Here is a 59944-nt window from a genome sequence, read left to right on the forward strand (position 1 = left end):
AGACAGAGGTTACAGATGTGACGGTACAGGGAGGCATGAGGAGGGGCAGAATGATGAATGTGCTGTTGTGCTATGAAGAAAGATTTTTGATCAGTACAGAGATTTATCAGCTGTGCTCAGCGTTGATATCGTGGCCAACAACAAATCAATATATGGGCACTGAAAAGCATTAAAATACGTGTTATTGTGAAAGTGTTTGTGGCTCAGAGACATTAGCTGAGTGGGTGGTCCTCTAAATATGCCCTATGATCTTTTTCTCTGTCTAATTTCACCCCTCTCTCTTGCTCTTTCACACACACACACACACACACAAACACACACGCACACAAACACTCAGGCAGGCACACACACTTGTATTTGAAGTATACAAACACTCCAGCTGAAAAAGTCTCATCTATCCAGTGTGAGTGAGGATCATTACTCTTGCCAAAGATCATCTGCCATATGGAAATCGGTTCCTTGAGAATAATATGAAAAAAATGCTTTTAAAAAACTGAGTGAGGGGAAAAAAATTGTGTTTCTTATTTATTTATTTTCTTTCAACACTGTTCTTTTCCCAACCGTGCTGGCTTTTGAACACAGGGGCACATTAGCAGCAGAAAGCTGAGGAAAAAATGTCTTGATTTTTAATGGGTTGCTTTAAGGCGAAGCTGAAAGGGAAGGGGACATGTGGCTGCGGCAGAGAGGAACATATGGCATCTGCTCTGGTGGAAAACCTTAATACGGGGAGAGCACTGGCACCCGTTGCCTCGCTAGCATTAACATGCTGTCAGAGTTGTTCTGGCAGAACAAAAAGTGGTGCACACTTGCCCAGCGCTGTTCCCGAGATCATTGCAGTGTGTCCCTTCCCACTTGCCATCCATCCTGGACCATGTTATCAGCGCTGTTATGGAGAGGCGAGAACACACACACATGCTGGAGGAGCTGGGTTTATCAGATCTCCGGCCAAAGATCCAGTCATAAACACTGCTCCTGTTAACTTGCTGAGGAAGAGGAATGAAAAATGAAATGGACGCTGGGAGTTTTCAGAGAGGGAAAGTGGGACCTGTGATATAAAGGCATTTAGGTTAAATCACATTTTATTAAAAGACTTGATGTTAACAGGCAAATAAATAGAAAGAAGCCTACAAAAAAAAAATATAATATTGTGCAAAGAAAATGGGAAAAAGTGTGAAGCAGAATCAAAAGGAGCTACGAATTTTCTACCGGTGGTTATAGAATACAAAATGTCGGCACATCCTTAAAGGTGTAATGTGTCAGATTTAGGTGAAAGGGATCTATTGGGAGAATTTGTATTTAAAATAATCCTCATGATGTAATCATCTAATCCTCATGATGTATTCATCTAAATTATACATTTTTGTATTATTGTTTTATTTACCCTAGAATCTGTGTTTTATAGCTAAATACTTAATATTTACATTAGGAGCAGGTCCTCTCTACCGAGGCCCCCATGTTCTTAACAGTCATCCACACTGGACAAACTTAACATCTTTACGTTTTTATGATATCTGAAGGCTACCACAGGTTCTCTTTCATGTTCGGAGGGGCAGGGTGAAGCTGTAAAATACAACTTCACCACTAGATGTCACTAAATTGTACACACTGAACCTTTAACTACTGGCACTCAATGGAGCGCTTATCTACGCCAATTCTAAAGAGATTTAAGTGATGCAGCCTTTAAAGAATGTTGACAGGTAAATAGTTTTGAGAAAGTCTTCAAACGATGCAGTTGATGGTCCTCTCTTTACTCCAGACTGTACAGTTGACACAGCTACTGGGTATACGTGACTTAAGAGGAGGGTTGGACCTCTCTCATATATATTATTCGTCACTGGGTCTGACCTGACCGCTAAACAAGCAGCTGGGTTACACAAACACAACCCAAGTCACTATAAATAACCCAGAAAAAGGGCCCAACAGGTTCAACCCTGTGTTGGAGTAGATAAAATAATCCTGCGATTCTCTGTGTACCCTCTGCCCTCAGACCTGGGGAAGTCAACCTCTCTGTTTAAATCAAAAGCTAAATGGATTTTCGATACGGCTACTATGACTCCAGAGGGATTCACGGAGGAATGTGATCTATGTTGAGGTTTCCACACAAACTATTACTTACGTTTTGGAACCATGGTTTGCTCTTATGGTCTCGTATCATTGTCCTTATCACTGTTGTTACACTGCTGACATGATCTTTACCATCACATAAGTGTCTGTAAGTGATCTATGAACAACAGGGAGAAAACAAGCAAGTATTAAAAAAGCTTGTTTGGAGCTGGTTAGAACATGTCAGAGAATGATGAAGAGGATGCTGAACTTGGTCCCTGATGGTATTTTTCTGTGAAATTTTTAAGACTGATCCAGGATGATGAGGTGTTCGCCGAATGTTGAACTACTCAAGACATGTGAAGGTAAGACTGCTACTCTTTGACTCCATCTTTGCTTCTCATTACGCATTTTTCAGGGTTGGAACGGAGCTGCGGGCTGATGGCAGGTTGTGTGTGTGTGTGTGTGTGGTGGTGTGTTTGTGTGTGTTTTTGTGTCTACATTTCTTTCTGAACATTTGTGAGGTTTTGACCACACCTGTCAGCATCGGTGCTTTCATCGTTGTGCGCACATCTGTCCGTGCATTTGCACATCTTAAATCTGTGTTAATGTTTCAGTATCAGACATGACTTAAGGCTGTAATTAACAAAGTTATTCAGCCAAACTCAAATCAAAAGACATCACCACCCAGATGATTGCACATTCTAACTGGTCTGCTCTGATTGGCCACCTAGCCCCTGTGATAGCTTTATCACTTCCAACTTGTGTAAGAAATGTCTGCCTCGTCTTGCTAATTGATGTCACATGACATCATGATTCCCCAGAAGTGTCGGCCCGACGAGTGACAAGGTGTTCAGGAGCTTCAGGAGCTTCAGGAGCCCAGATTTCTGTGTCTTTGAAGTTCTTCAATAGATTAAGATTTAAATACATTTATTTATCCCAAACACATGCACAGACATGCACAGGCACACTCATGCAATTGTAGGGAAATTTAACTTCTGCTTTTGACCCATCTGGTGCAGGACACACAGAGCAGTGAGCAACCAGGTACAGCGCCCGGGGAGCAGATGTTGGGGGAGTAAGGTGCCTTGCTCAGGGGCACTAGACAGGGCAGGGAGAATCCTCTTGGATTTTTGGACAAATCAATCCAGGTTCATCTTTTTTGTTTTTTCTCCCTGGAGTTGAACCAGAGACGAACCAGAGACCTTTACTGCCCATAGTCCAAGTTTCTGTCACTAGTCCACTGCCTAAAACATGTTTTACGAGGCTATCATGACCCTGACCTATGACCACCTGCCTCCTCCGTGTTAGTGGATAGGACATGGACCAAAGTTAACACAATTAAATGTTGGACTCTGCGATCTGCTTAATTTAACCTAATTGAATGGATTCTCAGGAGGAGTTTTTAAGAACACTTTTTCAAAACTCGAAAAACTGAAAACGCAGTCAATTGCAGTTTCAATTGTCAGAGTGATTGGTGTGAGCTGCTTGATCAGTTTGTGAATGTTGATTTGCTGAGGACCTTGTAACCCCACCACAACAGCTGACTGATGCAGCTCCCCAGGAAAACAAATTGCATCTCTGCTCGTCATTATCATATTAACTCTGCGTCAGCCATCCACAAAGGGCCACGGTACATACGCATATTTGTTCACATACACACACACTCATCATCTTTCGTCTCCTCGCCTAATCTCCAAACAAAGCTGGGAATGTTAGCCTCTAAACTCCTCTCACTTTGAATTTTGTTGGGAGAAAAATCCCCGGAGAAGAATAAAATAAAAATAAAAAGACGGCGTCGGCAAAGAAAGAGATGAAGGAACGAGCGCTGGCCAACTCCTGCTGAGAAGTCTTTGATAGATGTACAGTTTTCAAAAGGGGAGTTTGGTTCATTTGCAGATTCTCTGCAGAGGCTGTTGGCATTGTTTGTGTGTCTCTTTGTGTGTAACTGTACGTGTTTGAATCTATTTTTCATCATTCTATGTGTACAGAACAGATGCACACCAGGCCTGTGAAAGCCTTTCTTTGAATTCTGCATATATTTTTGTGCAAGATAAGAGTTTTGTTTTTCCTCTTTTATTTGCTTATTTTGGGGTCGTCCTCATTATCTGAATGCTGGAGTCTTCATCTGTTTTGTATGCTTTAAAGAGCCTTTAGATTACCTTGAGGTTTTACAATACTGCAAATTAGATTTACTGCAATCCAAGCATTAATACGATTAAGTATCCCTCTCCGTTGTTAGGGGGGAAAAGTAGTGTAGAAAATGTGCAACTGTCCGTTAAACTGACAAAGCTGAGGGAGTCCTTACTACCAACACTGCATGAGAGAGCAGTGATTACATCCGTCCACTTTGTTGCAGGATTTCAACGAATTGAGCAAAAAGAGTGACCTCTATATTTGATTAGAACTGCGGCTATACCCTGTTCTACCCAGCGGAAGAGAAGAGAAGAGAACCAAGACTTTTAATAAAGAAGTAAAAGAAGTTGAAGCAGTAATGAAAGATGATACTGGGTTGCCAGTCTCAGATGTATTTTGATGTAAGGATGGTTTCTAGTTGAGGATGGGGTGGTGAATATTTTCCTTCCCCAAACCCAGATCAAGTGAACCATGGTTGGGTTTGTTCGCAGAGCGAGACAAATATTTGGAGAGTTCAGACCTTTGGACCAATTGCATCAAGTTGACAGCATAACTGTGAGAAGAAATAGAAGAAGAAAAAGAGCAGACGCGCCACACATCATTGTTTGTAGTCTTCACCTCTGCCAATGTAATTTTTGATCGATAAATTAATGAAGTTCATTCATTTTCTCAATTCAAATTGAAAGACTTTTATTTTTCCTTTGCACTGTGAGGTTACATTAATTTGTTAGCATTTGTATCACTGATGTTTGTCCCTCACATGCACATGACACTAGTCTAATTGATAATATGCTGACATCAGACACATGCCTGTCTACAAACCAATCAGTGTCCAGTAAAGGTAGATTTAGCGAACAAATGTGCCAATGTCAGGACGTACATTTATAAAACAAAAGTCCCTAGTTTGCTCCCAAAATTGTAATTTGAATCAAAAACTCACTGAATCAAATATAAAAAGTAAAATGTGACCAAACACCAAATGCAAATAACGTAATCCTTAATGGGGCAGGTCTGTCTTTCCTGTCAAGTAACCTCATTGCCACAGCAAATCCTGCTTGTTTAACAAGGTTTAGTTCTATTAATCTGTCACAGACGGAAGACACATGCATTTAAGCCTAGTGATGTCTCGGCACATAACAAGACCTGACATGAATAAACAACCAGGATCATCTGGGCTCACTGTAAAGACATAGACGACAGAAATTATAAGTAGTGTGACAGGCCCAGGTCTGATCACAAGGATGAAAAGCGCTTAAAATATAGCTGATGAGACACAGGGAGGTCACGCCGACTGTGAAGCAGATAACAAAACAACATTGAAATCAAATTCATGCGAATAAGAACGATTTGACTTTGATTTAAAGTTGCTATGCGTGAGTTTCCTCTGCTGATTAATGTGATTTCTTGCCAGGAGGTTGCAATACGCCCCTCTGATCAGTGCTTTTCAGGGCAGACAGAAAGTTATGCCAAGAAGTTAGCATGAAAGGTGATCTAAGACTTTGACATGCAAACATAAGCAGCAGCTAAGAAGTTGTTGAAATAGAGGAAAATGGTTAACAATGGCATAGCGCGAGACAGCTATTGGCAAGTAAAGAAATCATGTTTGATTCTGAGCTACTGCTAAAGCTAAAGCTATTGTCGCCCCACACTGGACACTGTATATATAGTCCCGACTATCAAGAAATGAAGCCAAAATATCTTGCATACAAATGCTGCCATCTTGTGTAGCTGTAGTGACACACAGGCTCTAGAGTGCGGTCAAGTCGGCAATTTGCTGTCCAAACCTGACAAAGCCGCAAAAAATCAAGCAACAAGCTCAGTCCAACATATATTTTTGTTCACTTTGGCCGATGTCCTATCCATGAGCCTGCAGGAGGCAGGATTTACAAACTATACTGCAGCCAGCCACCAGGTGGTGACTGAGACACTTTGGCTTTTCTTTTGGGGAGTCGTCAGGTTGTCTATTTATTTATACTGTCCTTGCCCCTCACCCACCAACCACTCTGCATTTGCTGTGTCACTGCAGGCCATTTAAATAGATGGAATAATCACCAATAGAAACAGGTCCCACTTGGTCTATGAATAAATTAAGAATTTGTGGTGATGTTTTATTGCATGTTTAAAGACCTCTAAAGCCTTGCCCAGGTAGGGAGGGGCCACAGCTCTCCAGGTACCCCCGACATGAACTCAGGAAGAGACAAAGTCAATAAATTAGTGGTGTCCTCTATAATGGAGAGTGGCAGCTGTACTTCGTATCACCTTGAGAGATGAATAACACATCCCCTTCTTCTATACTTTTATGATTTCTATACCTCTATTCTCATTTGTCTCTTGCACCGGCTCTCCCTTGAACACTTTGTCTGGCTCTAATGAATTCTTTCTTCTTTTACTTTTTGTAACTTTTTCCCCCTCCCAACTGAATTTTCATTATTTAATACCTCTATTTTTCTCTCTCTCTGTTGCTCTTCTTTTTCTTTGAGTGTTTGTCCTCACATCCTCTTGGTTATTTGAGGACATGGCACAGCATCATGTCTCAGGCCACTGGAGGACTTTTAGAAGTCAACAAGAGAGGGACTGCTGCACACACACATACACACACACACTAGTGTTAAGTTCCCAAATCCCCCTCAAAGAGTGCCACTCCCACAAGGCGAGAAGCCTCAGAGACAAAAACAAAGAGTCAGAATGTTTTCTCTCCATCCTCCGTCTTCCTTTTCTTCCTCTTCTCTCACTGTAGCTTTCAGTAGCTTCTGTGCAGTGCAGTACAAACATGAGTGATCAAAGAGTCTGTGGTGTCAGAAGCGAGGGGGCAAGGCGAGTGTGGAAGACATGAGAACAGGGCTGTCAGTCACATATTCTATCAAAGTTGGTGGACCCTGTGTCCCAGTGGCACGTCCGTGGTCATTTGAGTTTACCTAGAGGCTCATCAGCAAACTTTCAAACCACTTGATTCGTTATCATTCCTTCCTCATTGATTTATTCATGGCTTTGTTCAATTTTTACTATAAATAACTTAAATCCTGTTTTTTGCACGGCCTACAGTGGCTGTCTATAAATAAAATGTAAATAAATATATGACAAAATCAAAACTATAACATTTCTTTTCTGTGTTAGTGTCTGTATTTTCTGCTCAGACCTACAGTTGGGCTACCCAACCGTAAACGCACAGGGCTTCTGTACTGGAGCTCGCTGCTCAATTGTGGAAAGCCCTGGTGATGTAAGAACTTGGTGTAAGAAGAGACTTTTCCTTTTTTGTCGAGGGGTTTCCTTTAAGACTGGCACATCTGCCGAACTCGGCCAGTCACCTGTCAGTCAGTCAGACGGATGCCTGCAAGTCAGGTGGACTTGGAGCGATGGAGAAAAATACGTCGTAAACTAATGAAAATGAACAAGCTCCCAGTCTTTCTAATGCCTTTCAATTGAAGAAATCTGTTTTTGAGGTGGCTTTGGCTGAGGGGTAGAGCGGTCGTCCTCCAACTAGAAGGTCGGCAGATAGATCCCAGTCTTTCCCATTTGTATGCTGAAGTGTCCTTGGGCAAGATACTGAAGCCTGAATCGGCCCTAATAGTTATTAGAAGTTGCTATAGGAAAAAAGCGTCAGCTAAATGACATGCAATTTAAGTTTAATGGCACTGATATGCTATTGTACTGTTGTCTGAAACCCCAGACATCCCAAACAAAACCAATCCAAGGATTGCACATAGAGATGGACGACATGAAAGCATCCCAGGAGTGAAGCTAAAACCTTCTCCTGATGGCTGCAGTGTAAATCATGAAACCCACTGGATGGGACATGGACCAAACTGAAAAGGGAAAGTACACGTGGAACAGGTTTTTTTCCAAATGTTTTCTGTCATCGATGACCATGATGACAGTTATGAAGAAAAAAGATTATCTAAAGCTGTTTCTTTTTAGAATGGAGCCTTAAATACATGATGTCTGCCAAGCCTCTTTATAATTCCAATAAACGTATTTGTTGGAACATGATCATTGTATCTTAGCCACACAATATCCGTGCCTCTCCTGTGGAGAGCTTGTTGGAGAGATATGCAGGTGAGAGGAGCCGTAGAGGGGGTGCATGTTTATCAGGAGTGTTAAGCTCAGCTTCTGCAGGTGAGGCTGTCAGTCAGAGGGCTAAAGGTTGGGCTGGTTAACGTGAGGAGAATTTACAAAAAATACACAAATTGTGATGACAATGACAAAAATCACAAATAGTTTTCAGAGAAATAGTTACATTTTCTCCTTTCTCATTGTGAATACTAGGACACATAGGTCCACTAGTAATACATCTGTGATAGCTCAAATACCCACTGGTTGATATTTTGTATCAAATTGTGTCTGTTATAACAAATTAAAGTACATTCATTGAAAGAAAATACGAACCCACAACAATTTAATTTCACAATTATGTCATCCTAAAAAAGCATTTTATGCGGAAGCCTCCTACGCTGAGGAAATCTTGGAGTTTGTTCAGGATGGAGCAACAATTAAATAAATGATGGTGTTGCGGTGTCAACCGTGGAGTCACAGCACCCTCTTCTGGATCCATTGAGAAGTCAAGTTATTGTTCCCTTCGTGCTTTCTGATGTTCTCTCTCTCTCTCTCTCTCTCTCTCTCTCTCTCTCTCTCTCTCTCTCTCTCACTCTCTCTCTCTCTCTCTCTCTCTCAGACTTTTAAATAATTTAAACTGACATACTTCAATGATAATAACTACACCAGAGTTCATGTTACCTTTACATTTTAATAAAAACATTTAATTGTAAAAGTTGACCTTACCGCATAGACAGAAAATAATGTCCAAAGTCGACGTGGACATGAATGAAGAGCAAATGTCCTGTCAATAATTAACAACAATACACAGTTTAAGCAAACAATTGTTTTAATTCAGCACAATAAAATCTGTGGAACAAAACATTTGCTATACACGTCCCTCTGAGTTTAAACTAGTAATGGATTAAAATTGATTGACTGTGCAGAGAGGCGCGTTTCACATTCAGCGATACAATGTATCACGACTTATCTCTCAAACATTTAATTAGTCCAGGATAAGGTGCTGTATTGGCTGAAGGACTCTTCACTCCGTCTGTGGTTGGTTCAGTTGCGATGGGGGCCACACGAGTCATTTCCACATTTTAATTTTCATTCAAACAACCAACAAACTGTCGATAATGCCAGTGAGAAATGTGGGCATGGTTTGTGACACCTTTATAGTACAGGTTGTGACACTTCAAAATGACATGTTGAAGGTAAATGTTCAATAATTCCATATAAATGTTATCTGTGCGTGTCTGTGTGACCAGACAGACCATCAGGAGCAGAGAAGTGAAGGTTGCAGCTGGCTTCCATTATTGATACCTTTTGGTTTTTTTCATTATTGACAAGTGAACTACCAATCATCCAATGGGGCCTCTTTTTCAACATTTTTAAGAATTGACAAGAATCGACTGAAAGGTCAATTCAAAAGTTGACTGTCATGAAATATTAGATTCAGGTAGCAGCAGTAGAGAATACACAGGGTTGTGTCTTTCAACATTTGAATAGAACTGCTGATCAGTGGACTTACCTGATTGCCGGTGGTTGATTAGCTCGGATAAACTGCTGATCTGATTACTGACTCACCTTACACAGCACTCAGGGTCTGGAGAAGCCCCTTTAACCTCATGCTCTTCATTAACCTGCCCTTACATGTAATTCTGTGAGGTTTAAGATGGTATGGAGGTTCTCATGGCTCACTGATAATAACCTTAAAGAGACAGTCCACCCAAATCTTATTTTTTTCTAATTAAGCCTTGAAAGAAACACTCAAACCACTGTAAAGAAAAATCACCACAATTATCTTTTTCGCAATGCTTTTAAATGTGGAACTTGCAATGTACTTACTTTTGCAGCGTTTATACTCAGTACTCTATCAGAGCCACGGTGAGTCTGTTACCTTAACACACCTCTTACCTCGGATTGTCTGTATAAAAGTCAGTGACAGTCACTGGGATGCACTCTCGTACAACATCCCTGCTGCCTAGCAACAGAGGAGCCCTCTTCCCTCTGCTGAACGACAGGGGAGAGAGACAGAGAGAGAAAACAGAACCAAGTCCGTGTTATTATATCGATCTGCTTTGCTCCGATGATTGTCAGTTAAGCTTTGATTTCAAATGTCAGAGGCTCAATTTTCATTTTCAGCAGTAAGGTTGGGGTTGTACAGAACAAGGGCTGGGAAAGGCTCTCCACACTGAGAGGTGACATTCGGCACCACGGGGACCGACACAGTCCTGAGAGACATCCAGCAAAACAGGACAAAGGAAACAGTTCTACTAAAGAGTGGTCCCTGACATAGATCAGGGGTCTTTCTGCACCAATCATTTGATACATTTTATTTGTATATCCAATATTCCCAAATAACAAGTTGTCTCATAGTTCAACAAGGTGCGACATTCTCAGTCCTTAACCCTGAACAACAATAAGTAAAACCTACTAAAAAAAACTCAGGGATTCCAGAGGTACAAAAGATGTCACATGTAGCAGAGCATGTCTGCAAAATAACAACTTTTACATCATTGATTAGAAGAGACATTTTTTAACATCGTGGAAAGGTAAAAGTACTGGAACAGTTATTGCCAGTAATGGTGGTATAAGTGCATAGTCATATTGTATATCGAAGCAATCTTATAGTAATCATAATCCATGATCAGCTGCCACCACCATCACGACCCACAATGTTCTCCCTGTTTTTGCATTAGTTTCCTCTGGGAACTCCGGTTTCCTCCCACAGTCCAAAGACATTCAGATTAGGGTTAAGTTAGTTGGAGACGGTGTAAATGGTTGTTTGTGTCCATATGTTGGCCCTATGATACGACCTGTCCAGGGCGCATACCCGCCCATCATTCAATGTCAGCTGGGATTGGCAACAGCTCCCCCCATGACCCTCAAAGGATAAGAGGTAAAGACCAAGGATTATTAGATGTTTCTTATCTAACAACTCCATCCTGTACATTATATTAATCTTGACTAAACGTCCATTGTGCAGGATTTAGTGGCATCCATCAGCAGAAACAGAATAGTATTCGTTATCATGTTTTCATTTGTGTATATGTATATCACCTGAAGAACCATAGCATGAGGCCTTAAATCTAGATTAGGAGCAAATTGTCTTCCATGGAGTCTGGCATGTTTCTACAGAAGCCCAGAGCAGTCAAATCAAAATTGGCAAGAGAAGAAAAGGGCTTTTAGGTTTTAGCTCCTGGTAACCTATAGTACCTCTCGGTGGCCTTCAGAACCCATAGGTTCTCTATACATGATTGGAAGTGGAGGCTTTGGGTTGCAGTATGCACCCTCACCACTAGATGACACTAACTCCTTCACGCTTTTTGGATTACACCCCCTACTAGTGGCATGAATTTGTGTTTCCTGCACTCTTTTTTTCCCTTCCCTCTTGTGTGTTTGTTTGCGTGCATTTCTAAGTTCTTGTTTTCCCTCCAACTCACCTGCACAACTGAACCGCAGCTCTACAACCTGAAGCAGTATATAAGAAGCAGGTCATCCCACTAGCTAGATCTTCAGATACCCTCAGTGGGAGACGCTCTGGATGCTTCTCTTTCTCCCTAATTAGAAGTTTGTTATTTTATAGGCCTCATATACTAACACCTACTCTGTCCATGTGTAGGATCACCTGCCCCTCTACCTGCCACGCTCAGTTCGATCTCTCTGTTTAGACACCTGCCTGTTCCACTATACCAGCTTGACATGATCTCTAAACTGAATCCCTAGAGCACTCACCAATCTGAAAAAAGACATTAGCACAGACATAACTGGGGCAAATGTGTTGAAGTGTCGACCGCCACCATGTGTTGACCAATCACGTCAAGGTTGGATGATAAGCAAAAAAAAAAACACACACACACACGCACGCACACACACACACACACACACACACACACACACACACACACACACACACACACACAAACACACACAAAGAGTTGATTCACATTTGACACACAGGGTGGGAATCAGTTGGGCAGCTGCTGATAATGATCAAACTACCCAGTGAAACACACACACACACACAGACACACACATACACACACTATTATACTGCTGTGTGTTGGTGACAGCTTGTTAGCAGCTGATTCCACATCTTGATGGATCATTACCCCCGAGCTGCACGGTCATTGAGGTAATGTGAGAGGATAGAGATGATCTTCCCATTATTACTGTAAGAATCTCAGCACATCATAAATTCACAGTGAATTTAATGTCAAAATAAAAATGGTCCAAGGCATGACGTCACCTTTGGGGCAGTTCAGGACACTGAGGCTGAAAAATCAGAACATTGTAATTAGCAGTCCTCTACAGCGTTGAATAAGCAAATACAGACACTGGATGTTGTAGTTTCACTGTGACTATATTTGTTTACATGGACACCAATATTCCGATATTAGCTTGATTAAGACGTAATTTAGACTTGTGTAGTATTCCAACCTAAGTCACGATATGTTGGCATGAATACGTATTGATCGCATTATAAGGTCCCTGTTGAAGATTTTGAAACTGCTTGATGACACAAGGCCTGGGTGTTATAACAGTGGGAAAACAGAAGGACTTGGAGCTTTTACAGAATTCTGAAAGAGAACATCAAATATATACAGTATTTATATATAGTATCTATCTAGCTATCTATCTAGATATCTATCTATCTATCCGTCCTTTTATTTATCCATCCATCCATATGAATGTAATGAAGGCAAGTTCAAGGTGTATGTCACTGACTGACCCATAGTCAATCTGAAAACTCTCTTTCTATGGTGTGAGCAGCATCACTATGCTAACCACATGCACACAAACCAGCCCATCCTCCTCCTCTTCCTCCTCTTCTCTCCGATAAGCTAAATGTCTTCAAACCACTCTCCTAACTCCCTATTGCCTCATTGGGACTTTCCCTCTCTTCCTATCTTGGCATGTTCTTTCATTTCCTGACGTCATCCCCTTTTTTTCTGGAAGCAGAAATGTTCAGTACAAAGGAATATCGAGTCCTCTCCTCTGCTCCCATCCGATACCCCGTCACCCTGTAACCCATCACCTCAGCTTTGTGTTTAAACTACACCTTCGTTGGCGTCTCCTCTTTGCAGACGAGGCCATACCTGTGTTTGCCTCTTTCATTTCCCAGTATCCTCTCCTCTTCACTCCCACAGAGGAAGGGTGATGGCAGAACGTATAGAAGGAGGGATGGTCTCTGTTTAATTTTGTGTTTGCCTGCACGGCAGCCTGATTCTGCTCTGTAAGGGTCTCCTCTCCTGTACTGGTATTATCTTTTAGTAATATTTATGCCCATTTGGTGTTTCCCCCACTCATTTAGTGACTGGTTGATATAAGTGTGTTGTATAAGACCTATTTCTAAAATCTCTCATAGTTGTTGTTCACTTTGGTTAAGATTTGGGGACTTGGCTGACGCCTAATTCAATCATGGGAATATATTGGCAGATTTGAGTTTAGTGCAGGTATTTAAAAAATGAGAAGAAGAAGATAATTTTTCATTCTGCAGGTCAAAGAAGTCAAACAAATTCAGAGATGTTTTTCTTTATATTATAAGTATTTAGAATAAAGTTGGAATGCCAAGAAAAAAAAAAGATTTTGCTAGTGTAAATGACTTGGAGAAAGGAATTACTTCTCAGTAGTACATAAACACAGTGTGGTAATCAGTATTAGATCTTTGAAGAGGTCAGGCTAAAATATTTTGACTTTATCTTGTCAACAATTCAAATTAATTCACGATTAATATTAGATCTGTATTATTACTATTATCATGAGCATTATTACTAGCCTCCATATTTTGTGTGTTTTGTTCATATTTGATTTAAATCTTCACAAATGTTTAATCACAACTGGTATGTACATATTTAGCTTTGTTAATTAATGTCTTATTAAAAGTTTGCAGATTATATAATACAATTCTTCTCTCTGCTCCTTTTCATTCAAGATTTGAGTTACAAGATATGTAAACCAAAATTAATATTATATATGCATATAGACATGTAGTTTATGTATATAAACCACCATTTAGGAAATTACAAAAAAAATATTATAGAAAACGCGAGCCTCCTTTTCTTTTAGTGCCAGATGTCCTGCCCTCCCTCCTGATCCATCACCACACTGACAACCATGAGATCAACCTCCATACGGCTGAAGACGCTGCCAGCCTCGAGCTGCCTCTTAAACCAAAACACAGCCTGGTGTCAAAGCCTCTCGAACGCGCACATCTGCATCACAGTCGCTGCCCTGTGCCTCAGTCCTCTCGTTTCTCCACAGATCATCAAAAGGCCGTGTTTCCATTGAACCCAGGCGGAGGTGAGAGATGTCTTCCCCGGCGCAGGAGAGGAGCTCCGCCGCTCCGCTGCTCGGCGCAGTGCTGCTGCTCGTCTCGCTCTCCGGTAAGAAACACAACACCGGTCCCGCCGATCGATGCCCCGGTTACACACATTGATTCACGGATCAACAGTTGGATAGGTTGAGATCCCTCACCCACCCACCCACACACATCACACAACACATCACTCACCACATCAGACACCACACATCCTCTGGGCCCTTCTGTGAGAGAGAGAGAGGATGTGAATGTGTGTCCGAGAGGTGGGGGGGTGGGGGGGGGGGGGGTAATGGGTGTGAGATGATATCGGTTAATTGTTTCAGCCCCCCCCCGATTCAAAGGCATTATGCCGACGTGATCAGTGATCCGTTGTGAAACTGGACTTGTGCTTCTTCCTCCCATACACACAGCCACCTGTGTTTAACCTCTCCACCGGTGGCCTGTTGTATCAGCCTTCAAACAGGATTCTGATGATGCTCTATCTATGTGAACAAATAAACATTGGCTCATCAGTCCGTGCACAGCAGGTCCAGTGAGGATCTGTGACCCAGTGCGAGTGATGTGTAGAAACAGGCCCCTGCAATGAGGTGCTAAACGGGAAGCAGCTCGTATTCACAGGCCTTGTCACAAACCCACATATGTTAATGTGCAGTATTAGCACATCAATGCATGATCTAAGTGAGATGCCGAGCCCAGATGGCACATGATATTTTAACATACACAAAAACAAGCTCCCACTCTGTGTGAGCGACATGTGATCAAACCCACAGGATCCCTCTACAAGGCCGGTGCTCTCCATCACTAGCTTGTGAAAACACCACTTCCTGCTTTAGTGGGACACTTAAATTATTGTGTGTGCAATCAGCTCCGTGCCCAGGGGACTACATGCACCTTCTATAGTGTATCTCACTCCGCTTTTCAACTAATTTAACTGTGCTATATTCATTCTTTCATTATCATATAGTACAATACTGTAACATTGTATATATATTTATATTTCTTATACTTCCTTTTGTTTGTATTGTGCTCTTGTACTTGTATTATTACCTCTATTGAGAGTGTACTTCATGATTTCCTTTTTACCCCTTAGTGGAAGAGGGGTTATCTTATCTTATATAATGTTATCTTACCTTAACACTCAGCTAATATGAAATCTTTAATAAGGGAAGTTACTAGGTCCTTGTGTCTTTTGCAGAGGCCGACAACACCTCTTCATTTCAACTTACTGGTCTTGTGCCTTATTCTCCTGAGCAGGACTCCCAGCGTCATGCAGAGTCGTCATGCAGGGCGAGATCATTAAGGGGTTGAACCAATAATCCATTAGTCTGGGAGAGAAGAGTAGAGACAGAGGGGGTGGGTCATTCCAAAATCAGACATTTTATGTAACTGATGTTTTTCATGCAATTTACACAAAAATGAAACTGCTTTTCAGCCATCTTCATGAAATATATGTGATGTGAATGAGACTAAGTGAATAATGGTTTAATACCAAAAGTAAAAATTCAGAACAATTATTAAATTCATTATTAACAATAACCAGCAAGGGTTATTTATAAATAATTTGTATAAAGGCCTTATATCAAACTGCTCAAGGCCCCCCCTTCTGCCTTTATTGCAAATAGTACAGTCAGACCCACATACCAGCTAGAATTTAAATTCCTAACACCACCCGCTGCATTATGCCAACTGGAAACAGCTAATGTTGCTGGGGAGCCTGTTGCTTGGAGATTCCAATAAGCTTAATTTGCATTTTTTGCCCCTTTTTGAACAGCTTGTGACCTTTTGATTTACAAAAGCTCTGCCTCTATTATTATCTAGCTTCTTAAAAGTCCAAATATGAAATTGTTTTACATACTTATGCACTGAATCTATCTATCGAATTTACTGTGTATCATCCCCGCAACAGCAAACAATATAAATATTCTACATTCCCCAAACTTTTTTTTAAACTTACTGCAGGGGTGTCCAGCAGTGTAGTAATGGTACAGATTTTAATTTCTCACACAGTTTCCCAGCAATATTCCTTCTGCCAATTGTCGTGTACTTAACCGGACAGTTGCAGTTACCGCAGATAGGCACTAGAGGGCAGCAGCACACAGAGAGGAGGCGGAATGTACTGGTACTCCGGTGGCATGGACTTCAAACAGGTCAAAGTGAAACCAAATCAAATCGAAACGTTTTTTTAAACTTACGATGTGCATGAATCAATATCCACAGTAGACAATAGACTGTAGTAGGTGTGTGTGCTTCGCGCCCCAACAACTAATGTGGTGCCACAGCCTGACATAATAATAATCATCATCTAATTCATGAAGTCATTAAAAGTCACTGCTAACACATGGGAGAAAAGATTTACCCACTCACCATGACATGTTATATTGACTCCAAACCCAGAAACTTTCAAGCTCTGGGTATTTTAATCGAGATTAGAAAGCAAGTTTTATAAGAATACAGTTCAACTTTTCATACGGTAATTTAGAAGAACACCAGTTCTTTTCTAGGTTGCGTGGTGTCCAGCAGTGTAGTAATCGTACAGATTTTAATTTCTCATGCAGTTTCCCAGCAATACTCCTTCAGCCATTGGTGTGTGCTTAACCGCACAGTTGCAGTTACCACAGATAGGCACTAGAGGGCCGCAGCACACGGAGAGGAGGCGGAATGTACGTTAACTCCGGTGGCATGGACTGCCAACCGGTCAAAGTCCATTGTCTTATACTTTGTATTATGCAGCAGAACCAAAATACCACTGGTCAGTCAAAATGATATCGTAATTGTAACAACTGGTCTACCTACATAGAGGTCTCTAAAATCATGGACACCATCGGCGCCGTGGCTTAGTTGGTAAAGCGTCTGTCTAGTAAACAGAAGATCCTGGGTTCAATTCCCAGCGGTGCCTTTTTTTCACTATAAGCTGGAACTAGTAAATGTCATAAACCTTGCGTCCTCCAGTATAGTAGAGTGAACATTACCAAGATTACAAAGATGAATTATCTTATTTTAGGCAGTTCTTATCACAATGATACAAGTGACATTTTATTTTGAAAATATTGATTTGAGCCTAAAATTTGATGTTTGTATAAGTAAAGTAACATTCTTAAAGCACCCTCTCTGACTGTAGATTAACTGGTATCACAATAAATGGTATGTGCTAAGTACACCAACAAAAACAACTGTGATTTCCTGTTGTGAGACCTGAAAGGTAACATTAGTTGAATTAATGTATTTTTCATTTTCAAATATCACAAAACTATGAATACTACCTGACATAAACTTTTCCAGCATAAAACTGATCTAAAGAAATTTTTCTGATCTGCTGAAAACATTAATCAGTACAGATATCTGGCAAATTACAGAAATGTAGGAGAGAAGCTGATGGTTCTTAATTTTTTTTGACATTAATAGAACCAGGGTTTCTCTTTAGATCAATTGAAACTGAACTACGTCTGCTATTGTCAACAATCAAAGCCTGTTAGTGCTTTTTGAATGTTTATAATGCACTGTATCCTAAAGCAGTCCGACTTTGTGACTCTGTGATAAGTAGATACATCTTTCAATAATGCATGAGAGTGGAAGGCCGTAGGGGTGAGGAGGACAAGGAGTGGAAAGAACCTTTCAACTCTTACTCAGTCTGGTCAATATTCCCCTTTTGGTTTGGTATTTTTTAATATCGATCATCAGTGAGATTTTAAAAAGAGTTTCAGCCTGTGCAGTTATTATGGCTGAAGTGATATGAGGTCATGATACTGGATGATGCCTCTCTGTGTCCACTTACTTTATAGCAACAAAATGTGATGCTGCAGGCTCATTCGCCTTTTTTATAACCTAACCTCTTATCTCAGTTGTGTCACAATCATTTTTAACATGATACCTGCAACTGCAGAATGCACCTCTGACATCATGCAGTGTGGATGTGTCCAAAGCAAGGGGCACAAATTGGGGAAACAAAATTCAGTATTTGATTGACAGGATATTTGATGCTATCAGCGGCGCCGTGGCTTAGTTGGTAAAGCGTCTGTCTAGTAAACAGAAGATCCTGGGTTCAATTCCCAGCGGTGCCTTTTCTTTGACAGGAGACAGACTTTGATTTGTGTAACACAAACGTAATCAACTCTTCCCCTGTAGACCCTGACCTCCACATGCAACATTCCTAAGAACCCTGTAGATCAACTGCTACTGCAAGACATACTATAAAAAAACATAAATAGAGTATTCATCGAGATATTGGCGACCGAGTGATCTGAGAACTGAAATAGACAAATTTAACAAGCAACCCGAAATCATATCTGCTGTAACAGTCTTAACCCATCCTGGCGCAGTTATCATTAAGCTAAGATCGCCCTGGGGACATATATATAATTTACGAGTGCTCCTTGGTAATGTGGGTTATAGTGTAGAGGCATGCACTAAAAGAGGTTAAGGTCAGGGGAGAGAAGCAGCCACTGACTTTAGCTGATCACAGTTGCGTCAGTACCCTCCCTGCCGCTGCATCCTATTATACGTACGACCAGAGAAAAACAACTTCAGCACCAGAACAAGCAAGTGCTCTTACTATTAGGGAATTTACTGCGTAGTCTGTTTTGAAACATGCTCCTAATACTAAGCTGCATCCCTTTGTGCCCTTAATGCAGCTTTAAATCACTTTTAGAAGAGACCGTTACAAGATGGCTTCCGTGCTTTTGTTGAGTCAGCCTTTCGGGGGATTCTCACTCTCAGAAGCGTCGTCCAAGCAAACCAACAGATGTCTAATTGGATTGGGGCGTGTCAGTGGGGGAGCTTACACTGGGAACATGTTACTGTGGTATGAAGAGACGCTTCCCTGGACAATATAAGAATTTTGAAATATCCTTTGTGGAAAGGATATCCTATAAATAATGTGTCGTGGTGCCTCTCCGACCATTTGTACATGTCATACTTTCGCAATGGAGCATTTCAGGTGATTTCTTTGGATTTGGCTCCAACATTCACCCGTACTCAAAGATGAAAAGGCCACTTAAAGGTGATCAGCTTAAGTGGTCAAGGGTCAGGGTGACTGAATTCATATGCTGAGTAGAAGAGCATTCAAAGAGCGCATACCTCCACCATGGTCAAACAGTCCCTCTTGAAACCACACTTACATTCTCCACATCTGGATTTTTATTTGGATATACACCAAATTAGCCATCCTCATTAATATTAGGACCCTAAAGATGCCTGATTTTCTTCATCAACATCCATGATTTAGTCCCTGTCCAATCAAAACCAAAATTGAAAAAACGCCTGTCTTTCTTCACCAATATCGCATCCTTCCACTAAGTCTGTTCTGTAGATTTTTGTGTAATCCTGCTGAATATCAAACAAATGCAGATAAAAACCCATTGTACTTTGCGGTGATGATTCTGATGAAGTAACCCAAACCCTTTAGGCCTTTTACAAAATTCCTACAAAAGTCTTCACTGTATATATATAAATAAGACAGGTGGATGTAAAAAAAAAGGGAAAAAAAGCTTATAACCAAACAGGGCAATTCTAGTTTAAATAAAAGCTACCACATTGTATGTTTTGTTTAGTTTAATCTATTCTTGTCAAAATACAAGCTGCACATTCTTTCTATCTACGTTCTTACACCTCAAAGATTTAATAAATGGCTTATTTTACCATACACTCATTCCAGGCAGAAAGGCTTCAATCCTCTTAACAACATTTCCATAAAAATTAACACTAGATATTTTTTTCCGAAGTATACACTTCTGCTGTGAATCGGACTTGAAACGTAATGAGACGGGGAACATGCCGAGTTGGAGGGAGAAGAGAGTAATGATGTAACAGACCTTCTTTATTCCTGCATTGACCTTGTGAGAGGAGGGAACAATGGAGGGTAATGAGTGGGCGGAGAAGAGAGAAACACTGGAGAGTGTCGTTGGGGAGGAATGGAGAAACTCTCATTTTGCGTTTAGCGGAAGGGTCGGATCGAAGAGGTGCTACGAAGGAGGCGTGAGGGGTGCCTGGAGACGGTAGAGGAAAGAGGGAGGGGCAGAGAGAGGGAGGAGTGGCCATGGGGCTGCCTCACTGCAGCATTTCATCTGTTTGCAAGTCGTTGTCTCCCTCTGTCTCTGCATCTGGAATCCTTCTCAACATCCCTAGGACTGCTGAGTCATCAGAAACACCAGACTGTATCACACCGTGTGTCTGTCTATGACTTATAGTAACATATGATGTGCTTGTGTGCGTGTGTGTGTGTGTTTGCGTGTTTGGCAGAGAGAGGGGGCTTGAATGTGACAGTGTTAACTGTGTGTGCAGTTAGGTCAGTTTGTGTGGGTGACATTGACGTATCACCGCTAGCATGCAGTACACCCCTTGTGGGAGGATGTGCATGTGTGTGTGTGTGTAGAGTCAGGCAGGCCTGTGGAGTGGTGCAGCCGCAGTGGGAAGGGAGCAAGAAACACCCGACTGCAGAGGAGAGAATGGTGCAGAGTCCCAACACGCACGGACGAATGCACGCACACACACACACATGCACACACACACACACACACACACAAGAGAGAACGAGAGAGGCAGAGATTCTGTCCGGGGAGTGAGAGTCCATGCTGAGACATAAAATGCTCAGAGAAGAGGGGCAAACTCGATGGAACTGCCCAATACATTAATCTAATTTACATAATACACATGTTTATGCATTGGACTTTCGGAAGCTTTCCTAAAGGGGCTTCATGGAGCAGACCATGCACCATTCTCACAAAGTTTCCAGATACTCTTGTACATGTGAGATTTTGCCAATTTGGAGATACTCTTTCAATGTTTCAAATTCGAGGAATATGCGATGCTGCCAAACCTTCTAAAAACCCTGTCGACTGCAGACATTGAAATAACTTCACTACTTCATCCCTGACAAAGATTTAAACCTGCTTAAAAGGAGTGTAAATATCAATACCCCATGGCCTCTGTTGTATTGTTCATCCATGTGATTTCATATATGGCCTTTGACACGATTTGATATTTAGTGCAAACGTGGATTTTAGGTAACTGAAAGAGTGCTTTAAAATGGGGTTGGTAAGTTGGGGCTGAAACACTGTCCATCTCATTAACTGAATGAAATGATTGGCTAGCGAACCTGTCTGTCACTAACCGACTTGTCTGTAGCTCACCGACCTGTCTGTCACTAACCGACCTGTCTGTTGCTCACCGACCTGTCTGCCTGGGGTGCCCACTGCCTTTGCTCTTACTGCGCATGACCGGCGTCTTCACAAGCCTTAGAGACATGCATTGCTGCAGCAGAGACGATGATCAGAAGTTAACGAGGGGAAAATCGGATTGTAGCCGATTTCAGGCAGCGTTTGTGCGTTTTGAAGACATAACTTTGACGAGAGGCATGATGGGAGGGGTTGGGATGTATTGGTTGCCTCGTGCTCTTGCTAGTTTTTTAAGGATTACCAACCCTCGCTTTAAGATCAAAGAAGATATAGGGACATTTTGTGAAAACTTGCGTGAAGGTGTGTTTTTGTTCTCTAGACTAAGGCATTGCTTGAAAAATGCAATCTGCAAGTCCATCCATGACAATACAAAGTAAAGGCACCGCTGGGAATTGAACCCAGGATCTTCTGTTTACTAGACAGACGCTTTACCAACTAAGCCACGGCGCCAATGGTGTTTATGGATATCCTGTCTGCCAAATTGTGACTTTTATATCTATAGACTGAGGCATTGCTTGGAAACTAAGGCATTGCTTGGAAAATGCAATCTGCAAATCCCTCTATGACAGGGGTTCTCAAACTTTGCCCACCCCCCCGAAGCTGGTTAGGGGTATTACTCCTTAGATTAGGCTACGAATAGGCCTGCTGCAAGTGCAGGAAGGTTTGACTAAGGAAGGAGTGAGTCTTTAGGGCGGCTGTGGCTGAGGGGTAGAGTGGTCGGCAGTTTGATCCCCATTCTGACCCATTTGCATGCCGAAGTGTCCTTGGGTAAGTTGCTGAACCCTGAATGGCCCCCATAGAATAACAAAGTGCTTCAAATAGCTGCAGTGTATGAATGTGTGTGATTTTTTTTATTATTATTTTATTTGTGATATTGGGCTCCCCTTGGAGAGTGTCCGCGCCCTCCACTTTGAGAACCACTGCCCTATGACAATTCAAAGAAAAGGCACCGCTGGGAATTGAAGCCAGGATCTTCTGTTTGCTAGACAGACGCTTAACCAACTAAGCCACGGCGCCAATGTTGTTAATGGATATTCTGTTGTTAAAATAGTGAATTTTGTATCTATAGACTGAGGCATTGCTTGGAGACTAAGGCATTAGTATAACCTTCCTGCACTTGCAGCAGACAGATGGATTTGCAATCTGCAAATCCATCTGTGACAGGGGTTCTCAAACTTTTGCAAGCTGGGCCCCGAAGCTGGTTAGGGGTATTTGGGGCCCTAACCAGGAAGTTAGCTAGCTAGAAGGCTAGCTCTTGGGGCTATGAGCTTTCTAAAAAAGACTGTGGAGCAAATTACTCCTTAGATTAGGCTACGAATAGGCCTGCTGCAAGTGCAGAAAGATTTTACTAAGGAAGGAGTGAGTCTTTAGGGCGGCTGTGGCTGAGGGGTAGAGTGGTCCGCAGTTCGATCCCCAGTCTGACCCATCTGCATGCCGATGTGTCCTTGGGCAAGTTGCTGAACCCTGAATGGCCCCCATAGAATAAGAAATTGCTGATAATAGATGCACTGTATGAATGTGTGTGATTTTTGTTTTTTTTTCATTAACATTATAATTTTTTTTTTTTTTTTGTCTGTGACATTGCACTCCCCCTGGAGACAGTCTGAATCCCAACTTTGAGAACCACTGCTCCATGACAATTCAAAGAAGAGGCACCGCTGGGAATTGAACCCAGGATCTTCTGTTTACTAGACAGACCCTTTACCAACTAAGCCACGGCGCCAAGGGTGGTTATGAATATCCTGTCGCTCAAATTGTGAATTTTGTATCTATAGACTGAGGCATTGCTTGGAGACTAAGGCATTGCTTGGAAAATGCAATCTGCAAATCCCTCTATGACAGGGGTTCTCAAACGTTGGGCCCCCCCGAAGCTGGTTAGGGATATTTTGGGGTATTACTCCTTAGATTAGTCTACGAATACGCCTGCTGCAAGTGCAGGAAGGTTATACTAAGGAAGGAGTGAGTCTTTAGGGCGGCTGTGGCTGAGGGGTCGAGTGGTCGGCAGTTTGATCCCCATTCTGACCCATTTGCATGCCGAAGTGTCCTTGGGCAAGTTGCTGAACCCTGAATGGCCCCCATAGAATAACAAAGTGCTTCAAATAGCTGCGCTGTATGAATGTGTGTGATTTTTTTATTATTATTTTATTTGTGATATTGGGCTCCCCTTGGAGAGTGTCCGCGCCCTCCACTTTGAGAACCACTGCCCTATGACAATTCAAAGAAATGGCACCGCTGGGAATTGAAGCCAGGATCTTCTGTTTACTAGACAGATGCTTAACCAACTAAGCCACGGCGCCAATGTTGTTAATGGATATTCTGTTGTTAAAATAGTGAATTTTGTATCTATAGACTGAGGCATTGCTTGGAGACTAAGGCATTGCTTGGAAAATGCAATCTGCAAATCCATCTGTGACAGGGGTTCTCAAACTTTTGCAAGCTGGGCCCCGAAGCTGGTTAGGGGTATTTGGGGCCCTAACCAGGAAGTTAGCTAGCTAGAAGGCTAGCTCTTGGGGCTATGAGCTTTCTAAAAAAGACTGTGGAGCAAATTACTCCTTAGATTAGGCTACGAATAGGCCTGCTGCAAGTGCAGAAAGATTTTACTAAGGAAGGAGTGAGTCTTTAGGGCGGCTGTGGCTGAGGGGTAGAGTGGTCCGCAGTTCGATCCCCAGTCTGACCCATCTGCATGCCGATGTGTTCTTGGGCAAGTTGCTGAACCCTGAATGGCCCCCATATAATAAGAAATTGCTGACAATAGATGCACTGTATGAATGTGTGTGATTTATGTTTTTTCTTTCATTAATGTTATAATTTTATTGTTTTTAATTTTTTTGTCTGTGACATTGCGCTCCCCCTGGAGACAGTCCGAACCCCCACTTTGAGAACCACTGCTCCATGACAATTCAAAGAAGAGGCACCGCTGGGAATTGAACCCAGGATCTTCTGTTTACTAGACAGACGCTTTACCAACTAAGCCACAGCGCCAATGTTTGTCGCGAAGATCCTGTTGTTTAAATCGGGAAGTTTGTATCCTCAATTAGTGCCCTTTGCTTTGTATGATGTCCGTCAGAGGTTCATTCTGAAGTTGCAGGTATCATGTTAAAAATGATTGCGAAACAACTGAGAGAAGGGATAAAGTTATAGAAAAAGATAATGAGCCTGCAGCATCGCATTTCGTTGTTACATATTGGCGAGTTGAAACTGCCGCGGAATTGCACTTTTGAGTTCTTCTCTTTATGTTGTTTTGGAGTTTAGCACAAAACACAAAGCCCAGAAATATCATTGAAAACCCATAGATGAGTCTAAATCAGGTAGGCTACTGGATTGATTGTTGACCTTGACCTGAAACCCAAATTGGAAATCTTTCAACTAATCTCGACAAACTCACAGAAGAACTTGTCATTTACAGTGACTTAACAGCAATTATTAATTGTTCGACCGAGCCTTTCTGCATTTTCACATGAAATATTTCTACGTACCACAACTTGTGCAATGAATTTCCTTTTTTATTGTTTAGATTTAGGTTCCTTATGAGATGTTTTAAACTATTATGTTAATCGATCCTATTTATCAGTCATTCATAATTGGATAATTTCAGTCAGCTTCCAATATTTCATCGTAAATCTAAGTCCTGGCAAACATCGATCCATGATCTATATGGATATCCATGATCTATGGAGATATCTATGGATATTCTATGATCCATGATCTGCTTATAGAGACAAACAACCATCCAGACTCAAACTCAAGCCTAAATTCACCAGTTGACCCTAAACCCAATCTGCGTGTCTTTGGACTGTGGAAGAAATAGGGAGACAAGGCAAAACGTGCAGACTCCACACAGGAAGGCTCCAGCCCAACTGGGATTCCAACCAAAAACCTTCTTGCTGTGACAGTACTAACCATTTTACCGCTCACGCATGTCACTGTTGTTGGTACTGGTTTTATTAGCATTGTTGTTTTTGTTTTTCATTATAGGTTGTGCAAGCATGGATGTGCTCGTGCCCAGTTTCATAAATGCACTGAACGGATCCAGTGTCAAAATCCCCTGCACGTTCACATCCTGCTACAAGATGGATTTGAACACGTTTATCATGAACTGGACCTACCAAGAAACATACAACGACACAAAGGAAATGGTAAAGTGGCTTGGGTTTTTACTTGTTTAATAAGCGGAATACTTCAGGCGCCTATGACCTAAATCTTTTATCCAATTAAAATCTCTCTGCCTCTTTTTCCATCCATAGTTCATGATCTTCTCTAAGAGGAAAGAAATGGTGACTCTGAGGACAGACCGGTTTGGAGAGAGGGTCATGTTTGCTGGGAACCTGGAAAAGAACGATCTGTCCATCACATTGTCAGATATCCAGGTGGAGGATATGGGAATTTACAACTGCTATGTGATGAATTTCCCAGACCGCACTGAGGGATATGGTTCCATACAACTTAATGTGGTCACTGAACGTAAGATACTGACCCTATACCTTCTCCATCCAATAATTATCTCTACCATTTATCCTATAAGGGTTCAAAGGTGTGGTTTTAGCTGTTTTAGCTGTCTCCAAAATGGAGACAGGGTTTGTAATGCAAATCAGAAGTCTTCGAGTTTTCTGTTTAAAGGTTTGCAAAAACAATGAAACTTAGGTATAAAAAATGCTGCCAGCACAACAGCAAGCAAAACACTGGATCATGGACAGAAAATACAAGTGAACGCGACAGGAGCAGAGCAGGAAAGGGAAAGTGACACAGAAGACTGGGGAGCACCAAAGTCAATATGGGAGGCAGGGAAAACCCGGGCACATATTAAAAACAAGCAAACGATCACTAAAGAAGAATACATGGAAATAATATGTCCATGTCCACACAGCTAATAACATGTCCAGAACAGTCATTCCGGATTTTGGTGGAAGATCCCAGAAAAGTAGGCCCCTGAATGCTGTAACCTGAAGTCCACTATTCTTTTCATTCTGGATCTAAATCAGGTTCATGAATAATTCTCATAAAATATGAAAATATGTCTTAAATACAAAATTTGAGGTTTTCACCATTACTATAGATATTTATACTGTTGCTGATTCTCAAAAATGTATGCTACAAATGATCTTACATATATGGCTACATTTGGTGCAAGAATACGTTTTTTAAAATGTGACACAAATTAAGCAAAGTCGTGCGGATGTTATCCTCTACCTGTGACAAGGAGTGCATAGATAAGTGTGTGTGCTTCATGAAGTGTAAGGACCTACTGGTGCTGAGTCAGCTTTTTACTTATTAACGACCATCAAGAGGTTGAGGTCCCTCAGCATCTCGCTCGAACTCACGTGCATGCACACTCACACAATCACACACACGCACACACACACAGGATACAGCCCAACTCAGCACTTACTTTCTTTCCACTCGGGTTTAAACAGCTCAGCAGAGCTTTTATCCAGCACTGCACTCGTCTTTATCCGTTGTCTACATCCCTCTCCTCTCCTCTCCTCAGTTCCCCCGCCAAGGGACTCCACCATTGCAGTAGCAATCGGGGCATCGGTGGGCGGAGCCTTGGCTCTGCTGATCCTCTCCATGGTCGTGTTGAAATGCCTCCGTCGACACAAGAAACAGGAACTGATTCCGGAGGAAAAGATGGAGGAGGAGGGTAAACTGGACCCTGAGGGTGTTGCTGAGGAGGGAACCAAGTAAGAGATTTCACCTTGACGTCAACAAGACCAAGATCTAAAGAAGTGAATGATATGCCCCCTTTATTAAAGTGGATGCATCAAAAATTAAACCTATAAGGATGCAGCTGCTGTTGAACCGGCATCCATCATTTTAGTTCTGGCAGTAAACACCACTGGTTATTACTGCCATATTCCCATGTAGGTTATGATTTGTCTGCACTGTGTCTAAGGCAAACAAATATCACGTACCTTATCTTAAATCCTTATGACTTAGTAGTAAGAGGGGCAAAAATGAAAAAAGAAAAAGCTGAGATTTTGAGCATTAAATGGCAGTAATACAAGAATAAAGTCGTTAAAATACAAGAAAAAAAGTTGCAATCTTAGAAAATTAGAACACTTTTTGGAAATAAGTGTTGAAGAAGATTTCTCATGAAGAAGACAGATGCAGAATTGTAGTGGAATGGTCTGTTTATTCTAAAAAGCTCTTATAATCCTTGATAACAATATTGGTGCCAGTGTTGACATGTGCGCGTGCAGGCCACACCAGTAACTTCTCACTAGTGTGTATGTGAGGGACTTTGTTATCGTTCGAGCCAATTGTGAGTTTGCCTTTATATGTGTTTTTGTTCATATAAAGTAACAACTGGTAAATGTTCTTTCCCTTACTGGAGCCAAGTTTGTTCAAAACAAGTTGTATGACAGCAGGTCATTTAGAGGACGAGCTAAACACGATATCAGCAGTGATTAGAACCGTTCCATTCCATCTGGATCCTTGATGTCATTGCCTTGATGAAATTACGAAACCCCTCGAAAAGTACGTAGATGTGAATAACAACAATCACGCAGATGACCAAACATTTCCTCCTCCACAAAAGAGGAAATTCCTTCAGAAAAGACAAAGTCCTGATACTTAGGAAATGTGGTGCTGATTATTTATTATGATGCTCATTTTAACACAGGCAACAGCTCATTGTCTGATCTTCCCCCTCTAACATGACATGTGGCTTAAATTTACAACTTTATTATCGATTTTTTCCCCTTTAAGTCACTTAAGTCATTCTTCTTGAATATTTTACAGACAACAATAGCCGGGTCACCAGCTTGAACCCACAGACTGTGGAGCTCTGATCCCCAACACCTCCTACGGTAAATACATATCTATGTCAACTAATCTAAAACTAACCAAAATACAACTATGATAAATATCAAAGTTTCAGCCTAATTCAAACTGGACAGACAGGGCTTTGCTATATTTGCAAACGGAACCAGAACCTGGATGAATTAATCACTAGACTGAAATGGAAGTCCTCTGTCTGGAAAAAAAACGAACTATGGATGTGCAGTGTCCTCAAACATGATAGTGTGAGCACATAGGCTCATGTTTTTTCTCATCTTGTGCCCCAGATCTTTCCAGCTGCTGGCTTAATCTAGACAGAGGTTTATTTATTTATTTATTTATTTATCTACCAATACATTTCCTAACAAACTAATTTATCACAATTCTCTCTTTTCTTTCAGACCATCATCCTGAAGATCTATAGTAACCACTGCTTGAATCACTGTCCACTGATGCTCCCCTGCCCCCCTGCAGGGCTCCAGACTAACTTTTCTCCGCCTAACTTTTTCATTTAAGTGCACCAGCACATAATTTAGGTGCACCCAATATGTATCACTGTGCCCCTTGGCAACGCAATAATACACCTATTAGACCATTTCTTTGATTTGTTCAAATATCGATTCAGTTCAGGATATTTCACTGTACAATACCAAGTTTGCCTAGATATGAAATCAATTCTCAGAGAACTAAAGCTGTAAACTGGACAAGGAAACCCCTAACTTGCTGCATAAAAATATTAAGGTAGGCCTGTCACAATAACACATTTTGTTGGATGATACTTTGTCCCAAAAATTATTGAAATATCTGATATTATTATCCTCATCATCGGGAAACCATTTTAAACCACTGGTATAAATATTGATATTTAAAATATCCTAAATAAGTAAAGTATAAACCACACACAACCAAAACAATACATACAATGGAATCTCTGGCTCGGTTAAAAAAAATGTATCTTGATTAAACATTAAACATTTGGCTCAGGATATATGTTACCGGCTCAGCAAACAGGAAGGGATAGTTATTATCTGGGTGAGCTTTTAAGCTTTGATTGTATTGGGTTAGTATTCCGGAGTTACACCTAGGAGTTTGTTTATGTGTGGGTTGGATTATTGGGGGATTGTTTAAATGCGTGTCTCATAAACTCTCAAGTAAATGTCAGTGCTGTTCAGATCTAAATAACTTGCGGGATCACATCCAGGTAGAGACTCTGACGCGCAGCAAACCAGCCGCTGCTTCATCTCTGATCCGGGATCAGCAGATCTGAACAATTCGAATTAGTGATCCGTCGCGGAAACCCTGTATTCACACGTTTTGTCGCCACTGCTTCGATCACCTCCTATTCACCCTCATCTCTGCTTCACTGTCTGTGTCTCCGTCTGTGAGTGAGTGCGTGTGGGCAGGGCCAGTGTGTCTGTGAATGTAAACTCTGCAGAGGCGACACGACTTGAACAAACACAGAGACACACCAGTTAAATGTCAGCGGTGTGGCCAAGGACATTTGTCAGTCGCACTCTGGAGCCCTGCCGTGCGTGAGCGAGTGAGTGAGTGAGTGACCTTGAGAGAGAGAGAGAGAGAGATCTGTATGTCTGTAGGATGTGTTTTTTTTTAAAAAGCCACGGAACAATTTTTTCAACATAACCATTAAACATATTATTTTATTCTTAGCTACAATTCAATATCAATAGCTTTACAAGTGACAAGAGTTTAATGGCACACTATATGACAGAATGGGGCCGGACGCTATCACCTAAGCTTTATAGCATGGTATCAAAATGTAATATTTTTAATATGGAGTGTTGTTAATATCACAATATACTTTACTCTCATGATTTTATGGGATGTTATTTCCAATTCAGGGCTTTGAGACAAAAACAATTGATTCCCTGAAGTCTATCATGAATTAATTAATAAACCCAACCGTGGTTGGATATTTTTTGTGGTGGAAGTTAAAAGCCTCTCACACAGCAGAGCAGATGTGTGTGTGTGTGTGTGTGTGTGTGTGTGTATCTGTTGTGTGATGGGAAACTGTGCCGTTTGCTCTTCTGTCTCACAGCAACTTTGGGATTTGGTTTTGGGTGAATTGTTTTAGGTTAACGTATTGTGAATTTATTGCCTTAAAGCCATGTCTCTCCACTGTGCGTCTCGATAACATGTCTTGACATAGACAACAGAAATAGTGCATGTGTAATGTGTGCATGTGCTGTGGCCTTCCACAGCCGAACTTTGCTAAATGATGTCTACATATCTCGATGGTGTCAGCTTGTGTCTGAGCCAGAGATCATTCTTAAACATTCCTGAAACGCGTTGAGGTTTCTCTAGCAAAAAACAGTCGCCCTGCATAGTGACTTGTCATAAAGGAAACAGCACAGGTTCTGTTTATCAATTTAAAACTGGGTCTGTTATAGACAAACGCCGGGACACACCCTCTCTCCAAAATCACTGCCTATATGCAGTGCAGATTTCGGTTTAAGTCTCAGAAGTCAAAATTGCAAAAATTTCCGAATTCCCCCAATTAATATTCAGGACCTGAATTAAGGAATTGTAATTACTATTTTGTTACTTTTTCACCTTGTGCGTTTTCTACTGTGACACGTCACACATGTGGGCTGTAGACAAAAGGGAGGTTGAACAACATAGCATCTCAATAACCTCATGGTTCCGCCTTGGTCTTATATGTTCTTAATTAGTTTTTGTTGTGTGTTATGCGTGACAGAACACAGTGACAGAACGCAGTGTTATGCGTTCTGTCAGTGACAGAATGAACAACCGCACTGCTGCACATGTGACAAACAGCTTGACTTTAACCTATTTTAATTCTCTGAACCATCCATCCCTATGATGGGCACTGGTCCATCCTGCCTGCAGCCTTGTATTAGGGTATTTAAGGATACAATAATTACAGTGTTTGTGACTGTAAGATTCCGCGATACATTGTACAACCATTTGCACATTGCTTAGAAAACCAGTGACAGCGTGGCAAGCACTGGAGGACTAGTTGGAGATAAAGTGACATTTAGTAAAAAAAGATATGAAAGACAATTTAAAATGAAAAACTCCCACTACGTTGCATGCACCCACAACGACATAAATCATGTCAGTTTCAAACATTGTTCACATTTATGGTAGAATTGCATAAACGTTGCATAATTATAAACCTATATTAACATACATGACCCATATCACACACAGATAGGAGCTGACTCCCACTAAAGGCAGTAATATAGGAATCAATACCAAATCTCAAATATAAGATGTGTATGCTGATGACTGACAGAGAGCAACTTTCATTTTATGTCATACTATATTGGTAGAAATACTTATTTTGACACATGAAGCGTTTACAGTATATTGATATGAGTGCATGTCAAACAGTGCATACCAAAAATAAAAACATTGTGGCATGACCAACTGAGGAGACTTCCTTCTGCTCTGTTTGTTTTCCCAGATAAACCACAGTGAAGACTATAACAGCATGTTAAAGCTGACCTGATTTGTATTTTTATTTCATTTTGACATATATATATATCTATATATATAGATAGATATATACACATATTTTGCTTGCATACTGTTTGCATTTGTAATTTGATTGACTAAGGTATTTGCTTGCACTTTGTTAAAATTCAACAACCTGCTGTAAAATATCCATAAACAACTAAATCCTTAAATATCTCACAATAAAATAGTCCAAATCGTGAAAGAAAAAGTCTATTGAGAATCAAATCTAAATCTTTTTGCTCCAATTCCAACCGAAATCCTCCTGGAACCTTTTAATGGAGATCTAACACCTTTTAAACTCAGCCATTGCACTTCAATCCAATTCACTATTTAGTTTCTATTTTAAAGCAGATGAACATATTTAAAAAAAGATACAAAAGTTTTAAAACGTATATTGTAGCTCTGCATCCAAAGTAATGCACTCACCTCAAAAGTAGTATGAAACTGTATTTTGCTATTGCCCCATTGTTTTGCACATTAACACATTGACACCTATTCTTATATAATCATAATGGAGAGCATGTGAATATTATGGAAAAGAAACCCTTATCGAAAGGACAAACTGGAATGTGTGGCTTTGGTCACAGATGTTTGGTTAAACTGTTTTGGTCGTGTAAATACTTGATAATTTATTTGGTTGGAGCACTTTGAATGTGAAAAAATAAACATATTCCCTTAAAAAAATACAGAACCTCTGTTAAATGTCAATATTACATGTTGGAGCATGTTCATCTCTGAATGTCTTATGATGTTTGAAGTGTACTAGGCCAGCTCTGTCATAAACTGTGAAATGCTGTATGTAACGTCACATGCTGGCCCAACGTGTCACTATCCGAGTGTGGGTAATGCCTCTGAATCAGTGGCTGCCTGTTCTTTAGATCATGTATGATTTCGATATCTATGTTTCTTTCTTCCCGAAAAAATACTAGTGATTTATTGTGAGATTTCCTGATGTATCAAAAAATATTAAAATATTGTTTATCAACAATTTAAAACAGTTGAGGAAATCCTCTTAAGTGCAGACCTGTACGGTTTGGAAGGTCCCGAATTCTTCCGCGTTTCCTGGGACGCTGCCGTCTGTGTGTGTTCATGCATGTTTGAGTTGCAGGGTTTTGTGCGACCACACCCACCAGGTCAGGACACGGTCACATTTGGGGCAACTTTGAAGCAGTGTTTACCACAAAGGTTTTCCTAGCAATATATTTCGTCGTATACATAACTGTGAATAGTATCTACAATGTTTCTCAAACTGAAAAAAAAATAAACACCATGTAGTGGACAGATGTATCATTGTATATAAAACACCTCTGATTGTGAGTTTGCCCTGAATAGTTGCTCTTGTATCACTTTAACTGTTAGTGGACACCAAACTTATGCTTGCACTGTGTTGCCTCTAAAAAGCACCTGTCGTCACATCAGGTATTTTAAATAAAGATGATTTAGGGAATATCACTTTTTTTGTGTAGTTTCTGCTTCTTCTCCTTACATCCATTTTCTATTCTTGCTTGTGTCCTGTTCGAGTTGGCAAAGGGCTGGATCCAATCCACAGCTCAGGAATAAACAACACTACTGTACAATCTGTCACAGGGCTGACAACCACCATACAGCTGGCGACTGTTATCTTTACACTGCTGAAGGAAAATCAAAAGAAGACCCCATGGATCCTCAAACCCATAGTGTGCGTGTATGGAATGTGTCCTTTGCTGGTGTATGGCACACAAAATAACACAATCTGCTACATAAGAAGACACAACTCATTAGACGGAATAAAATTCGACAGAAATACTAAATAGAGCATAGGAACAGGAGTACAAATTTTGTAATTTTTTAATTAAGTAAAAGTGGACCTGTGGTAATTTAAAAAGGGGTAAATATTAAATTCTAAGTATAAAGTGCTGTGTGCGGCCTTCGCCCATCTTTAACCTCCTATAGTGTGTCATTTTAGTTTCACAAAAATGTCTCCAAGTGCATCTCATGAACCAATCCATTGTTTCTTTACATTACCATTGATATAATACTTTTCTGCACACTATCAGTTCTGACTTTACATATGTACAGTATATGAGCAGTAACCAGTCCCCATCCCATTAAACCGAGCTGTACTCTGCACTCACACAGGGGGGACGACCTGGAGCTGCTCCACTGAGAATCACTCAGAGGTGACTTTGTCAACGTAGCAAGTGGAGTGTGTATTTTTGGAATTTACAAGCAAAAAGGATTCCCTTAGGCAACCGGGCTGCTGTTGCAGCTTGTGAATTGTTTTGGGAGATATGTGTAAAATAGGCCATTGTGCAGAATGTTAATTTGAGGCACAGAGTGTAGAAATCAAAATGTCCCTCTCTATTTAAGAAATAATTTTTCAGGGCATTTTTCAGTTTTTCCTGACGATTCTAGTCGGCTATTAGTCTCAATTAATCCTCAATTAATTCCACGGTATTGATACCTTTACCCCAATGTTTTTATTCCTGGTTTTTATTTTAATGCTGCAGGGTTCATGATGTGCAATGAGATGAAGTGTCTCCTTCACTGCTAACTGTTTAACATGTGTTTGTCAATACTTGAACACTTGAATTGTGGCAGTCATCCAAACAATATAGACAAAAAATGACAGCTTCTTACAGTCAATACTTTAAATTTAAAACTAAATATGCACCGAAAATTACAATAGAGATTATTTTCAGGATATTTGGCCAATTTGATAAATTTCCAGGTTGTTTCAATGACTGTGAAAGTATTGCCTAAATTTCCAGGATTTCCACGATGCGTAGGAATCCTGAGGTTATTTGTAATATATGAAGAGTTGGAATTAAGCGTTTAGAAAAGTTTTCATTTAATATATTTTAAATAATCATGGAAGTAACATGCATTGTTTAAAAAAACTACAAAAAATATAGAAAATTGAATTGCAGTTTGCAGAAATGATGACGAGAAAAGTAGTAACTTCACTAACATTCACTTAAATGTACGTAGAATATTGACTAAGATTAGAAAAAGAAATGTTGTGGATTTGTTAAGCCTGTTAAGCCACATAGTAATCCTACACTTGGAGGAACAGGAACACACTAAAGAGACCAGGTAGTTGCAGTTCCATTGCATGCCCAAACACATGCATGCACACACACGGCCCACAGAGCTCGCAATGCAATGTTTTTACATGTTCAACAAATCATCACCAGGTTAAAAACTCCCTTAAAACGCATTATTTCCAATTACACGGCTGCACAACAGCACGTTCTGAGGCTGCAAAACTGTGTGAGCTGCGTGTTCTGCGTGAGTTCCCTTACACATCAGCTCTGATGTCTGGTACTTACAACTCCGAATATGTGCCTGTGTGTGAATCTGTAGGTGCTGCAGACCAGCTCTTAACTTTAGACAGGACTCACCTTCTTGATGGTCCCCGTTCCCCACTGAGAGATGGATGGATGCACACTCAGAGCACAAACCGCGGGGATAGAAAAAAAGGCAAAAAGAGAGGACAGCCATGCAAACACAGGGACTGACAGTTGCAAGCATGCAACATTTAAAAAAAAGGCAGCAACAAAAACAAGACCAGCGAAAAATAGCACACATTGGGAAAGAGGGGAAAAAGGAAGAACAGATGACAAGCACAGGTAGAGAGCGAGAGAGGCCCACCACGCATGTCCTCCTCCACTCAGGACGCTTTCTAAAATCTGCTCACTCATCGGCTGGTGCAAGAAGAGGGAGAGGGCAGGAGGGGAGGGGAATGAAAGGGGGAGGGTGGAAGTGGAGGGGGGGGGATGTGGTAGAGCAGGTGGAAGTGGAGGTCGCGAGGAAGGTTTATCTGAGTGGGAGGTGAACGTGGTGGGTGGGAGGAAGATGGAGGTATGTGAGATGAGGAGCGAAGTGGAGGAGAGGCGCTGCAGAGTCCCTGAGTGTGGCTGTGTTCTGGACTGGTTCAGCTGGTGTGGCTTCACTGCACCATTCTCACTGCCGTGGCCGTCCCAGAAACAGATCCCCCCCCCTCCCCCCCTCCTTCCCTCTGGCTCTCCACTCACCTCCCTCCTTTGCCTCGAGTCGTCTCTCGTCTCCCTGCTCCTGCTGTCCCTCCCCTCCCCTCCACCTCCTCTCCTCCTCCGCTGTCCACTCTAACCCCCCCTTCCCTCTCAAAACCCTGCTGCTCCCCCACATTCTCCTCCCATCAGTGTAATGTCCCCTTTGGCTCCGCCTTCCTTTCACACGCAGCATCCAAGGTCACCCTGTCCAGAGGCAGGTGTGTGTGTGTGTGTGTGTGTGTGTGTGTGTGTGTGTGTGCGCTCTCACTGTGGTATGGATATGCATGTGTACAATCCCTGTTTGTTTCCATCTCAATCTCCACATCTTCACATTTATGTGTATTTGCTTTTGTTTCTTTATATTTACATAACTTGCTTAGGTACTGCATGTATCCCACTATCTGTCACTGCCCCCCACCACGTACTGACGTATGGGTGTGTGTCTGTGTGACATAATGGATGATGGACCTCACACATACACACACACACGTACACACACGCACACGCACACACACACAATTATATGGGGGAAATGGACAGAGATTACAAAAAATAAACAGATATACTTTGTGATTACAACAATTATTTTCTTTATATTATGTTATATTACATATCATATTTTATACATATTTAATGCATGAAATGTATTCAAATTTTAATTGGATTCCAAGATTCACCATCAAACGTAAATAATCACTATATTGTGAGAATAAAGATCACTCTGCTCATTTGGGAAACAGTACGATCCCTGTATGGCTTGTAGAACACGTTACAACCTACAATATGCCCGAACCCCAGGGAGGGTAAAGTGACGCCAAAAGATCCCAGGTCTCCTTGTGACGCCACGTCCTCACAGAAATGAGTACTGCCAGTTCAGAGAGGGAATTCAGTGCAGAAAGAGAATGCATGAACGAATACATGCTGAATGGTTTCTGGAGAGAATAGAATTAAGCATGTTGATCAAACGTCAGGTTACTCAACAACACCCAGTGACTCTTACATCTATATTTACCAGTAACCTCACTAAAGGTGAGCAGGGGACGTAAAGGATGGAAGATTCTGAAAAGTACCGGACTGGTCCTCACACCATTGAGTGAAATGAGAAGTTGTGTTGAACCAACAGAGGGGGACTTTTGACGTGACCTTGCGTGTCTCTGATATTGCCGATGACACTCAACGTGTCGGTTGATTGTTAAGGAAGCCATGAATCCTGTGGACGAGGTCAGGCTGCACATTCGGGTTGTGGACTTTGGTGATCGTTCACTGCCACATGGGGCCTGTGTTGAAGGCTGAGCTGAGATTGATGAGAGGTGTGCGGTAAATGTGCAATGTTGTGGCGGGGCCCTGCCTCGTAACACAGTGTGAAGGACACATCAATGCTCCTATGTGTCTTGCAAGCTAAATGTAAGGCGTGTAGTCTCGGATCAGTTTCTTGAGGGGAGTTTGCGACAGTTGTAATCAAACTCACAGTTCAACACCATGTGTCTTCTTTGTATTCTATTGTGTAGACCTTTGCTCATTGTGTAGTTTGTGTGTACGGTTGATGTAGGACAGGCTGAGCTCAAGTTGCCCTGTTCTCTGTCTGGCTTGGACCTACTAAGCCTGAGACAAAAACCATTATTCTGGGACTGTCATGTAGTGTCACATGAATTAACCAAGTTCTGAGACACTATACGAAAAAGAGCTAGGAAGCAGATTCAGTTGTTGGATTTAGGTCATATGTACCATGTAAATCGTGCTGACAATTGTTATACAAAAAGTCTTATCCAGTCAAACATTCAAAGGGTTCTTTGTTAGCACCCTCTCACCGATTGTTTGGGCGATTAGTGGGTCTACATTAGCCTAGTTTTCAAGAAATTTATAGAAATCTACAAATTGCCCTACCTCGCAATAATAACTGAATAAAAGAAACATCCCTGGATCCACCCTTCGATCCAGATTTGTTCCTAAACTGAATGGATACTTCCTCTGCCATCGCCTTAGCCTTCCACCAAAGTTTGTGAAAGTCGGTTGAGTAGTTTGTGCATAATCCTGCTTACTAAATGCATTTCAAGGTTTTCGCATTTGCAAGACCACCACCGTCTGCACCGACTGTACTGTGCATTCTCCAGGTACAATACATTGTGTTGCTGAACACTCTCACGTCCAGTTGGGAGGCGCACTCTTGGTTTTGTCACAAAGAAGAAGAACACGTAGAACATGGACGCTTGTTTTGAAGAGAAAAACAAGCTCCTACCCTAGTATGAATGGAACCGTGCGCATGTATGTTTGCACTGAGCAAGTATGCGACTCTCAGCGGACATAGAGCGCTGAAAGGATTGGTCAACAAACAAACAACCCCAGCTGAAAATAAAGTCGCCTTGGCAGAGGCAACAAACCCTGTAATAGGGCGACACAAGATCTTGTATTACAAAAACATTTTCTGTAAGAAATTCAGCAAGGCATCCTTTCATTAAAACCTCCGGTCCAACTACACAGTCCAGAAAGAGAAGAAAGAGGCTGTGAGTCATTCGGTAGAAGGCTTGACAGTGGGCAAGTTTCATTAGCCTCCCAAGACTGACGTGTACGACGAGCATGAAACACGAGATGGAGGAAGGTGGAGACAGGAGTAAAGGCTGCAGTAAACAACCAGCCCGCGTCTGACTTGGAGACACTCATGAGTAAAGGCTGACTCAGCCCCACTGCAATGGGTGCATATGTGTTGGTGTGTGTGTATGTCGCAACAGTGGACAACCGCAAACACATGCACAACCCCCCCCCCCCATCATCATTCCCCCTCCACTCTCTCTCTCTCTCTCTATGTTACCCTCTACCTCTGCAGTACCTCTCTCGCTCATTCCTCCCTGCAGCAGACACGCTCTAGCTGCTTTTCTGCCTGGCTGCTGGCTCTTCTCCAGCATCCCCCCCCATCCCCACCGCCCCGTGCCTCTCGTGTGCTCTCCTCGTCCTCCCCCCCTCCAGCCTATGTCCCCCCTTTTTGGAGTCGCTTGGCCAGCCTGCTTCCCTGGCCGTTGCCGCTGCTGCCATTGCCGCTGCTGCTTGAGCAGTGGAGCTGCCTGACACCACGCTGCATGCTCTCCCTCGCTTTGCTGGATAATCACTGAGTCTGCAAGACACTGCAACGGAGGACGGGAAGGGAGGGAGGCAGAGAGGGACAGAGAGAGACTGCACTCTTCATTCAGCTGCTGCATTCTCCAGCCCGCCTCTCCCGCTGCTTTCCTGCGCTGCTGCAAGTGCAGTGCTGGGGGTCAACCGGACGGGCTGAGAGCTCCCTGAAGGTCTTCATCCTCCTCTCTTTAGGATTCGTCCCTCTGTTCATTCCGGGGGCAGGGTGCAGAGGAGGAGAGAAGAGGGAGGGACTGGGAGCAGGACTTCAGACTCCTGCCTTCAGCTGCGTGGCTCCAGAGACACATGAGAGGAACACACAGGCATATTTGCGTAGATTAGACACAGCTCAGTCTTTGGCAGACAGGAAAGGGGGGTGGGGACAGACTGACAAAAAACACACATTATATAAATACAGAAGGACTGACAGGCAGGGGGTGTCATGGCGTCAATGGACCGCACCGGTGTCTCCGGTCGGCTGAGATCAGGGGATCTACTTCACGCTGGCCTGGCAGTTGTACTGCTGCTCGGTGAGTTCTACTTCTCTCTATGCCTTCAGCTGCCCGGCCATTCCTCACTCTGCCACTAGCACATTTCTGATCCTCTGTGAAAAAAAGCTTTGATTTGTGCTAGAGATAATCCCTGTGATTGTTCATACAGTTAAACTTGTTTCCCTTCACACCCTCCTCTTGTGCTCGCGTTGTTCTGTGCCTGCCCTTCTGTCTTGCTCACCGCCATCACAATAAATCCATGCCTCATAAAGTCCACACCTGAAGGCTGAAAAAATAAACAACAGGAATGGTGATGTCACGGCTGTTGTTTACTTGTTGCTGAGGGCATGAAGGTCAATTACATTCCAACCCTTCTCATCTGAAGGTGGACATGTTCCATACCTGGTTGCTGGGCTGGAGGAACGATTTGTTAAATGACTCTTTATGTTCAAAAGAAAGATGATTAAGAGCCAAAATAATTGTTATATGAGTGTGCACAAAAGTCTGCAGTCCACATATATACATGTTGTAGTTTTACTGGCTGTGATGTGGTGTTGCATCAGTGGTCTGTGCTTTCGCTCATACGCTCCCTGATTTTGTTGTGGTGCCCAATAGTGCCCCCACATCTCCTCCGTGAGCTCAGCTGAGTCGACACGCAGCACAGTTTCTCAACAGCTGAGCTGTAAAAGGCACTGACGCTAACATCAGTGTGTGCATGTGAGGAACTCCGTCATTTTAGGATACGTTACTGATATGGAATTAAACTAGAAATAAAACTGGTTCCTGCTCTTTCTTTCATTTACTTTCTTTTCTTTTTTCTCCCCACACAAATTGAGCTGTGGTCTGTCAAATTTACACTTTATATAATGTCCAACCGATAAATAAAAGATATGCATTTCCCACAAAAATGAAATTACTTTGGATAATATAAATAACAAGGTATTTCGCCTTTTCAAGAAAATCACCCATCACAGCATAACTTGTGAAAATAGCTTCTCTAAAATGAATTGGTCCGCTTATCATACACTAAATATTTCTATAACTATCAGTTAATTCAAAATATAGTTTATACTAAGCATGTAAATATAGGACGTAGGGCGATTGACATCATGTTTTATCAAGGACGGACAAATCCACTGAGCTGAAAAGCCAGATTTGAAATGCCAGTGAATAAAATGTCCCTCACACAAGTCCATGACGCGTTCTAGGTGACTAAAGCTTTTTATTTGATTTCGTATTCTCAGCCGTATGAGCTGCATTTACAGGGAACTCCTTAAGCTATGGTCAACTCAGCACTTCTGTAGCCTAATGTATAATGTAGAGCAACACGTTTGGTCCTGTATCACTTTTTTTCTTCCGATTCTACAATATATGTTCATCCCACTTCAGATGCAGTTACCCTGGTTCTCCTTGAACCAGGATAACTGCATTAATATTTACTGTTTATGTAATTTTAATATTTACTGTTTTTTACTTGTCCAAACCAAAATGTATGATGTATTTTGAATATTGTGTGCCGTTGGTTATATGGGTTAGTAAACTGTGGAGTGGTCAATCTGTTTCTTAAGTTGTGTCGTTGCCCCCTTGAGGTAGTGGCTCTTAGTTAGTTCAGTGGGTCATCTTTAATGTTCTTCTGCTACAAGGTTTCTGATGTGTTGGATTCAACTGAGGCACGTTTCCACAATTTTATTCAAAAGAAAATATGACAAACACAAGATAAGGGTTAAACTATGCCAGGTTCCTGCAAAGTAATAAAGGTTTATTTGCATTTGCCTTGCTGGTCAAATGGGGCCTTGAAGATATACGTAAAAATAAAAAAAATCTAATTCAGAGCTTGGATCCAAAGCGATCGAGGTGTGATTCCTTACTGTCAAACAATTATAATGATTTATATTCATATATACTGTATATTTGAGTTCAAAAGACTTTTGACTGAAGTTATTCTGAAAATGATCGTGCATGTCAATCGGGTCAAACAACTACTTTATTTACACTGTGCTAATTATTGATATTGATTATTGCCCTACTCTGTACTATATTACTCATCTTCAAAGTTTCACTCCTGAATTTTATTTTACACATACGGAAGAGATGCGTCTTGTGTTACAAACCCTCATTGTAAAACCTCAGAAAACATAGATCTGTAATCCAAAGAGGTTAGAGACATCCCCACACAATCACTTCCACCCTGACACTGTCAACTTCCATAAGTCTCAATGGACGCAGAGCAGTCCAGTGACATGTTCCATGTGTACTACGTACACATGGTAATTACACCGTGTGTGGTTACATGTTTGTGTGGCCTACCCATAACATGAGTGTTAATCCATTTGTGTACATGCAGCGTAAACTGAACCCCACCCTCCACCCTCTTTGATTGGGTAACTCCCTCACCTCGGAGCGGGCATTACTCTTCCCTTACCTCCCCCTCTCCATCCCTCTGTTCGGCCCTACAGTGACCCCTTCCATCACTTCCTACACACTGTACATCCTCCATTACCCCTGCCCCCCCATTCATCTCCCTTCTCCCATACCCGTTCCATCACTTCTCTCTCCATCCCTCTCTCTCTAATTCTCCTTTTGCTCAAAGAGGTAATAGTGTCCTCGGTCAGTTCTCTATGGGTTCAATTCAGAAATACATTAACCCTTCTATCGCTGGCCTACTTTAAGGAAAATAAATAAAGGAATGGAAAAAAACTCACCTTGAGAGTCAGCCAAGGACACACACACACACACACACACACACACACACACAGTCAGTTGCCTTTCCTCCCATCAATGATTCAGATATTGATGTTTCCCTAATGGGACAAAGAGATATTTGATAATGGAGCTAAAAATATCAGATATTCCAGCCTATTACTTGTGTTCACATGCACACAAGCACACACATACAAAGACAACCACACTCACTCAACTCACATGACACATCACTTTAGTCGGTGAATCCGTGGGCTTTGTCAGGACAAACTACAAAGGTGGGACAGGAGTGGAGAAGATGACGGGGCGGAGAGCAAAAGCGATTGTAGAGAGAAGAGGTGTAAAACAAGGGAGGTGTGAAATCTATTTCTAGAAACGGGAGCATGGCGCTCCTCCCAGATATGTAAAAGATCACCCTGCTCCCAGCGCATGTCAACCTTTCAGAGGGGAGATTCTCCCCTGTTTGACGTTTGATGCTAAACGCTCCCTCGTGAGCACCTGGTTACAAACCTCGCCCTCTGACATTGTGCCACTAATCAGGGATGGAGGACAATAGATAATTCATCATGTTGTCAGAGTTCAAAAGGCAGTTAAAGGATTCTAACCAGCAGCCAGCTATACAGAAACATGTCCGCTCTCCAGGCTATCAGACTCCACCACTGTCACAAAAAACACACAGTGCCTCCTTCTCCCTGCTGGGCTTATTTATATCTAGCGTCCCGGTGGACCAAGTTCTGAGAGCAAGCGAGCGAGAAGAAGATTGAGTAGAGAGAGAGAGAGAGAGAGAGAGCGAGAGAGAGAGAGAGAGAGAGAGAGAGAGAGAGGGAGAGAGAGAGAGAGAGAGAGAGAGGGGGAGAGAGAGAGAGAGAGAGAGAGAGAGAGAGAGAGAGATACAATATTGACGCAATTTCTATTAATAATTTGTGTATTATCCTAACCTGGGATTAATAAAGACTTTTACGTTGGCAGAACAACACAAGTTTGTTACACAATGCAGTAAATTGTGTAACAGACTTTTCTTTAGAAACAGCTTAGTGCGCTTGATCTCTGCTCCAACACACTGGATCATCTTGACACCGGACATGTTTTTATGCCTCAACATCGGCGGCAGCTGGAGCAGTGTTTTCCGGAGCTAACTGAGCATGTTGGTAAATGGTAATGTAGTTATAGAGTTTTTCTAGTCTTGATGAGCACTCAAAGCCTTTTACAGTACAGTTTTACCATTCACCCATTCACACACACTGTGCATCTATGTGCAGTATTTTTCCATCACACATCAATCACACACTGCCGGCCCATTTATATATCAGTATCTTGTTAAAGGACAGGGAATGGGGGAGACTGGGATCAAACCGCCAACCCTCCTGGTTAGTGGAAGACCCACTCTACCTCTTGAGCCACAGCCACCGACGTTGGTCCGTCCATCTGTCCGTGCCATTCGTGTGAACATGATATCTCTCTTGGAGGAATCTCCTAGAATCTGGTACAAATGTTCACTTGGACTCCCAGAATAATCTCTTAGAATTTAGTGGTCACATGTCATAGGTCAAAATCACAGTGGCTTCACAAAACATGTATTAGTTTGCCTACTTTAGAATACCAATGCAAAAGGAATGGCTGAAAATGGCAGCTCATTTAAGTGAGTGAGGGATTAGAGTGTTAAACAGTAAACAGTGACCTCATCCATAAAGGTTTCCACTGTTTCTTCACAAAACTGGAGAGCAGAAGGTGCCAAATATTGATGCAAGTCCTTCACAGCCGCATGGGCACACACCCTGTACGCCAGCACTGTTTGCACCATGTCCAAGTGCAATGTGATCCTGAACGGGTCACTGTGGACCACAGCGTTTATAAATAGGCCCCGAGAGTGTGAGGGACACCAGAGCAACAATCTGGGAACTACACCAGCTGTCAGTGCAGGGCCAACATCATCTGCACGGCAAAGACCCAGATACCAATACAAGATGACGCTGCTTGTTTTGAAAGACTTACTCAGTGTTTCCTGCTTCACATAGCATCACAGGACACCAGCAATACACTGTAAAATGCTGGATTCAATTCTTTTAGTGTCTATGAGTAGCTCACATATGAATAGATCAGTCAGTGTTTGTCTTGTGCCAGACATTGTCAGTCAGCCAGTTACCTGAGCCTTAATAACTGGTTTATAGGTCTGCGTAGAGAATTTGTCAGATGTGTGAAATCAAGTAAAATACACCATACACTGGCTGTTTATAATCACTATGGCACCCTACTGGGAGACATGGGCCGTGAGGATTCCACTGGTCAAATCGTGTTGAATAACTAAATCGAGTATACATTATATATTATATTTTGCACAGTATTTGTATTTTGATCATATAACTGCAGCAGCAGAACGACTTGATTCTTTCCCACAAACCCGGAGCAAAAGTGTATATCTCTTTTATAAAGTATTAGTAAATTGGATTTACGCTGTTTCTGTGGCTGATGGTGTTACTTTTTTGAAAATACACTTTGTTTTAGATTCTCTTTGATTTTTTTCCTCAACAGGTTGGAAATATATACTGTTCCTTTCCTTTTATGTTCTTCACCATGTCTGCTCCCTCTTGTTTCAGGGGTATGGGGTGTTAGTGGACTGGAGGTATCGACAGGTAAAGTGTCTTCAATCGAAGCAATGAACGGCTCCACGGTTCTGATTCCCTGCACATACTCCTCCTGCATCGGCATCAAAGACCTCTTCTTCAACTGGCATTATAATGACAACGGAACAATGCTCAAGGTAAAACCCGCAAACATGCACATGCACGTGTTTGCACCATTGTCCGTATGTAAAGATGGATTACGCGTCTCCAATTCTTCTAAGCACAAAAAGTAAATAGCAGCTTAGAGGGCTCAAGTTCTGCTCCAACCCACTCCTTAGTTTAGGTCCCAACCGTAGACTGCATATAAAGATTGACGTGTCTCCATTTATTCTGACTATCCAGAAATCAAGCTTGTATATCCTCAAACACGAACGCTGCCTTGTTGTGCCTTATGAGCCAGAGTCTGTGCAGTAGCGATTCGGGGATGGAGCCACTATAGCGAGATCCTGGCGTTGACCACGCACGACCAATTGCGACCTAGAAAAATACTTGAACAAAAATAATTGTGATAGGAACTACCAAACATTTTACCATCTTTGACTTTTTATTTTGGTTCATGTCCTATCTCCCCAGGGAGGAGGTAGGATATATGACCGACTCCACACCAGGGGGCGATCATGACGCTTTGGCTACAATTATGTAGTCCATCTTTATGTACACTCTATGCTGCAAACATACAATCAAACACCAGTGGAAACGAGGACATACTATGGATATATTTTAGCAGACAACCAATCTACCTGTGCGTGTGTGTGTGTGTGTAGTTGTGTGAAGGAGAGATCCCAATGGAGGGCGTGGAGCCCAGAGGGGTCAGTGTGTACCATGAACGTATTGAGTTTGTCGGCTCCTCGAAGGGCAACAACATCTCCTTCCTGCTGTGGAACATCACCTTCGAAGATCAGGGAGAGTACATCTGTTTCGCCCGGAACCCGAAAGAAAAGAACCGCAACCACACCGCTATCTTCACTCTGATAGTGGTGGACCAACGTATGTGACAACTTTGTCTAACTCAACAGCCCTATAACAGTGTTTAGGCGCTTAGAAAAATGTCGTTTCCAGCGCAAGTGAACTTCCTCTGCATCGTTTACATCGTCTCCCTGCCTCTCAACTTCTCTCCCTCTTTTCAGTGAAGGATCCTGACAGCAGTTTGACCGTCGTCATCGTCTCTGTGCTGGGGGGAGTCATTGGCTTAGCTATCTTCCTCATGGTGGTCAAGGGCTTGGTTGTTAACTTCCTGCTGGATGGCGGTGAAAAAAAGTGAGTAAATCATAAATGAAGGGCTAAATAAAAATCTGAATATATCGTATATTTGATGTATTGATTGTTATGTTAATTTAGACTTTTTACTGAACATACCTCTGCCAGTACTTCTTATATAAGCATCGTCATTTTTTCTAATGCGGATTTTTCTATGCCCGCCAATTTAATAGGCAAACCAATAAATCGGTCAGGCTTTATCGTTTACTTATAAAGGACTAATTAATGTTTTAAAGCTGTTAAGGGCCACTACGGGAGTAGGTGTTAACCTTTGTTAACTCTGTCCCCTGCAGTAAAGATTGCCTGGTGAACTCAGGGAACGACAACACAGAAAATGGACTTTCAGGAGCCAAAGCCGACAACAAAGGGACGCCGAAGGCATGAGCATAAAGCAACGTATGTCTGTATGTTTGTATATATGTTAGACAAATGTACACACGCTCAGAGAACAGGCTGTTATCGGTGGACTGTTTTATCTTACTAGTGGCTATAGCTAATAACAATATGTAAATGTTTATTTTAAATCATGCTTGAGATTTGGGGGGTGTGAGACGTGCACAGGCGTGGATCACTCGCTCACTTATACGGCAGCCCAGTTGTTACACAGAGCCTCGGTTATCAAATGCTGCTCAGACTGAATTATTCCTGCTGCCAAATTTATATACATTTGCAAACATTTATTAGAAGGATTTCTTAAAATAAATTATAAATAATTTATTATGAAAATATTTGTGTTACAAAAAACGTAAATACCTGCAATATTACTTTGGAGGAAGAATTTAGCACAAATCAGATTCTAAATTGCCTTTTTTCTGTTGTTGTTGCTTTTATTGATAAAGTTTCTGGATTTCAGTGACCCCGCAGAAATACAGTTAGTAATCTTAGTTGACCGTATGTTTGATTATCCATTTGGAATTCATGGTGTCAGTGTAATCCACAACTCTGAGTGAAATCAGGACCCAATCTCACCTCTACAGTAAACCAAACAACAGCATAAAAAGGAAAAGAAAAATTAACAAACAAACAAGCAAACAGACAAACAAACAGTTTTGTCTATGAACCTATTTTTTCATAGACAAATTTTTTAACAGCTGGTTTTCCTGCCGGGTCCAGGTCTGACACCCTGCCAGGTTGTGCTTGGTTCATCAATGCTGAATCTGCAGATTTTGATTAACTCCTGTCTACAACTGGGCTTTCTGAAGTGACTTAAAGGATCCAGTCCTGCACTGGTTTTCATTGTTTCGCTTTAGATGAAACACAGGTGCCTGTTCTGCTTCTGCTCCCTCTGCTGGCGGGAGGTTAAAAACCCCAAAAAATGTATAAAAAAAACTAACACATCCCGCATCAGAGACAATCCCCAGACCTGCCCAGCTCCCTATAGAAAGGAATGAACTTAATCATGCTGCTTCTGTCTAATAACCAATACATGTTTAGCATGTGTGCATTTTATATAACGTCATATAAGTACATGTTGTCTCGTACCACAGGACAGGAACATTTCTGTGCATCGCTGTAGGGTCTCATTTAACCCTTCACATCAACTGACTGAAGCTGAGTAAATACCAGACGAGCACCCTCCCTCCAAACACTGCGACAGCTATTCTCACCCCTTTAACCAGGTCAGGGTGATGACCCGTCTTTTAGGGTCAGGACCTGCAGGTATATGTGGGAAAAGAAGGGTGAAAAAGACAATTTAAACTTATTGAAATCCTACAAACTTGTTTAGTATCACTAAATTGAAGAAGTTTAAGACGTTGGCACTTTGTTCGATGGCAGATCAGCAGTATATACTGTGAGTGGGAAGAGCAACATGCGTGCGCAGTTCTCCGGATACCAATTCACCTTTACACTTTCAAGCACTTTTAAGTAGCAAGAAAGGGACTCAATAGATTCCATACCTCCGCCAAGGCCCAACATTCCTCTTAATTCACTAGATCCGCATTTGTTTTATGTCTCATTACCAAATCATGCAAACTCCTAAGTATCAGTCCCCAAATCATGTCAGAGATCCAAGAATTGTTCAATGAGAAATCAATGAAAATGTTGGAAAACTATTCCTGGATCTGCTCCCTAATCTGAGCCACAATTCAATTGATTCTTTCTCTAACTCATACTGCACAATTCCACAAAATGTTGTGGTAATCCATCCGGGAGTATTTTGCATAATCCTGTCAACTATCAAACAAAGTCAGACAGAAACATTACCTCCTATAGGTGGTAACTAAAGTTGTAGTGAAAATTAATTCCTGGATCTGCCCCCTGATCCTGATCCGGCACCAAACTTTAAGGGTTCCTCCCTGACCCATCCTTCCACTGAGTTTCATGGTGATGCATCCGCCAGTTTTTTGCATTTTCCTGCTAAATAACAAATGCAGATGAAAACGTAACCTACTTGGCGGAGGTAAGGTAGCATGTGTAAAGTTTTAATGATGAAACCTCTCATCCAATTGGAAGTCAACATTAACGAAGTGCGAAGTTGCTCATTGGAAACTCGAACCTCTCTTTGCGACCCTCAGTAATAGAGCTAGCTTCTGTGGAGCTGGCAGACAAGTGCCGTCACAGCCGCGCGCATAGCTCAGATAGCTATGACAGCTGAGAGCTGCTCACAGACTCACATACTAAAGATACACTTTGATACCAGGGTGCGGTACACTGGCCTTGCATATAGACGAAACAACACTTTACCACTGATCAGAGTGGCTGCACCAAACAGGATATTATGGGAAAGACTTCATTCATCGTTTCTTTGTGAATTCACGTTTTGTCGAATGGTTTTAGCACTGACTGTCTTCATGTTTTCTCATTGGAACAGAGCTCTGAGGCAAAGATTTGATCTTATTTTTCTAATCGCTCCCTCACTTCTGTTAGCCTGCTGCTCTCTGACCCTGCAGTGCATTTCCCTTCTTGCTTTCAAATGGCAGCAAGAGGACGACAGACAGACCGATTATGCAATAAACTGTTTTAAGGCACTTTACAGATGTGTCTGGACCGGTTGCGATCGCAACTCCGTCTGTCCGAGGCACTGTTCATACGTAGCTTCACTCCACTAATGTATCTCAGTCAGACTAATGTATTGACATTAGGTTCATGTATCTACATTAGACAGATTTAACTGCATTGGATCAATCGAGATAGATCCCTTTTACACTTGGCCTGAAATTCCCTGCGTAGATGGAATATCTCTCAAGATGAGCTCGGAGCTTCAGGCCACATTATGAAGCCACGTCTGATCTCTCTGTTCGATTGAGGAAAGCTCTACAGCAGATTTCTGATATCCCAAGTCATTAATGTTGTGTTCCTCCTAATCTGGAAAACATGGTACGACCTGAGGTATGGAAAATTATCATGAAAGTTGTATCTAGAGAGAATTCCGATATAGTGTGGTTAAACCAAACCTCATCACATTACAGCCTGTATACGGTGCTGTGTCGTAAGAATCCAGTTCCAACTAATTTGACGTGAGATGTAATTAGATCTCTTTCAAAATACAGATGCCATGACAAACAACACATTTGGAATGGGGTCGAAATTTGGTTTGATACCTCCACTGGAATTGTAATGCTGAGTATAAATGGGATCAAGGCTGATCTATGTCCACAGACCCAAACTTGCTTCCTCATCCCACCATCTGTGTGTGCATATCCCTCCATAGTGTTCCTGTGGGAAAACAACGACTACACTGTTGTTTTCTCTTGATGTAACTTGCCATCCTCCATAACTCGATCCTTGCCAAACAAATAGGTGGATTCATGTAGGGATCGTGATGCATTGCCTGTGTATTTGTGGCCACATTTCTAGTGCTTGCTTTGTTTTTCTGTGATCACTAACCAGATTTTTTTGTTCCCTGGAGTGTAGCCATTAACCCTGCCTCTCGGTTTCAGGAAATTTATTCTCTGCCGTTATGGAGTTATTTATTTTCCTGACGTGAGTGAAAAGCATCGACATCGATATTGGCCCAGTAAACTAGACGCAGGCATGTGGGAAGGCTGTAGGGACGATGGTCTGTTTCAATGAAGGCCAGGTACAGCATGTATGCGGCAAACAGGATAATACGATTTCATGTATGAATGCAGACAGTGTAGATCTACTGGAGCTGTGAAGCTGCTGCCTTCATCACGACATGAATTTGTACTGGCTCATTTTCTCTCTATCACATTCTGACCTGTATGTATTTCGCCAAGAAACATCCTTACGTGGGTTGATGTCGGCTTAACAACTGCTCGCAGTGTTTGCTGCCGTACTGACTCTGCCATGACTGGAGTGGGACGCTCCTCTGCAGTGGTGCGGTACGCCACAGTCAATACAACGTGACTGCCACCTGGTGGTCCATGCCTAACACATCAGACAAGCTTGGGCAGAAGCTGATGAGACAAACAAACAGGCGCTTCTTGCATTTGAATTCAGACCATGAAAAGAAATAACTGTGTCCAGTAAAGCTAGAATTATAATTTAAAGTGTTAAGATCATTCTAACAGCTGAGACAATTTATGAGCATTAAATAGAATTGAAGTGTTGCTAATTGCTTTACATAATGCCACTAGTTAGATTGCTAAAAAATATACATTACTTACATAATGGGGTGTTCTATCTACGTTTAATACGGGGGACTCATTCTGTTCAAGTTTACACTTAATCTTTTTGGAGAAGGATATACAAAATTTGTACAACTTGGATTCTTTCTCAAATTGCTCCCAGTTGACTCCTTCATTGAGCATTAAAATAGTTACAGATAGTCTCAGTGTAACTGACTGACCGCTGTGGTATTGCTCTTACTGCCAGGGCGGCTGAAACTCATACTGCCAGTCCAAGAGTCTCACGTCTGCTGTTGTTATGACACTATTTACAATGACACACAATGACTCCATTTGTACACCAGAAAACACAGATAGTATCACGGTCTCCCGCCCGTATCCACGGTACTCTCAGTGCTAGATCCTAGGTGATATCGCTCTGGCACTACCAATGTGTTTCTAGCGGCTGAAACTCACACTGCCAAGCCATGAGTCTGACGTCTGCTCTCCGCTTCCCACATTCCACTCGGATCAGATGATCAAACCACGGATCTAATGTTGGTTTAATGCAGGAAAGAAAAGACATTAATTTTACTACAATCCCAGTGTAAGGGGATGATAGATAAAGGAGATGAATGTGGGCGCCATATGTTCCTATTTAGGCACAAATACAATCGTTTCCATTGTAGGAATTTTGAGATAGCAAACAAAATCATAAAAAGTAATTATTGTTAGCATATTGTGACATAGTGTGTGTCAGTGTTTGATCACGTGTCTAGTAAACTGCCTTCCGTAACTCTTATAGACCACGGCTATAGCTAGAGATTTAAATTATAAGCACAGGCTGACGCTCACTGCAGTCCTGTATTTTGAACTATTTCAACAATATTTTTTACACTTTAAGTCAATACAAATTCTATCAATGTTACATCTAATCTAACTAATCCACTGACGCGACAGAAATGAAGACACTTTACAGTGTGTCAAAGCTCTTGCAGCAAGTTCCACACACACACAAACAAACACACTCACGGTCAGCAATTTTGCCACCCCAGGTTTCCTGAATCTACTTTTCTGTGATGTTCAGCTGTTTGTCTGTGTTTATGACCATGTTGCTCATGCTCCCCTCATGACTAGGCACCACAAACTCTTGTTAAAAAAATACATCCTGAAAATAAAAACGCTGATAGAAATTCCCAGAGTCTCGTTGTGTCGTTATTGAGGATGTTCCTTCATCCGTTTACTTTAACAGGTGATAAACAGAGCAGTAACTTAATCTGTGATAGTTGTGAGTCTCTGTTTGTGTGTGTTATGGTGTATGTATGAGGTGTTGGTGAACAGATAAAGAATATTACTGTAGGAAAATCCGTGACAGAGAAAGGAAAAGGAGGATTGTTTTTTATTGATGATACGATTGTTGCCATAATGAGTGGCATAATAGGGCAATAAACCTTGATTAAGATTGTATATCACACACAGCTTCAAAAAGTCCAGACTGAAGTTATCCTGGTTTATCAATTGAATGGGATGTAACTAAGTGCTCTTTGATCCTACAACAACAACAACAAAAAATCCACTGTGGTATAACAGTGCTAACATCTGAAATAAAGCCTTTTTTGCTGTGGTATGTTTTGGCGAAGTAAGAACCCAAATCCTATTCAAGCACCGCTCTTTCCACATTCAGCTGGAAAACAACACATGTTGTTATGAGGATGAGATCACATAGAAAAACAGCAAAATGATGAAGAGTAATGTGTTCTCCATTATCTCCAGACATCTCCATGTAATGCCAGAGAAGAAAGAAGTCACAGCTGCGCAACACAGGAATAGCTTTTGTTCCCGTCGGCCTTCACCGCTTTCTTTTTCAGAAACGCAACAGCTTATCTATGTACAACTAAGGAGTCAAGTCGAAAGCTGACGTCTCGCGCTACTGTGATTAAACATGTTGATAAGGTAAAGCTCAGAGGAAATGACCAACATGCACAGGGACTGATTCTTACCTCCTGCTGCAGTAACGCACGTCTTTTTTCTGAAACCACTCTGTAACACTGATTAAGTCTGCTTATTAATTCTTAATCCTCTCCACTTGCCATGTCACTATCTGTCACACCATGTTATGTCCCCCATGGAAGGTGGCATACATGTGGATAATGAGATCGATATGTGACCTTTATTGAATTCGATTTAATGCTACTTATAAAAAGAAAGACAAAAAGTTAAATAAATCTATTTATCAATGACGCCCACCGTCGGACTTAATGATGAGTCAAATCATCATTTAACAGAAATACAAGACTTAGGAAGGCTCATATTTACTGTGTATTCAAATCAACTTTATTGTCAATTCTGTACACGACATAGACGAAATTGAAAAGCTGTTTCTCTCTGATTCCCGGTGTAAACGTATAAGCAGACAGAACATATACTTATGCAAAAACAGAACATAGAAGTACACAACATAGTAAGTACTCAAAACATAGTACTCAGTACAACAAAGAATACAGTCCTAAGGCACACAGTGGATAGAATGAGAGAGGTGCCAAACCTATATAGTGCAAAAACACATTCATGATTATCACTGAATTACTGATTACATCACTGCACTGATTACATGATCGCACTGATATCCCTGATTCCTACGCTGAGGATCACGTGATTTTCATATTCTTGTTACTCGACACTTCCACCTTGTGGACCTTTTCCAGAAGTGCGTCACCTTTGCTTTCTGCACATGGGGTCTGCTCATTGTGTGTTGTTTATTGCCCGTTTACTGCAGTGCGAACAACAAAACGCTGGTCTACACGGCCTGTGGTCCGGGGGTTTACACACTTTACGTGATAATTTGGTTTTGTACGTTCTATGGATTCACTTCTTTATATACATAATGAAACAGAGGTGGTTAATAATGATATTGTTATCAAAAGATTCCACGATGAAAAGAGACTAATACACACACTGAGTTACATCCACAGTCTCATTGTGGCGACACGTGAACATTAAGGAAAAACAAAACAGATATTTCCTTGTCGGTTTCCAACTGAGGAACTTGGGCATGTTAGGCGAACGTGATAATCACTACACTACAAGAACTGAAGGACCAACATCAGAGCATTTTGAATGTCACCTTGGATCAACAACATTTAGCTTCCGTATTTCCATTATAGTACACTACAGTACACCATGGTGCACTTCAGTTCAACAAAAGTATCATTAGAATTATGTACAAATGTGAACACTTCAATGACTATGTGTGTGTAGGTTTATCGTCTTGAGGTGTGGCTACGTTTCGAGAAGCCAGGATCACAGAGGCTAAAGGCTAAAGTATTAAAAATAAGCAAAATGACAATATACGACATGTTTTTTATTTCTCCTCGGGGAGTTTCCCATTAAACAAAAAACGTCTTTGATGCATTCAAATAAAACTAACACCAAGATCTGCCACAGAATGTTCTCCCTGAGGAAACAAGAAGTAAAGTGGAGAAAACACAGGCCTACCTCTGTACTCGTCGCTCTGCTGGTTCTCCTCCTGCTTCCTGGATGAAGAATAAACCGGTAGGTTCCTGGTTCGATGCTTAACCTCCTCATCATCATCTGTGTGTTGGATTGTTTTCAATCTTCACTGTTTCAATTCGTGAGCTGGTTTCACCAATTGGATTCCACTGAATTGACTAATGACATGAGGATATTCACATGAAGCCCCTGTCTTCAAAACCCTTGACGCATGGTGGACTCAAAGATTAAATACGCTCTACAACAGCAGAACTTTGATTTTATCATCCACAGACAGAGAGGTGGAGCTTCTCGGATCAGGCGTGTTAGCATCAAGGTGAAGAAGCTAGTTGAGGCAGCAGGGGTTGTAGCTCAGGTAATGGCAGTGGCAGCTGACCTGCCACAGCTGTATAGTAATCAAGAGGTTGGAAAGTCTGCTGATCAATCAAACTTATTCATCACTGACCATGAATTGACTTAGATTTAAATTCATAAATACTTTTAAATTGTGGATTTGTGCAATTTTTAACGTATAGCTTGGCAATCACGCCTCTTGAAAGTGTGTAGAGGGAAATGTATCGATAGGTTATAAAAATGTATGATACAAGTGGCATGAGGTGATTTTTTAAAGGTCGTTTTTGAAATTGAGCTATAGGCCTATAAAATTAATCTGCAGTTGTTCACGTATGTTACAAAATAAAGAAGAAAATAGTTAAAGTCAGATCAACTAATTTATGACCTTGAGTAGGATCTTCAGCCTCATGATCTTTTACTTTGAAGGCAAGCCATTTCTTTTTCTGTCTCTGGATTTTCTCGATTAATTTTCATGGCACCAGTTGGATGAAGGAACAAGTGGTTTTGTTGTTGCACTGAACTGTATTGTACGTCTTCATTTCAGTTCACCTCATTCATAGACAACACCCGCTATCGAACAATAAGCTCACACCCATTAACATTTATATGCATTCGACAAAGAATGAAATTAGCCAAACCACCCTTAAGCGACATTTTATATGCAATGTGCAAAACTGCAGATGAATTATGTTTCTTGCATCAGCTTTCTGTAAGTATAAGCTTGCAATAATAGCTGGAAAAGCAATTTGTAACTGTATTGATCAAAAATACACTTTGTCTTCCTGCACATGGTGTTTTGTTAACTCTAATTTCCTCTTCACTATCCTGAGCTAAACTGATTAAAGAGTTGCAGAGCTTGCTTATTTTGAAATGTTGATGGCTTAACTCACCTCTGAAATAGGCGACAGGCAATTTGTCAAAAACTAGTAGTTCATTAAATCAATCAAGCACACATAGACACACACGTGAGCAGTGATAAAGCAACTTCAGTTTTATTTGATGACAAAAATTTGACGACAAAATCTTCACTGCAGATAAACCAGGTAGGATGAACACTTGGTTTTCGAACTTCACTCTGCACAATCAACTGTTTATAAAATAGCTCTGCACACAACCAACACAAAAGTGACTGTCTATTGTTGAACTGATTGAGGAGGACTCACTAATGACAAGGAATAATTCTGAAGTAGCTCCAGATCATTAACACAGCTCAAGCTACTGTATCAGCATATTCCAGGCAGGTGTATAATGGGTATATGGCACTAGTATGATACAATTCTTACACTTGTAATAAATACATACATGTGCATTATTTTCTGACAGTAAATAATTTTCTTTAATAGCTGCTGAAGTGTGAACATATGGCCACGTCTCTGCCCACACCTCAGCTGACCATAAAAATACTGTCAACATAAAAATACAGATGTTGCCAATAACACTAATGGTGGGGCTCATGTCCAAAGTGTCCCTGGAGGCCGTATGATAATGTGACAGTGTGCATATTGGCAATGACTGATTCTGTCTTGGGTGTGCAGTCCCTATGCAATATCATCTATTAGTTAAAGTGTAAGGTTCTTTAATAATGCTAAACAGGAATTAAAACTTTGGTGTTGGGGTTTCCTATTCACTAGTTTTGCTTTGACAAGATTTAAAAATAAATACAGTGTCCCTGGCGTCTGGAGAAAACGAGGCCCTCTGCTGCATTCCCTCTCCTGTGGACACCTACCGTCCTGTCCTGTTGAGGTCAGGTAAGTATCTCAGGAGACAGACGATGTTAAATATCATAGATCTTGTGGCAACCTCTTAATTCATAAAGTCAACGTCCCTATTGTTCACACCGAGCCACTTATTGATTTTCTTTTCATCTTGTCTGTTTCGAGTTCAATCGAACGGTGTCCTAAGCACTCAGCCACCGTTGACTCGTTTTCTCTTAATATGTCCGGAGCATCCCATCCATCTAGTTTTTTTTTAATGCCCTGCAACCGGGAACCTGACGAGGATCCCACTGTCTGCTGTTACTGGAAACGGAGATAAATAAACTTGATCGACCGTCCCATTGATTACTTGTCACATCTCCCTGATACTGGTGCAAGGGGAGCATCAGTGGGAATTGATTGGGATGCGTTAGTATCTTTAGTCTACGTCTGGGGGTACACGCCCCCTCTCATCAAGCACCCCTCGGAGATAAATATGTCTGTGGCCAACACCAGCCCTATCAATACTACTTCCACAAATTGTCTCAGGAGCGCATCGTAATCTGTCTCCCAGGCCGGGGACTGGGCCCAGAAGCTGTTGTTAAAATGCACTTTACTCCAGTAGGAACCAGAGCGGCTCATTAACCCGTCACGTGTTACCTTGTGCTTCTGAATTCATTCACTTGATCCATACCAAGCCTTCAAATGATACAACCCACAATTACTTTTTTTACTATATTTTTTCTTATCTTTGCTGTTAGACATAATGTGGGGCTATACATTGTGGCTGCAGCATTTCCAAGATTATTTACATATTATTTATTGTTTTTTCAATCTGTTATTTTGCTTTTATTTGTTGTTATACATCTTATTATTATTTATTATCAAAGGGAAGCAACCGTTACCTCAATCTCCATATTAAACACTACTGAATAGTACTCACTAGAGGGCGCAATAGTATAACAAGTACAACGACGTCGACCATGTTTTCTCACCGCCTCTTCCTCATGGCGTAATATGCGGAACAGCCACTAATTCAGAACCATATCGCATTTTGTGGTCACGGTGTTTCATTTTCTTGGATCTTTATTGATTTTTGTTACTGTATTATTTAGCTATTTCAAATAATTGAAATGTTTTCGTGGTTTCTGTTTGATATTATAGACATTGTGCGTCCTCCTGATCATTCGCCAACAAATAGCAGAAACATATATATTTTTAGAATGCTCAAATTTTTTAGACGCAATTATTGTATTTTTTATTATCTTATCTTTTTATCGTTCAACCATATTTATGCTCAAGAACTAGCACTACTATGGTTTAGTTTGACCAAAATATCTTGTATTGTTTGAACATAAGTGTAGAATCGTTTTTATGTGATGGTACAAATAATGAAGGCATCATTGCATTGTGTTATAGTATATAATAAATAAGGGATTACACCACCTGAAAATATACCAAAACACATTAACGCACCAGTTTTGTGTGTGTGTGTGTGTGTGTGTGTAGGGGGGGGGGGTGTATCAAGCTTTTATTAAAACATGATGGAGAAGATCGGTGGATGAAATACATCTGTCTTTAATTTATTTGATATCTTTTGCCATCGCAGTGTCTTTTTCACTTTGCTCTAAAGGATTTTCCTTCACCTTGAAAATGACCAGGCTTTTAAACCATGACTTTTATCCAATTTCCCCATGATGTCGCACTCAATTTCAATTCACAAAAATAAAACATACAAATAAAACAAATGATAAAAGTTAAAGGTGTGTGTTGAATCAAATTGGCTGTCATATATTATACCTCATCTTTTACTCTACAACAATATCATGATCTTCTTCGTCTTTGATATATAATGGGAATAACAACACATTGGCCCAGAGAGAATGAATTATTTTTCTCCACTTAAGTATTTAATATTTCATTGCATTAGCTGCTGGAAGCTGCGTTTGATTGGGTCGATAAGTCTCCACACAGGGGCAGCATGCACTGAGCCAAACACCTCGTTCTCACGCTGCACACATGTAACAACAATTTTTATAAAAGCAAGAAATCATTGCACTATTATATTCGCCGGGTCGGTGTAATAATGCACAGTAAAAAAAAAAAAAAAAAACACTCACTAAACACGTGCTCCTAACGTTACAGTCTGAAATGTAGCAGCTACAGGCCCAAGGTATTCAAGGGCCAGGAAACAGTGTGGGCCTCAAGTGTTGAAATTTATATTTTATATTAGTCATTTCATATATGTCTCTTTATGCCTATTATGGGCCACATTTTGTTATTATTAATAATGACAGAATACATGTTATATTTATTTTTATTTATAAAGTTTTAATTAAATACCTTATATTTTGCTTTTAATAATTCGAAGAATACAAAGTCAATATTCCATTTATTTATTAGCTTTTTTTCACATTATTTTGTTTCCAGGCTGCAGGTTCGCTTGCACAAAGCAGTGATAAATATCCCTGTTGATCACTTGATTGATTACCTTTCTTAAAGGTCACGCGGGCGCTGGTAATTTCCTTACGCCGGAGGCTCCCTTTTCACTTTTAGTCTGCGTCAGTGCGCAGCCCCAGTACGCACCGTGTTATTCCTTTAACCCCTTACCCGGCTGCAGCGAAGTCAAATCTACAACACATTCATTTAGCTCGAGTGAAGATTATAAAATACAGAATGTGACTCGTTCGTTAATAGCTGCTGTTTGTTTGCGAATTTGACCCTCAAGTGCAAAAGTGAGGCACTGCTGTTTTTTTAGTATATACCCACATCTGGGTCTCGAACCCAATTAATTTCTAATAATTACGCGGCACGGGGCTGCCGGGGATGTGCGCGCCGCTCCGCCCCGCCACCGGGTTCAGCGTGTCATGATAAAATATGTAGGGAGGGGGGGAGGGGGGGGGTAGAAGGAAGAGAGAGAGGAGTGAGTTATTGTGGTGAATGAAAACTGTTTCCATTTAGTCTAATTGAGCGCGCCGCCCCAAGCTCTCTCTCTCTCTCTCTCTCTCTCTCTCTCTCTCTCTCTCTCTCTCTCTCTCTCTCTCTCCGTGTGTTCGTGCGCGCCACCCTCTCGGGCACGGCGCAGCGCATTTAATAGCAGCATTTATGTCATTACAGTGGAGGTAGGGTGAGGTACGAGCTACAATAAAGCGTCAGTATTAACCTCTCTTCACTCGAGACAGTTAAATGGGGAACATCAGCTCGGGGACGTCCCAAAGTGTAGTTTAGTTTGGTTAAGTTTAGTTTAGGACGAAGCTGAAATAGGCCATAAAACTGGAAAATTTGATATGGGCTATCAAATTGAGGTAAAACAAATAAAATGTGCCCTTTTACGCAATTGTGCGTACACGAGTTCGTGACAAGAGCATAGGTTATATTTTAATTTACATCTTTGCACATCTTTTATTTTGAGATGTAGCTGAAATCATTTCCATCAGCAATAATTGTCATCTGTGTGTTTCCTTTTCTTGCGCTCAACGCACAGGGCGTATCTGCGTTGTCGCAACATTACACACGGACATGCTTCGCTTCTTGTCAGCGGTTCTATACCTGCCTGTTTTTTTCTTGACATTGCATGATGTCACGACTTCAATCAGCTTCAACACACTTTGGAATCGATGGGTCGAGTTCACAAGCCATTAGAGAGTTCATCCGCAAGGTCAGGGTGACTTCATGCGGATGTAATTAATTGCCAATTACTTTAATTACACCCCGTCCCTATTTAAG

At 41.5% G+C, this 59944-nt stretch overlaps 2 protein-coding genes and 7 non-coding genes across 9 annotated transcripts; 4 read left to right on the forward strand and 5 right to left on the reverse strand.

Moving 5' to 3' along the window:
* Positions 1-14356: 14356 nt before the first annotated feature.
* On the forward strand, positions 14357-33424 carry scn2b (sodium channel, voltage-gated, type II, beta). The gene is made up of 6 exons (XM_062386860.1): positions 14357-14600; positions 25681-25841; positions 25950-26166; positions 27191-27383; positions 28444-28511; positions 28884-33424. Exons 1-5 carry the CDS (start codon positions 14525-14527, stop codon positions 28451-28453), a joined length of 657 nt encoding a protein of 218 aa, XP_062242844.1. The 5' UTR covers positions 14357-14524; the 3' UTR covers positions 28454-28511; positions 28884-33424.
* Positions 17360-17432, forward strand: trnat-agu (transfer RNA threonine (anticodon AGU)). The gene has a single exon. It is a non-coding gene; the product is annotated as a tRNA-Thr (tRNA).
* On the forward strand, positions 18522-18594 carry trnat-agu (transfer RNA threonine (anticodon AGU)). Its single transcript has one exon. It is a non-coding gene; the product is annotated as a tRNA-Thr (tRNA).
* Positions 22083-22155, reverse strand: trnat-agu (transfer RNA threonine (anticodon AGU)). Its single transcript has one exon. It is a non-coding gene; the product is annotated as a tRNA-Thr (tRNA).
* trnaa-agc (transfer RNA alanine (anticodon AGC)) lies at positions 22650-22722 on the reverse strand. The gene has a single exon. It is a non-coding gene; the product is annotated as a tRNA-Ala (tRNA).
* trnat-agu (transfer RNA threonine (anticodon AGU)) lies at positions 23356-23428 on the reverse strand. The gene has a single exon. It is a non-coding gene; the product is annotated as a tRNA-Thr (tRNA).
* Positions 23930-24002, reverse strand: trnat-agu (transfer RNA threonine (anticodon AGU)). The gene has a single exon. It is a non-coding gene; the product is annotated as a tRNA-Thr (tRNA).
* On the reverse strand, positions 24615-24687 carry trnat-agu (transfer RNA threonine (anticodon AGU)). The gene has a single exon. It is a non-coding gene; the product is annotated as a tRNA-Thr (tRNA).
* Positions 33425-38959: 5535 nt separating the features above from the next.
* On the forward strand, positions 38960-51877 carry scn4ba (sodium channel, voltage-gated, type IV, beta a). Its single transcript, XM_062386615.1, has 5 exons — positions 38960-39631; positions 44887-45050; positions 45678-45900; positions 46041-46170; positions 46464-51877. The coding sequence occupies exons 1-5, from the start codon at positions 39544-39546 to the stop codon at positions 46552-46554; spliced, it is 696 nt and encodes a 231-aa protein (XP_062242599.1). The 5' UTR covers positions 38960-39543; the 3' UTR covers positions 46555-51877.
* Positions 51878-59944: the final 8067 nt, after the last annotated feature.

Source organism: Platichthys flesus, chromosome 4, assembly GCF_949316205.1.
Source record: "Platichthys flesus chromosome 4, fPlaFle2.1, whole genome shotgun sequence".
In the NCBI taxonomy this organism is placed as follows: domain Eukaryota; kingdom Metazoa; phylum Chordata; class Actinopteri; order Pleuronectiformes; family Pleuronectidae; genus Platichthys; species Platichthys flesus.

Bases quoted from the DNA above. Each gene is read 5' to 3' on its own strand.
- scn4ba (XM_062386615.1), top strand. From the start codon at position 39,544: ATGGCGTCAATGGACCGCACCGGTGTCTCCGGTCGGCTGAGATCAGGG. The intron at 39,632-44,886 runs GTGAGTTCTACT...CTCTTGTTTCAG, and splicing joins GGCAGTTGTACTGCTGCTCG to GGGTATGGGGTGTTAGTGGA. The intron at 45,901-46,040 runs GTATGTGACAAC...CCCTCTTTTCAG, and splicing joins TCTGATAGTGGTGGACCAAC to TGAAGGATCCTGACAGCAGT.
- scn2b (XM_062386860.1), top strand. From the start codon at position 14,525: ATGTCTTCCCCGGCGCAGGAGAGGAGCTCCGCCGCTCCGCTGCTCGGC. The intron at 14,601-25,680 runs GTAAGAAACACA...TTTTCATTATAG, and splicing joins GCTGCTCGTCTCGCTCTCCG to GTTGTGCAAGCATGGATGTG. The intron at 26,167-27,190 runs GTAAGATACTGA...TCCTCTCCTCAG, and splicing joins ACTTAATGTGGTCACTGAAC to TTCCCCCGCCAAGGGACTCC.